Source organism: Jaculus jaculus, chromosome 8, assembly GCF_020740685.1.
Source record: "Jaculus jaculus isolate mJacJac1 chromosome 8, mJacJac1.mat.Y.cur, whole genome shotgun sequence".
Taxonomy (NCBI): Eukaryota; Metazoa; Chordata; class Mammalia; order Rodentia; family Dipodidae; genus Jaculus; species Jaculus jaculus.
The window spans coordinates 76,094,884-76,166,972 of NC_059109.1; positions in this window are offsets into that span (position 1 = coordinate 76,094,884).

Below are 72,089 nucleotides of genomic sequence, written 5' to 3' on the forward strand. Positions count from 1 at the left end.
GCCTTGGACTCACGAACCTTCCACATCTACATCCTGAGTGCTACAATGGCGGGGGTATGCCATCACGTCTGGTGAAAGTTAGGTTATTCATGTACATCCTGTTTGTGAACTGCAGCCCCATCATCCTGCCTTGAATGTGTGCTTCACTCGCACAGGGGCTGTGTCTTAACCTGTGTGCACAGGGTCCAGGCATATCACAGGTGATTGACATTTGCAGAAGGCATTTCTACCAAATGTCAGCTGACCTCTGTAGACTAAAAGCCTAAGTCCAAGGCAGGAGGTGGCATGTCCAAGCAGAGAGACTCTCGTGGAAACTTCAGTAGCTGCCAACGTCAGACACTTGCCAGCCACATGGAAATGGAGCCTGGAGCTTTCTGTCGTAAAGAGCAAATCTTCTGAATAAACAGCAAGGTTCACACCAACGCTGGCAGAGCCTGCCACATCATTCCACATATCTACCCATCCCTTCCTCTTTGTGTTGCACATTCAGGACAATGCCTTCAGCTCTTTTTTAGTTCAATATCTCTTTCAACTGGGTTGGATTTGATTATACATCAGTCCAATAACTTATTTCATTTCAAGTACATTTACTTATCACTTTAGAATTTCTGTGCTTATTTTACAGATACATACTTTTCAAAAAGTGTTCTGGTGGGGGGTGGGCAGATGGTTCAGTGGATAAAGCACTTGCTGTGCAAGCATGAGAGCTTGAGTTTGATTTCCAGTATCCATATAAATGCCAGGTATGGTGGACGTACATGTGATGCCAGCACTGGAGAAGCAGAGACAAGATGATCCTTAGTGCTCCCTGACTGGCCAGTCTGTCTGAATTGGTGAACTACAGATTCAGTGGAGACTCTGTCTCAAAGAATAATGTGGGGCCATTGAGGTATATACCCAACATTTAACCTTTGGCCTCTACACATATATGCAACTGCACACCCATATGAGTGTTCATACACAAATGTATGTACAACTTACATACAAAAATTTGTTCTGTTATTTCATAGTTTTCTATTTCTTTCTGCATTTCTTTGGTCATTTTAAAGTCTTCTTGGATTAAAGCAACACTGACATGATATATTACCCTACCATGCTGCTGTGCTTTATCTGCAAACATGTTGTCTGTGAAGTTTGTCTGTATATGCACATCAGTTTTTGGCAAAAGGCTTTGTCATATTTTGTTTGATAGTTGCAGCTTGGGCAAACCGAACCATTCTTTTTTGTCAACTGATTTTCAATGCATTTCCCTGGTATTAGTTTTACTTTCTGTCTATATTTCTTTATTTTCAAATTTTGTGTATCATGTGTGTGATGTGATAGCAAAACTAAATTTCTACCTGTATATGAGCATACCTTCCCTTTTCTAGGAGAGAATTTACTGAATAGAATTTATTATCATGGTGTCACCCCATTCTTTTTTAAAATACTATAGACTTATTTACCTCCCTTTATATAAAATCTTGTTTAAAATTTGTTTTGAGGTAGGGTACTTTGCTTTATGTTCCCAACTTGCCTGGGACTCATTGTCTTCCTGCCTCAGCCTCTAGTGCTGGGGTTACAGGTGTGCATCACCATGACTGATGCTGCAATAAAACTTCTTAAATATTTACAGACTCCTATTTCAGCTATATTTTTTCAAATACCTTTCTGAAATAGTCCCTGTCTTTTTCTTTCTTGTCCAACCACTTCAAAAGTGCTGAAGTTTACTGATTATGTTTACACTGTCACAGCCACAGTGAAGTCCCAGATGGCATTTTACATGGTCTCTTGGCAGCATTTGACAGCTGATGATCTCCATTATCAGCCTTTTCTTCTTTTGATTTCTAGAGCATCACATTCTCCCAGCTTTCCCCATTCTTTACTAGTCCTCCTAGAACAGTGACCAGTAAATCCCCACTGAATAAAATACACGGCAGAACAAACATGTGTACATAGGAAAACACAGAGAAGCATTGGCAAAGAACTTGGTTGGTCATTTAGTGGATACAAACTCAGTTCAGATCCACAAGTGTTGACTGACCACTTCTGCTCTGTCAGGTGGATATTGGGGAGATCAAAGTCCAGTGGGGGTGATAAATGGCAGTATGCTTAGTGCATTAACAGTGATAGGTCTTGTGGGCTATAAAAGCTCAGGCAGATGACTATCCCAATCTAGGGACTCTGGAAGTCTTGGGACATAGGGACTCTGGCTTGAGCTCTCAAGAGTAAGAAGAAATCCAGCAGGTGTGAGGGGAGGAGGGGACAGTCCAGTCAAGGAATAGCATTGCAGTCTGGGAGTAAAAATCAATATGAAGTTCAGCACACTTGTTTTTCAAAGACTTTTTTTTTTAGGTAAGGCCTTGCTCTAGCCCAGGCTGACCTGGAACTTGGTCAAGGTTATCTTTTGAAGTGCTTAGAAAGTTTATTGTGTTTCCAGAATATTTTTCAAGGCACCCTAACCTACACATCCAAACTCTTCAATGACAGACCATTTAATATATATATATACATATATATATATATATATATATATATATATATATATATTTTTTTTTTTTTTTTTTTTTTTTTTTTCCCTGAGGTAGTATCTCACTCTGGGCCAGGCTGACCTGGAATTCACTATGTAGTTTCAGGCTGGCCTCAAATTCACAACAATCCTCCTACCTCTGCCTTCCAAATACTGGCATTAAAGCCATGTGCAACTACACTGGGCAGAACATTTAATATTCTAAAGGAGAATTATATTATGATGCAGCAACTTGAATGGATTCAGACATGAAGGAACCTTAAATAGGAGAGGGAGCACTACAGAAACCATCTATTACATAAATGTTTGTTGGTACATTCTGAATATTTATGGTCCCCCCCTTTTTTTTTACTATAATTTTTGGGAGTTTTCAAGGTAAGGTTTTCAGCCTAGTTCAGGCTGGCCTCAAACTCATGAAGATCCTCCTACCTCTGCTTCTTAAGGGCTGGACTAAAGGTGTGTGCCACCATGCTTGGATTTTTCCCACTTCTTGAGGCTAATACAGTCCTTCAGACATTCCTTTTGCTGGTGAAATCTATATATTTCATTGTATTGATTTCCACCTGTGAAATATAGAGTATTAGTAGTCAAGAACAGAATATGAAATTTGTCTTTTAAAACTTATTTTTATTTGCAAGGGGAGAGAGAGAGAGGAGAGGAGAGGAGAGGAGAGGAAAAGAGAAGAGGAGAGAAGAGGAGGAGGAGAGAAGAGGCACACCAGAGCCTCTAGCCTCTCAGATGAACTCCAGATGCATATGCCACTTTGTGCATCTGGCCTTCCATGGGTACTGGGGAACTAAACCCAAATCATTAGGTTTTGCAGGCAGGCACCTTAAATGCTGTGCCATTTATTCAGCCCTGAAATTTGTCTTTTTAAAGAAATATTTTATTTTTATTTATTTATTTGAGAGAGGGAAGGAGGAAGAGAGGGAGGGAGGGAGAGGGAGAGGGAGAGAGAGAGAGAGAGAGAATAGGCATAGGCATACCAGGGCTTCCAACCACTGCAAATGAAATCCAGATGCATGTGCCCCCCCCCGTGCTTCTGGCTAATGTGGGACCTGGAGAGTTGAATTGAGGTCCTTTGGCTTTGCAGGCAAATGCCTTAACCACTAAGCCATCTCTCCAGCCCAAATTGGTCTTTTTAAATACATGGAAATGCTGATTTTAAGACAAGAAACAATATACTGGCCATGAAATTAGTTAAGAACTTTTGCATGAGGACAGAAATATTGAAAACATGGAACAGATGGTTTTCTGTGAGTAGAATGTAAACTTCATTTTATATTATTGTTATTATTTTGGTTTTTCAAGGTAGGGTCTTAGTCTAGGCCAGACTGACCTGGAATTCACTCTGTAGTCTCAGGGTGGCCTCAAACTCAGAGCAATCCTCCTACCTCTGCCTCCCGAGTGCTGGGACTAAAGGCATGCGCCACCATGTCTGGCATGTTATTATTTTTTAAAGATTTTATTTATTAGTTTATTTGAGAGACAGAAAGAGGCAAAGAAAGAGAGAAGAGAGAGAATGGGCACATCAGGGCCTCTAGCCACTGCAAATGAACTCCAGACATGTGCATCACCTTGTGCACCTAGTTTATGTAGGTACTAGGGAATTGTACCAGAGTCCTTAGGCTTTGCAGACATGTGCCTTACCCATTATCCCTTCTCTCCAGCTCCCCCCATTTAATGTTATATTTCATTATTTATTTTTTAAGTATTTTATTATTTATTTGTGAGCAGAGTGAAAGGAGAAAGAGAATATATGGTTGTGCCAGGGGCTTCTTGCCACTGCAAACAAATGGCAGACACGTGTGCCACTTTGTGCATGTATGACTGGGATTTGAACCCAGGATGTTAGGCTTTGCAAGAAAGTGCCTTTTACCACTGGTATATCTCTACAGCCTATAAACTTTATTTTATATCAAATTAAGCTTTGAGTTTCCAAAATGTAATATACCAGAGTTTTCCCTTATCAAATAAAAAATCAGAATATTCACCTTCACATTAAAAAAGAAAAGCAAAGGGGACTGGAGAGATGGCTCAGCAATTTTGGCACTTGCCTATAAAGCCTAATAGCCTGGGTTTTATTGCCAGAACTCACATAGAGCCAGATGCTCAAAGTGGCACATACATCTGGCATACCATTTATAGCAGCTGTAGGCCATGGTGTGCCCCTTCTCTTTCTTTCTCCTCTCCCTCTGTCTCCTTGCAAATAAATAAAATATTTGTTTTTAAAAAACAAGCTGGGCATGGTGGCTCATGCTTTAATCCCAGCACTCAGAAGGCAGAGGTAGGAGGATCGCCATGAGTTCAAGGACACCCTGAGACTACATAGTGAATTCCAGGTCAGCCTGAGCTTGAGACCCTACCTCAAAAAACCAAAAACCAACCAAACAACAACAACAAAAAACAAAGAGGCGACTTCCAGTTAAGATGGCAGCTTAGGGGCTGGAGAGATGGCTTAGTGGTTAAGCGCTTGCCTAAGGACCCCGGTTCGAGGCTCGGTTCCCCAGGTCCCACGTTAGCCAGATGCACAAGGGGGCACACGCGTCTGGAGTTCGTTTGCAGAGGCTGGAAGCCCTGGCGCGCCCATTCTCTCTCTCTCCCTCTATCTGTCTTTCTCCCTGTGTCTGTCGCTCTCAAATAAATAAATAAATAATTTTTTAAAAAGATGGCGGCTTAGGTACCACACCAAAGCAGCCTGGGGGGGGGGGGGGTAAAAGCCAAAAAATAAACAAAACCTAGCAAAATACACACTTTTACTAAAAAGTGAGGTATATAGGAAATTGAAACAGCAGCAGAGAAGTAGGAGAGACCCAGAGCATCCAGAGCCCGCACAGGCCGGCAGAAGCAGCTCCGGCAGGGTCGCACGTGGGACTGCGGTGGCATGCCTACCAGCCACCAGGCTCCGCTCGAGCCACAGGAAAAGCCAGGTGAGCGGAGTTTCCACTCACACCGGAGCTCTGCACAAGCTCAAGAAACGTGAAGGGAGAACTGCAGTGAACAACGGAGGAGCAGATCACAAGGTGGAAGAACACGTAGAACAGCGAGAGAACTAGAGCAGCATCAGTAGCCTCCCCTCGCCCAGCTCCAGTGAACAGAGCAGCAGTCCAGGGATCTGGCCACATTGGCGGGGATGTGGAAAAACAGGAACCCTTCTACACTGCTGGTGGGAATGCAATCTGGTCCAGCCATTGTGGAAATCATTGTGGAGGTTCCTAAAACAGCTAAAGATTGATCTACCATATGACCCAGCTATAGCACTCCTAGGCATATATCCTAAGGACTCATCTCATTTCCTTAGAAGTACATGCTCAACCATGTTTATTGCTGCTCAATTCATAATAGCTGGGAAATGGAACCAGCCTAGATGTCCCTCAACTGATGAGTGAATAATAAAGATGTGGCACATTTATACAATGGAGTTCTACTCAGTAGTAAAGAAAAATGGAGCTATAAAATTTGCAGGAAAATGGATAGATCTGGAAAGGATTATACTAAGTGAGGTAACCCAGGCCCAGAAAGCCAAGCACCACATGCTCTCTCTCATATGTGGATCCTAGATACAGATTATTGGGCTTCTGTGTGAGAAGGAAAAAACTCAGTAGCAGAGGCCAGTAAGCTGAAAAAGAGATACAAAGTGAAGAGAAAAGAAGGGAGGAGGGTACTTAATAGGTTGGTATTGTACATATGTAAGTAGAAGAATAGATTAACAGAGGTGAAAAGGCCAAAGGAAGTTCAGGGGAAGAGATTGAGTAAAAGAAAGGTGGAGGAGCTAATCAAAATCTAAGAGGATATAAATAAATCATATGGAATCCTCCAGTTTTGGACAATGGAACACTCAAGAGCCATATATCGCTGCTAGAAAAATTTCAGTGACAGGGATGGGATATCTTCCAGTGAGTTGTTGGCCAGGGAGGTCCCTGATGTCCCCAAAACATTATAGGCCATAGCAAAGGCCCTTGGTTTCCCACCAGGAATTGATGGTAAGACCCTATTGCTGAAGATTCCACATACTTGGGCTGCAAGGTCACTGAGAAATCCTGCTGGAAGCAAGCTGATAACCTCCTCCAAATAGACCAGCTGACAGAAAGCTGGAAGAAGCCATTCTGCATGCAGTTCAATGGGAGAAAGAGATACCACCAGTGAAGATACTCAACAGTGGACACTGCAAGCCTTATAATTGGCCTTGCCAAAAATATTTTTATTTACTTATTTTAGACAGCAAGAAATAGGCAGAGAGAAAGAGAGAGAGAGAGAGAGAGAGTTAGTATGGAAGTGCCAGGGCCTTCTGCCAGTGTAAATAAATTCCAGATGCATGTCCTACTCTGTATATCTGGCTTTATGTGTGTACTGGGGAACTGAACTCTTTTCAAAGGCTGAAAACATTCTGTAATTTTTTTTTTTTTTTGAGCAGGGTCTTGCTCTAGCCCAGGCTGACCTCGAATTCACTCTATAGTCTCACAGTGGCCTTGAACTCACAATGGTCCTCCTATCTGACCTTCCCAAGTACTAGGATTAAAGGTATATGCCACCACACCTGGCCTGTAATGTTTTAGTTTAATTATTTATTTAGGGCTAGAGAGATTGTTCAGTGGTTAAAGTGCTTGTATGCAAAGCCTAACAACCTGAGTTCAATTCCCCAATTCCCACATAAAGCCAGATGCACAAAGTGGCACATACATATGGAGTTCTGCCAGGCAGTGGGGTGCATGCCTTTAATTTCAGCACTTGGGAAGCAGAGGTAGGAGGATCACTATGAATTTGAGGCCAGTATGAGACTACATAGTGAATTCCAGGTCAGCCTGGGCTAGAGTGAGACCCTACCTTGAAAAACCAAAAGAAAAACATTAACAGGGGAGAGAGAGACAGAGAAAGAAGAGAGAGATGTAACAGGGAAATTGTGTTTCTGGGGTGCTTCCTGGAACCCCAAGCCCTGAGTTCATATCTGCAAACTAACCAAAGCATTGGTAATTCCAGATTCAAGAGAATGATTTTTAAAATACCACATTGTATTCAGATTTTACAAAAGAGTGCAGAAAGCAGAAGGCTGAGAGGTAAGGGAAAACAAAGTGGGAAGAGGAGAAGTGAACTACGTGGAGTCCATAAGCCCATGTGGGCCACGTGTAGCTCAGGAGTCCATGTGACCAGATGGATCTGGGGGAGATAAAGCGTAGAAAGAAAAGAGAAAATAAGTTCAAGGAGCTACTGCTATGTGGGGAGCTGGAGAAGATCAAGAACCCATGCAGAGAGTAAGGGCTAAGGGACCCCTTCTGGCTGGGCCTGCTAAGGCCTAGACCAAGCCCCTCCCAGCTGGGCCTGGGCAGAGCCAGCCCAGGCCCAGCTGAGGGAAAAACTCACCCAGCTGGAAATTCATTCCCAAATGATCAGAGAGGGAGAGCTCACTATATTCCTAAGCCATTTTCTATTTATGTTTCATATTTCCTCTACTTTCTTCTTTTGTTTTTTTTTTTAAATTTTTTTTTTAATTTATTTTTTTGAGAGCAACAGACACAGAAAGAAAGAGAGAGGGAGAGAGAGAGAATGGGCGCGCCAGGGCTTCCAGCCTCTGCAAACGAACTCCAGACGCGTGCGCCCCCTTGTGCATCTGGCTAACGTGGGACCTGGGGAACCGAGCCTCGAACCGGGGTCCTTAGGCTTCACAGGCAAGCGCTTAACCACTAAGCCATCTCTCCAGCCCCTAAGCCGCCATCTTAACTGGAAGTTGCCTCTTTGTTTTTTGTTGTTGTTGTTTGGTTGGTTTTTGGTTTTTTGAGGTAGGGTCTCAAGCTCAGGCTGACCTGGAATTCACTATGTAGTCTCAGGGTGTCCTTGAACTCATGGCGATCCTCCTACCTCTGCCTTCTGAGTGCTGGGATTAAAGCATGAGCCACCATGAGCCTCGAACTGGGGTCCTTAGGCTTCACGGGCAAGCGCTTAACCGCTAAGCCATCTCTCCAGCCCTCTTCTTTTGTCAAAAGTTGAACTAAACAATATTTATTCCACTTGCATTTTTGTGGTTGTTTTTTCAGGTAGGATCTCACTGTAGCCCAGGCTGACCTGGAATACTCAGGGTGGCCTTGAACTCATGGCACTCTTCCTACCTCTGCCTCCCTAGTGCTGGGATTAAAGGTGTGTGCCGCCACACCCGGTTCTACTTGCTTTTGGCTGTTATTCCTGCTGGTTATATTTTTCTAGAGAAAAATTACAATTTTCATTTTCAATTTGTTTTGGTAGCAACAATCAATAGTTTTACCTTATCAAGCAAAGCAAGGATGGTGCAGCTCTGTGCTCCTCAGGGTCCTCTCTTGCCATGGTTCCTGCTGCTTCCCTTTCAGCCCCGGTGTTGGACATACCAGCCATCCCCTTCTGACCCAACACCAATCCCAGGTCCTTCTGGTTTCACAGATGTTTCTGCAATTTCTACTGACAACAGCATTCTAGTTTCCCACATGTCTTAAATTTTTAAAAATGTATAATTACATTTTTGCACAGTCTCTGGAGAGTTGGAATGAGGAGAAGCAGGTATTAACATGCCCCTTTGATCAAACATCCTTTTTGAAAGTACCTTGCTGACTTAAAAAAAATTAAATGATCTCAGCTTATTATCAATAACCTTAAAGTAAGTATTATAACCTGTTTTGGAGATGAAAAAATTAAGACCTAGAGACATTGGCTGTATAAAGATACCCCTTTTGGTAAGGAGTAAAACTAGATGGAAACCAGGTTTGTCTGATATTTATGCTCAGGTTGTTTAAAACAAGTAATGGGGACTGGAGAGATGGCTTAGCGGTTAAGCGCTTGCCTGTGAAGCCTCAGGACCCTGGTTCGAGGCTTGGTTTCCCAGGACCCACATTAGCCAGATGCACAAGGGGGTGCACATGTCAGGAGTTCATTTGCAGTGGCTGGAAGCCCTGGTGCACCCATTCTTTCTCTCTCTATTTCTCTCTCTCTCTCTGCCCCTTTCCCTCTCTGTCTGTCGCTCTCAAATAAATAAATAAATAAATAAATAAATAAATAAATAAATAAATAAAACAAAAAACAAAACAAGTAATGGTAAGCTCTTTTCCTCTTCTTCCTTTTCTATCTTTTCCTTCCTGTTCTTCTTCTCCCTCCTATCATCATCACCATCACTGCTGTTCTCATCAACAGCATCATCACCACCATCATCAGCACCAAAATCAACATCATCACAGTTGTTTCTGTGATCCTCCTGGGAAGCAGAAACCATGTCTATCACCTTAGCATTGCTTGTCCATGCTTATGACTCTTTACTCAATATGTTTCTATCTGCTAACGTGTAACTTCCTATGAGCAGGCTTATTTTTTATTATTTTATTTTTATTTATTTGTGTGTGTGTGTGTGAGAGAGAGAGAGAGACAGAGACAGAGACAGAGAGAGAGAGAGACAGAGACAGAGAGAGAGAGAGAGAGAGACAGAGAGAGAGAGAGAGAGAGAGAGAGAGAGAGAGAGAGAGAATTGGTATACAAGGGCCTTTAGCCACTGCAAATGAATGCCAGATGCATTCGCTACTTTGTGCATCTGTCTTACGTGGGTTCTGGTAAATCATACCTGGGTCCTTAGGTTTCACAGGGAAGTGCCTTAAACACTGAGCCATCTTTCTAGCCCAAGCAGGATTCTTTTGTTTACACATGTTTTCATAGTGTGCATACATTCTAGGTAACAGGACAGATACTTGGCAAATAGTCATAAATAACTAAATGTGTTACATGTTTCATAGATCGATTTTTATTACTAGGGATTGAACCTAGGACTTTCCTTGTCAGGCTAGTGCTCTACTACAAACCATGTCCCAATCCTCTTTACATTTTGAGACATGGTATCACTAACACAACTAGACTGACTGACCTTGAACTCAATGTGTATCCCAGGCAGGCCTTGAGTTTTCCATCCTTTTTTCCTCAGCCCCTGCCCCCCAAACTGCCCCAAGTACCTGGGATTAAAGACTTGTGCCCAGGTCTGATCATAGATATTTCTCAATTGATATTACAAAGTATTACAGTGTCAAAATAGACTATAATGGTAAGATAATGGGGTGGGGGAAGCTGGCTTAGACATTAACATGACAAGTTAATGGTCAAAATCATCATTTCATTTCATAGAAGACAGGTCAAAACCATCCTGCTAATGAAGCCTCCTTCTTTGTATTGTTTTTAAACAAAAATTTATTGTCTCCACTCAACTTTTACACAATATTTCCTGATCCAGTATGATGTTTGATGAATGCAACACTACCTTCATAGTTGCCATGAAGCTTATAGTCCAATTAAGGGGATTGTGAATATCTTTGATAATTAGTTCAGCTAAAACTATGCAGTGAGTCTCCATAGGATACCAGATACTGTGGGCAGTTGAACATTCAAAGATGAATAAATTGGTTTCATAAATATCGCAGTCTGTGTCAGTAACTATGTTTTCTTAATGAGGAAGGTGGCCTTCTATCAGGAATGTTAAAGTCCTCTCACAGTTGGGCAACTCTTGTCTTAGCCCAGAAGCTCCACTTGCTAAACTCTTCTCAGGAAAGGGGTGTGGCATAAACATGGCCTCCCAGGACTCATCTCCAGGCCAGGTTGTGACTTGTGTCGGTGGGAGTAATGCTGTTGGACATGTTCCTTATGCAACCTTGTCAGCTAGTAAGCCCCCACCCTTCCAAGATTCCCTTTTAATCTTTTCAACAAGCGAGGAAAGTTGGCTCCACCTCAAACATCTTTTGCACAAACAACACATAGAGATGATGGATGGCTGTCCTAAATTATTTTGGGTCCATAATAGTGTTGTGTCTTCTGAGGCAGGTGTAAATTCTGGTTAAAATTAAATGAATGCCCCCCCAAGGTGGAGGGAACTAGATTCCTCTTCTACAAAAGTGAGATTTTCCTCCCTTGTGAGCCTACACTTTGAGGGCCTGTTCTAATCAAACTTTTATACTCACTGTAACCTAACACAATTAGTATTGCAGCATTTGCCAAAAGGCTTTTTCCTCAGCAGCTTTTACTGGTGAGTATCACCTTTTCTGAATATTGTATGTATGTGTGGGATGGAAGTGTGTACAGATGCTCAGACATGTGTGGGGGTGCATGTGCATGTGTGTTGAGTATACGTGCGGAGGACAGAGGTTGATATCAGGTGCCTCTCTCAATCATTCTCCACCTTAGTTTTTGAGACAGGGTCTCTAACTGAGCTCACTGGTTTGGTCCAACAAGCTAGCATGCAAGCCCCAGAGTCTCCCTGACTCTGCCTCCTGTGTGGTGCTTGGATTACAAGCATGCACAACCATACCTGAATATTTCACATGATTGTTGGAAATCTGTGCTCATTTCCTCATGCTTTCCCAACAAGAACTTAACCCACTGGGCCATATCCCCAGCCCCTAAATGTGACTATCACTTAAAAAATAGCATTAGGGCTAGAGAGATGGCTTAGTGGTTAAGCGCTTGCCTGTGAAGCCTAAGGACCCACTTTGAGGCTCGATTCCCCAGGACCCAAGTTAGCCAGATGCACAAGGGGGCCCATGCATCTGGAGTTCATTTGCAGTGGCTTGAGGCCCTGGCACACCCATTCCCTCTCTCTATCTGCCTCCTTCTCTCTGTCTGTCACTCTCAAATAAATAAATAAAAATGAACAACACAAAATAGCATTAAAGACTTTGGCACTTCTTTATCATGCTCTATATTCTCTCTGGATTTTATTTTCCTTCTCTGTAAATCAGGAATAAAAATAAAAATGGGGCTGGAGAGATGGCTTAGCAGTTAGGTGCTTGTCTGTGAAGCCTAATGAACCCAGTTCGAGGCTCAATTCCTTAGGACCCACGTTAGCCAGATGCACAAGGGGGCACACACATCTAGAGTTCATTTGCAGTGGCTGGAGGCCCTGGAGCACCCATTCTCTCTCTCTATCTGCCTCTTTCTCTTTCTGTCTGTCACTTTCACATAAATAAATAAAAATAAACAAAAAAAAAATTTAAAAATAAAAATGGACCCATAGGATTATCTGAAATATTAAATGAAGCAATGTGTGTGAAGCTCTTAGAATAGAATGAGTAATTAATATTCAATCAGTTATCACTTATCAATTACTCATCAATACTCACGTGTTCTTACAATTCAATTTAAGAGGATTCTGTGTATGAAGAAACAAAATTTTGTGGGACTGTCCTGAGCCAAACAGCTTTTCACAGGGCAAGGGATGCAGAGTGGTGTCTCGAGTAGGGAATGTACCTTACAGGACGTAGGAGACCGAGGGCCCCTAGCTCCTTCAAGTGCTTCTCTAGAAAGATAAGAGGTTCTAGAAGTGGTTTCTGTGGACTTTCTCTGAGGAGTTAGGAATTGGACCATGGGGCTCATATTCATGTGAAATGACTCTCCTAAGGAATGCCAGCATTTGGCTGCATCTTCCCACCTGAGCTGTAATCCCAGCATGTTACCAGGCAGGGTGTTTTCATGTTCAACTTGCATGGAGGTACAGATGTGGTGATACTGTTTGCTTCTTATAAGAGGGCTTTATGAAAGTCTTGGTGGTTCCTGTGAAGGTATCTCTCCCAGCTTTCTTGGTGGCAACCTCCTTGTGTGCTGACCATGGGTCCACAGACTGCTGTTTTCTTCAAGAGCAGCAGCAAGGGAGAAGATTGGACCATGAATTGAGAGAGCTTGTCTCCCATCCCTGAGCAGAGCCTTGGTGAGCAGCCAACCCCTTCCACTCACTCTATGTGTAAAATAGGGAAAATAATAATTTGCATCTACTTGGGACCTCATAATGAGACTATTTGGAAAGAAGGCTTTGCAGATAGAGTTACATTGAAGTCACAGTGGATTCCAATGGTCCCTCCTCTAATGACTAGTGTCCTTAATTTTAAAAAGAGAGGAAACTGGAGAGACATTATATAGTTGAATCTCAAAATCCCCAAAAGAAAGTAAGTCTGCTGGCATCTACAACTAGGAAAGAAGAAATGTATGTTTTTAAATCAAATTTATAGTACTTTATTGCAACAGCTTTGGAAGGCTGATACAATAACAAATCTCCCCCATTGTAGGTCTTGATGAAAGCCAATAGGAAAATAAAAGAAATGAATGGATAAAGAAAATATTTCTTCATATGCACACAATGGAATTTTATTTGGCCACAAAAAAAGAACAGAATTATGTTGTTGGAGTTACCTTCTCATTGTGGAGACAAAACACTTGACCAGAGCAGCTTATGGGAGATTTTATTAAGTGAAATAAAGGGACACATTTCACATGACATAGTTCTACCTCATTTGAAGCAGGATCTCTCTTGTTTACCACTATTTTCATGAGCCTCAGGAAAACTCTCCTCCTTTTGCTTCCCTTCTTGCCATAGGCTTATTGGGATTATAGAAGCTTGCCTCCATTTCCAGCTTAATGTGACATTAAAGGAGAAGAGGGCATATTTGGAAAAAGGACGAGGACTGGCTGGGTGCAAGAGAGGGTAAAGAGTTGGTGCAGAGCCTGACATGTGTGAAATGACAGAGAGGACTGGGGAGATGGCTGAGTGGACAAAGTGTTTGCTACATGACTGAGTACCTGCATTCATATTGCAGACCCATATAAAAGCTGGGAGCCATGGTGGGCTTGTGTAATCCCACATGCCTGTTGAGAGATGACAGATGGAGGCAGGAGAATTTCCCAAAAGCTCACAAAAAGAGAGATGAATGGCGCTGAAACCTTGTCTCAAATAAGGTGGAAGGTGAGGACCAACCTGAAAGTGGTCCTTCCACGGCACATGCTCCATGGCATACAAAAACTTGTACTCACACATGAACACACACATAAACGTGCATGCAAAATAAACAAACAGGGCTGCAGAAATGGCTTCATGGTTAAGGCACTTGCCTGCAAAGCCCAATGACCCACATTTGATTCCCCAATACCCACGTAAAGCCAGATGCACAAGGTAGAGTTTGTTCATTTGCCAAGGCTGGAGGCCTGGCATGTCAATTCTCTATTTGCCCCACCTCAAATAAATAAATTTTAAAAAGAAATGTATAGTGTTTCAAAAATTCAAAATTGACACAAACCCCAACATTTTATACAATGAATAGATGCTAATAATTTTAAATTAAACTTTCAAAAGCAGATAAAGCAATTAAAGAAGAGAAAAGAAACACAGCTCAGAGAATATGTGCTCAAAGCCTCTTTGGTATTGTGGCCATGGGTAGTGGGATCTTTGAGGGGCTCATAAGAGTGTGTGGCCCACATCTCCTAACTGAAGCTGGGTGCCTCAAGTGCGTTAAGAGACCCTGAAGCAGGATGGGCCTCCACTTCCCTCTACTGATAGATAGCAGTGTCAACAGTGACCCAACTGGAGAAGATACCTATGGTCCTTGTTTACAACTTGTGGAGAGAACCTCTGTATTTGGCTTCCCCTGTGCTTGCTGTTTGGGCCGGGTACAGGATGCTATTTATGAGGTTCCCTCCTCTGTATGGGACCAGGACAACATGCAGGAACTAGGCCACTTGGCCTGGCAGTGGAAGGAGCACAGCAGTGAGATATGGAGGGCAGGATGGACACTTCCAACCCCCTATTAGCCCTGGGTGATGACAATGCTGACCTCAGGCACACAAGTGATGCTTTCGCAATAGTGGATTCAAGTAAGGAGCTCCCTGACACACAAGACTAGGAAGAACTGACTCCAATGTGAGCTTAGCCCACAGATGCAAATGAGAGCTGAAAGTGGTGTGTCTTCTGCCCCCTTTGGAGAAATGTAACATGTAAGGCTGTGTGTGTGTGCATTGCCTGGCTATAGATGCTCTCCGAAGCTGTTTTCTCCACCCCAGGAAGTACACAGGCTGAATGTCCATGCAGAAATTTGAATTTTTCTGAACAGACATGGGGCTGGGCTTGCCTTCTAAGCAGGTGCCTCAAACAGCAAAAATCCCACCTACAGTTCATCTTGGAAAATCAATGAATGGATCATGATCAAAGTGCTGAAGAGTTTTCTACTTGCTCAAGTCACATAGTTTTTGATGTTACATTAAAAGAAGCCACAGCCAGAGCAAAGAAGATATTTCTTTATTTGGTTTTTCAGCATGCTGTCTCACAAATGTCCATTGGATGCAATTTCCCTCTTCTTTTATTCTAAAAAAAAGTAATCTTATTTTTATCACTGTGACTGTACTATGCTTATCATCCCAACTTATTAGTTGTAATTGCACTCATTCCTTCAGTCAGCATGTGTTTGCTGAGCACCACCATGTGTCAGACTCTGTTCAAAGCTCTGAGGATGCAGTGGTGAGCAAGAACCACAAAGTGCCTGCCATCCTGAGCTAACCTCCTGGGGGAGGTGGTGGGATGCAGAGACATTAGTAGTTAACATATATATGGTGCAGGGTGGTGATGAGGGATGGGGGCAAAATAACACAATAAGAGCAGACAGGGACTCCTGGGATGACAGTCTGGAATCGAGAAGATTCCATAAGAGCTGACTGGGGGAAGAAGACCTGTGAGTAGGTGCAAGGGAGCACTCCAGGTGGGGAGCAGAGGGAGAGAGCAGAGGCTGGGGCAAGCGTACTTTCAAAGGCTCCAGGTCAGTGACCTTGGTGTGTGAAGAATGGATATTCCTCTGGCCAGAGTCAGCAAAGACGGAAGTGGGAGAGGGGCCCACAATGCAGAGGTGGCCCCTGTGTCAGGACTTAGGTGTTTTCTCTGAGTCAGGTGGGAAACTGCTGGAGGGTTGGAGCAGATGAGAGCTAGGAGATACCTGAGGGCAGAAGCAGTGGGGTCTGGAGGAAAGCTGTCCCAAGAGTTCAGGTGATTGATGAAGGGAACATAAGAGGGAGTGGAGGTGTAAAGAGTCAGGTTCTATGTTGTTTCAATTGGATACTTATTAATGATTTTAATATATTACTAAACTGTATAAAATTAATGTTTACATATTGTATTAGTTACTTGTCGCGAGCACTCTCAAAGATGATTGGTTGAGAGGATTCCGCCCATGAAGGTCAATGATACAGAGACACTGGTATACTTGCAAAGGAGTTTACTGGGATGAAAGTCACACACAAGCAAGTCCAAACTATCACAACTAATATTATAGCTAATATAATATATAACCGAATCATATTCATCACTACTAACACAAGAATATTTCTAACGAGTCTAACATGTATACGACCTGATAACGCGAGACTTGAGTTGCGACGTTTCTGACGCTTTATGACCTGGTAACGTGAGACTTGGGTTGCAACGTCTCTGACGCTTTACGACCTGGCAACGCAGGGTCCGTGCTGCGACTTTTTCTCTCGGTTCGCGGTGTTTTCTCAGTTCGTGGTGTTTCAAGCTGAGTCTTGATCGTTTGGACAGCGTGTCGGGCAGATGAATTCGGATCAGTGATGCGTCTCACAGAGGTCTCAGTCTGGATTGCTGAGTAACCTTTCAGTCAGTCATAGTGTCAGGAAGACTGAGCCAACGGTTGCTGAGCAGCTGGGGTTTTTATACCTTCCACTACTTATCTAGAGTTCCACACACACACACATCTGCTAATCTCTACTATGTCACCACACACAGCTTAGTCTTAGTTTTGCTTACAAGGTTTGACTTTGCATTTTTACTCTCACAACAAACTTGTTTATCCTAAACTGGCCCTGGACCATATGCTGGTCCTTACATGCTCATAACATTACTTTTCTCATTGATGTAATAAAATGCTTGTCAAAAATGACTGAAGGAAGGCATGGTTAGTTTTGGTTCTCAGTTTCAGCTGATGCTATGGATTATGGCAGGGAAGGAATGGCAGCAGGAGTGTGAAGCAGCTGGTTATATTTGTAAAGGCCTGAGAATTGCTGAAGAAAGACCCTGGACTTAAATAGTATGTAAAAACAAAGAGTATTTATGCTGCAGAATCAGCCAGCATGCAGGGGTAAACCATTCATACAAAATGGCAACCCTGAGAGGAGTACACAGGCACAACTAAGGCAATTTCAGGTGGATTAGGTAATCTTTTAAAATGATTGGCTAGGCAAGCAGCAGTTATGGATGTACATCTTTGGTTGGTTGGGGCAAAAGTGTTGTGAAAGGTGTGAAAGGGACATGACTGGGCGTGTTTGGACATGTCTCCAGGAGCTGACTCAGCCCCTGGACAGCTATCTTCTCTGGCCACATGCCACGGTCAATGTTGATTAACAGCCCGCTCTTTCCCAGGGGTCTTGCCTGCCTCTCCGAGAAACTGGAACTTAGGCCTAGTTAGGGTGGCACCTTACTGAAACCTGTCATAGCATCAGTTTGGTCCCTTCATTCCCCCCTTGAGTATGGCCCCATCTCGAATCCTTGAGATCTATCTAAATGTTGGTATTGTTGCCTTAGAACCATTAATGGTACTGTGGCTAAGTGAACCTTAACAAATTTGACCTTGGCATTAATAATGCAGGGACCACTAGTGAGGGCCAGCAACAAGAGGATGAGGGGACCTGCCAGGGGAGAAATTAGGGTTGTTAACCAAGGGGACCAACTGAACAAAGATTCATACCAGTTTTGATTTTGCTGTCTAATTTTAGCCTTTTCTTCTAACCTCTTATGGACCATGGCTAGGCTGTTGCTGATAACACCTGAGTTGTTGGTATAAAAGCAGTCTTGTTCTCCCAGGGCCTTGCCTTGCTGTAGAAAGAACAGATCTAATCCCCTTCTATTTTGCAGTAATACTTCAGCTAGTGAGTCCAGTGACTGCTGTAGGTAATGGACAGACTTCTCTAATTCAGTGAGATCTGAGTCTATAAGATTACTTAGAGCCTGATAAGTCTGATCCACCCTAATTAAGGCTGTTGTACCAGTGCCAATTCCTGTAGTTATGCCAGCCCCAACAAACACTGTGAGAAGGGTTGCTGAGGCCCCCAAATCTCATTTTTCTCTGTGTTCTGGGACTGTCTCCATATAGGAGCTGAAGGGAAAGTAATAAATCTGAGGGAACAGTGTTACTAGAATGCAAGGGTTTAACCTGGTGGTGCATGCAGACCAGGTTCTGTTAGGGGGCACAAGGTAGGATGTATCAGTTTTTGCGGTGATAGTATGCTTACAGAGATGTTTAAAGTGAGTGATACTATCTAATTCCCCTCCCCCACCCCCGTTCCTATCACACATAGCCCTTTTCTGGTTACAGCTTGAAGGGTAAGAACCAGGAACCTTCCCCAAGAGCATCTCGGTGGACTTTCTGAAGGAGCTGACAGATTTCCTGTGGTAGCGCAGCCAGTATAGTATGAAGGCCTGGGGTCTAAGCAGAACCAGCTGTCTTCTCTGGTGAGGTTAGTGGTAGAGTTGAAGGAATTAAAGGTGAAATTGAGTAACCCAAATAAAATGGATGAATCAGGGACCCAAGGGGGTGCGTGATTAACCAGGGGGTGGCTAGGTCTATGAGGGAGGAGGCACCTGAAACTAAGACTGGTGCCACAGGTTTTTCAGGTTTTAAAATGGGCAAAGCCAGAGCTGCTGGCCCTACAGTTATAGGGGTTGGGGAAGGCTCTGCCAGGATAGCCTGTTTCTGGATCTGAAAGAGGAGTCCCCTATCTGATCCTGATGCATATAACCTTAGGCTCCAAAGTTTTTCAGCTTCACATCCTGTATATCAGTATAGATATTAAGTCTCTTCCCTTAGCCTAGGTGTAAGGCCTTTGTCAGGCTATTAATTCAGCCTTTTGGGCAGACATACCTGGAGGGAGGGCTTCTGACCATACAGTTGTCTCTTTAGTTGTCACTGCAGCTCCTGCTTACTGGACACCATCTTTAAGGAAGCTGCTACCATCTGTATACCAGGTCAGCCCTGCCCCTTTAAGGGGAACACCTTTGAGATCTGGTCGAGTCCCTTGTAAACTGCTCAAGATCTCCAAACAGTCATGTATAGAACTGTCTAGATCCTGATCAGGTAGTAGCATTGTGGGATTGAGGGCCTGACTGGCAGCAAATTGAACCTGTGGGGGGTTGAGAAGAAGAGCCTGATAATGAGTCAGTCTAGCATTGGTTTCCTACCTGTTAGGGGGCTGCTTTAGTACTCCTTCAATAATGTGAAGAGTAGTCACTCTCAGGGTTTGGCCCAAAGTTAGTTTATCTGAGTCTTTGACCAATAAGGCAGTGGCTGCTATTATTCAGAGGCATGGGGGACATCCCATTGCTACTGGGCCTAATTTCTTTGATAGGTAAGCAGTTGGCCTCTTCCAAGGCCTGAGAGTTTGAGTCAGTACCTCTTTGGCTAAGCCTTTGTTTTCATCAACATAAAGATGGAAAGGTTGTGGATATCTAGCAAAGCCAATGCTGGGGCTTCAAGGAGGGCCTGTTTCAATTGGAGGAAGGCCTTCTCCATTTCTGGGGTCCATTCTAGGGAGCTTTCTTGTCCTCTTGTGGCCTCATAGAGAGGCTTGGCAATTTCTGTGCATCTGGGTATCCAAAGTCTACAAAGCCCTGATGGCCCCAAGAACTCACGTACCTGTCGCCAAATTTTGGGGGTGGGGGATGTTGAGGATTGTCTCTTTGAGGATTTGAGACAACAGGCATTGCCCCTCCTTGAGTATGTACCCGAGGTTTGTTACTCCCTCTGGCAGAGCTGAAACTCAGATACTGAAACTCAGTATTCCATGCAGTCCAATTCTCTCAGTGAGGCCTCTGTGGCTGAGCATCAGGCTCTTTCATCTGAGGCTGCTGTGAGGAGGTCATCTACATGCTGCAAGAGGGTTATTTGGGGATGGGCCTGATGGTATTTACCCCTTCATGGAGTGCTTCATCAAAAATGGTGGGTGAGTTCTTGAATCCTTGTGGCAATCTGGCCCATGTTAATTGCCCACTGAATCCACATTCTGGGTCATTCCATTGAAAGGCAAACAAGGGCTGGCTGTCCAGGGCCAGAGGCAGATTGAAGAATGCGTATTCAAGGTCCAGCACCATGTACACATTGCATTAGGTGACAAAGTGCTTAGCAGGGTGTATGGGCTCGGCACTGTGGGGTGGATGTCTTCTATCATCCATTTATTAATTTCCCTCAAATCCTGCATGGGTTGGCAATCATTGGAGTGGGACTTCTTTACTGGAAGAGGAGGGTATTCCAGGAAGACTGACAAAGTCAGTTTATGTGAAGTGTTATGCCTAGTTTAACAAACTCGGATTGGACCATCATTAGCCCTCAGTGGGACCATGATTGGGGCCTGATGCTTGGCCAGCATTTTTTCCCATACACCTAGAATTCTTTTCCACAATTCCCTCAGATATGGGCTTTCAGGAGTAATTTGAGAGGGTGAAGTATAGAGTTTATATTCTTCCTTCAGGGACACAGTCAACACATGTACAGGACCATTCTGATTGAGAACCTGTACTCTGTTGGGGCTGAAATGGATTTGTGCCCCCATTTTAGTCAAGAGGTTATCTTTCCCATTCCTAAGTCCACTTCTCTTAGGTAGTCCATAAATATTGACTTGCCCCAGTGGCTCCCTGGACCCATGTCCTCTTAGTGGGCAGAGGTCCCATAGGTTGTTTCAGAATAGAAGGTTGAGCCCCAGTATTGACCAGGAAAGCCACTGGTTTCCCCTCCACCTTCAAGGTTAACCAGAGCTCATGAAAGGGTTGTGAGCCCTGACGCCCTCAGTCACTCAGTTCTCCTATTTCCAGGATTTTAGAATTTTTGTCCCTTTGCCTTTTTGGACATTGTTTTTTCCAATGTCCTATCTCTTTGCAATAAGGTCCCTTTGGAATGGGGTTGGTATTGTCCTTCCCCTCTCATTTGGGTTGATTTGCTCCTGTCTCACCCATAAGCCATGTTTTTTAATTCCCTTGGGTCAGATTTTCCTGTGGTGTCCAGTAGTACTTTGGTTAATACTCTAGTCTGTTTATCTTCTAGAGTCTCTCTATTATTATTACTATTATTATTATTATTATTATTATTATTATTATTTTGGTTTTTTGAGGTAGGGTCTCACTCTAGCCTAGGTTGACCTGTAATTCACTAAGGAGTCTCAGGGTGGCCTCGAACTCACAGTGATCCTCCTACCTCTGCCTCCCGAGTGCTGGGATTAAAGGCGTGTGCCACCACACCCGGCGAGTCTCTCTATTATTATTATTATTTTTTAAAGCAAGATTCTTTTTTTTTATTTATTTATTGAGAGCAACAGACACAGAAGAAAGACAGATAGAGGGAGAGAGAGAGAATGGGCGCGCCAGGGCTTCCAGCCTCTGCAAACGAACTCCAGATGTGTGCACCCCTTTGTGCATCTGGCTAACGTGGGACCTGGGGAACCGAGCCTCGAACTGGGGTCCTTAGGCTTCACAGGCAAGCGCTTAACCGCTAAGCCATCTCTCCAGCCCGAGTCTCTCTATTATTATAAACTTTTTCTGCTATTGTTGCAAGTTCTGACATCTGCTTACCCACGCAACCATCCAGCCATTGGAGTTTTCTGAGGATGTCTGGCACCGCCTGGTTGACAAAAGCCATGTTCATGGCAGATTGGTTTTCTCTTTCTTCTGGGTCCAGGGACATACAGGTCTGGTATTCTTCTAGTAGTCTCTCTAACAAGACCCCTGGGCTTTCCACCTTACCTTGTATAACCTGTCCTACCTTAGGTAAATTTGTGGGATTCCTTACAGCCTCTTGGAGACCCCCCATCAGAATCTGGTGGTAGACTTTCAGTCTTTCCTTACATGCAGGGCTGTTGGGATACCAATCTGGGTGGGCTAAGAGAAAGGCTGCATCCATGTCAGCCTGCACAGTTGTGGGCTGACCATTAGGACCAGGAACCAGCTTGTGGGCAGTGACTAGGATTCACTCCCTTTCCTCTGTAGTAAAAAGAACCTGTAAGAGCTGCTGACAATCATCCCAAGTGGGCTGATGGATTATCATTATGGAATCTAACAAGTCTAGGAGGGCTGAGGGCTTCTCAGAAAACTTTGAATTCTGCATCTTCCAATTATGTAAGTCACTGGTAGAAAAAGGGATATGAATCACAAGTTGCTGGCCATCCTGACTTGGGGGTTTGGGGAGTTGCCTGTAGAGGTAGTGTAATTGTTGTGGAGTCGGCCTGCCTTGTGGTCCAGGCCCGAGTATGGGAAGGACTCATCATGTTTCCTCCTCCTCCCCTTGGTCCCGAATCGGCAGATACCATTTGTGGTACAGGTTCTGGCACAGGGACAGGTATATAGGGAGGTGGGTAGAGGTCCTCCTCAGAGGCAGAAGGGGACAGAACCACCAACTTGTGGTCCTTTGGTGGTCCTGACTCCTTGACTGACAAGCTTGCTGGGGCTGGTGGTGAAAAGGCACTCAGCCAAGGAGGGAGGCTTTCCACAAGATATTGCCAGACTGTGATGTATGGGACCTGGTCAGGATACCTTGGATTCCCATACACAATATCTTTAATTTTGTAAATGGTGGGGAAGTGGAAGGTTCCTCCATTTGGCCATCCCACATTGAAAGTCAGCCATTCATTCCTGCAAAAGATGGTTAGTTTTTCTGACCATACTGTTAAACCTAGATTGTCTGCCAGGTGTTGGATATCCTTGAAGTGTGACTGGACTAGGTCCAGTGGGATGGAACTCGCTGCCTATCCCATAGTGTCTCACGAGAAAGTAAAAAAGAATGAACAAGACACAAACACACAGACACAGAAGCAAATTTCCTGGGAAGTGAAAAAGAAACCAAAATGATGCTGACAATGGCCTATACCATGAACGGTGGCTGGGCTTTGCTGGCAGGCGGGTAGGTAGTGCTGTGGAAAGACCAGGCCTGCTGGTTCCTCCCAAGGGGTTAAGGAGGAAGATGAGCATTGAACGACTCAGACCTCTCCTAGCCACCGGAGAAAAACCACACTGAGTAGGGAATCTTTTCGAAGCAGGAACTCACAGGAACTCACTTTATTGCTATGAGCAGTTGCCTGTATGATGTTGGGGATGCAGGTGGGGATTTCAGGATGGGGGTAGGGGTGGGGGAAGAAGTAAGGGCCAATAGTAAACTGTAACTATTGAAATGGTAATTTCAACTCCTGTGCAGAAGTAGTAGGCCAGAAGCCATTAGGTGTCTTGCTGAGTCCTAGCTGGCCACAGACAGGTCACCAAACTTTAGCTATGCTCAGGAAGTTCCACTAGGCCTCACACCCAAGCCTCTCAAGGCCCAACAAACCAGCTCCACCAGATGGGTGTGACCCATCAGTATTTATCAAAACCAGAGTCATACTGTAGTTCTCAGTCTCCCACAGATCGGGGTCCAGAGTGTCCACGGAACCCTATAGCCTCAAGGTGTTAACTGGCACGTCTGCCTAACCTTCATGGGCCTCCAGATTATGTCCAGATACCAGTTCTACCTGAAAAACAAGGAAAAGAGCAGAACAAAGACACACAGTACAAAGGGATGCCCCAACTTACCAATTGGTGGAGAACCAATTGCTCACCTGGAAACACTCCACTGGGGGGCCTGGGGGGGCTCTTCAGAGATCCTGAGACAAGCCCCCAGTTTTAAGGGTTCGAGAATTGCTGAAGAAAGACCCTGGACTCAAATAGTGTATAAAAACAAAGAGTGTTTATGCTGCAGAATCAGCTAGCATGTGGGGGTCAACCATTCATACAAAATGGCGACCCGGAGAGGAGCACATGTCCCCTTTTAAGCACATCTAGGGGAATTCCAGGTGGGTTAGGTAATCTTTTAAAATGACTGGCTAGACAAGCAGCAGTTATGGTTGTACATCTTTGATTGGTTGGGGTGCAAGGATTGCAAAAGGTGTGAAAGGGACATGTCTGGGTGTGTTTGGACATGTCTCTAGGAACTGACTCAGCCCCTGGGCAGCTATCTTCTCTGGCCACATATCAAGGTCACTGTTGATTAACAGCCTGCTCTTTCCCAGAAGTCTTTCCTGCCTCTCTGAGAAACTGACACTTAGGCCTAGTTAGGGTGGCAACTTACTGAAGCCTGTCATGGCATCAAGTGATCCCTTCAATATTGTGTCCACATCAAGAAGCAGAGAGATGAATGTTTGTGCCTAGCTCACTCTTTATATATATATATATATACATAATATATATTTATAGTCTAGATACCCCAGGCCATGGGATGGTGCTGCCCTCACTCAGGGTGAGTCTTCTCACCTCAGTTAAACCTCTCTAGAAACACTTCCACAGACATGCCTAGAGGTATGTTTTCCAAAGTGATTTTAAATCTGTCAAGTTGACAATCAAGAGTAACCACCACACAGATCTTTATCCAGACATTTTATCACCTACAGTGAACTACTGTCCTAGCTGGCCACTTTCTTCTCTGGAGCAAGTCAACATCACCAGCCTGTTGCTCTGTAACATGTTAGCCCACCTTTAGCAGCAATGAAACACACACTTAGTTCCTTGCATCCCAAAGTCCATATATTTTGAATGGGTTCACTGGGCCATTTATTGTCTTTAACATTCCCATCCTCCAAATACACCAAAACCCTTGCTTGAACCTTGGGGATGTCCAGGGATCATGCTGGTGAAAATGCTGGTTTTCATTTCGTCTCTGTAGCCTGGGACTCTGGTGAGAATTCTTTGGAGTTGTCAATTCTTATCCCCAGAAGACTGGGCATCATCCACAGATGTAACCCTGTGTAGACATGAAAGACAAAACAAGTCAGACGGTTGGACCACATTGGGAAAATCCTATACTCTTAAGGCTCCTCCATTTTGGTTCAAATATAGCTTGCAAAATTGAAACATGCTGATGTTACCTAAATAAGACCTGCATAACAGGAGGAAAAAATGATTACATCAGAATAAAAGACAGACTAATTGGAAAACAGGATTCAGTGGAGGGGGGATTTGGAATAGGGAAAAAGGAGGGTTGATGGAAGGGAATTATGATCATGGTACCTTGTCTATGTCTGGAAGTTGTCAATACAAAGTTTAAAAAATTGAAACATGTCCTTTGGTACCATCTAAGGTCTGGCCTGATTAATGTGATGGCCTAACAGGTGGGTGTTCCTTGTCTGCATTTCTCTCTGGGGTCCTGAATGTAAATGGTTCACCTCTTCCATGCCTGTCTGAGACTTCCCCTCCTGTCATCTTTGGATCATAGAAGAATCTCTCCAGATGCTGAGCTTCCTGCATCCACCAAAGAGCTGTTGTTGTGATACCACTAAGTGGCCTTGCTTGCTTACTTCTCTTTTCTGTGCCCTGGGCTGCTCACTCTTTCCTATGCCCTCTCTGGAAAGATTGTGTAGTATTAGAACAGCTGTGCAAGGAAACAGGGATTCCTGGGCCAAAAAGCAGGAGAGTATAAGGAAATATGTGTCCCTTTCATCTGCAATCTTAGAAGCAGTTAATGGATGAGACAAAATGCTTAATAAATAATAAAGTTGGGCCATATGCTTTTCCTAATAAGAGAATAACACACACACACACACACACACACACACACACACACACGGGGGGGGGGGCTGCTGTACATTCTTTGTCAATCTAGCCACAATCCAGTTTATGATGACAGTGTTTCAGCCTTGTTTTGGAGGGTGGGGAAAATTTCAGACCTGTCTCTCTACTACCTCTTGGGGGGGGGGGGGAGGAATCCTTACTCCAAAATACTTTCCAAATTAAAGTGTTTAACAATCAGTTCTGTCAACACATGTTTTCCCCCTTTTCCTGAGTTTAGTGCTGGCTTCCTTTCAAACATGAAATTTGCAGTTATGTCTATGAAGGGCTCAGCAGGTGCCCCCAGGCCCAGAAGCCCTTACAGCGCCAGCCCACTTTTCTTTAAGCCTGTTTTCCCTAGTATCTTTAAAAGGCACCACCCCCAAATCTGTGGGCAAAAGGGATAGGAGCCATAGCATAGGTCCTCATCTGCCACACAAGAACACAAAGGGTTCAACCTCATGTGGAGTCTGCTTCTGGGAGGCTGCTCTCAGGCTGAACGAATCCCCACCCACGAAATTCATGGGTTTTGCTTTCTCTACCACAAGAGAAATAGCGATTGTCAAACCCAAATGTCCCCAGCTTGCCCACCCTCTGGTTATAAACAAGGTTCCAATAATCCTCATCTCTTCCTTGAAGATAAACAAAGTCTTCTTTCTACCCTCCCCCCATGGACCCCACCCCTCTGCTCTTGGTATTCATGCCTTTCCTGCTCATTCAACAGCCTGAGTGCACTCCCCACCCCTGCCCCATTACCAGAGGGTTTCTTTGTCCCTGCACTGCATACAACTGCTGCTTCATTGCCCTTCACAAGGGAGCCTCAAACGCCCTTTCTCTACACATCTCAAGCCGTGCCACACCCATTTAATATCCAAGCATTCTCCAAGTGCATTTGCCTTCATCATCAAGCATCATGTTCAAAGACATCTGTCCGGTCTCACTCCCAGAAGCTCTTGATATGTTGAGCACCCAGCCCTCCAGATACTTCCTTTTCTGGGTTTCTAGGACATTTTTGTACCATATGTCTGGTTACCCTTTCCTTCTCTGTCATCTCTTGTCCCCAGAAGTTCCTCCACAAAGCACCCCAAGGCTGACAATTGCTCCCAAAGTTTCTGACCTGCAGTGAACTCTGTTCTTGATATACCAGACCTTTCTCCTGCATGGATGGTTTATTTCCCAGGTGTGACCCCAATATACTTCTTGTCTATAGTCACCACAATGTCACTGGCTCCAGTTAGATTTACTATAGTCTGTGGCCCAAGACGACTCTCCCTTATCCTCTTTTCTGATGATTTCTTTATCTTCTTACTTCTGTCCTGGCCTCTTTATGTGGAGAGCATGACTTTGTTACTTCCCAGATCTAGGTCATTCTCTTGCCAGGACTGATAGAGAAGCTCCTAATTACCTCCAGGTAGTAACTTATTTTTTCCCTCCAGATCATCTTTTGCTACAGAATTGTGCACCAGAAATCACTGGGAAAAATATGTGGTGTATGTGTGTGTGTGTGTGTGTGTGTGTGTGTGTAATTTTAACTCTAACCATATATATGTATGTATACATATATGTATATATACATATTTGGGGGGATGATTCAGTAGAAAATGTCACTTGCTATATAAGCATGCAGACCTGAACTTGATCCTCAGTACCCATGTAAAAAGACAGGCATTGCCACACATGCCTGTAACTTCAGTGCTGGGGGGGTGGGGGGAGTACAGCAGGGTCACTGTGGCTCACTGGTCAGCTAGTCTAACTAAAAAATGGCAAGTCCCAGGTGCAGTGAATGAGGTGGAAAAATAATAGAAGAGGACTTCCAATGGCTTCCTCCACATGTGTGCACAAAGGGCATATGCACTTGCACACACACACACATACTACATTCACATATCAAAAACATATACCAAGCATTCCACAAGTATCATTACATTTAATCCTTGAAATAAACTTTCAAGGTTGGTTCTCACATCTCTTTATATTTTAATACAGAGAGGAAACAATCTGTCTATGGTCCCACAGTTGGTGCTGGAAACCTTCTTGTTGTTATTCAAAATGTTTTCATTAATATTAATAATGTTCATTCTTATTTATTTACATTCACAGATGTGTGTCTATTTATACTTCTATTCCCAGAGCTGTCTATGTATACATTTAACTGAAAGATTCTTCCTTCAACAAATGTGGCTATTTCAATTTTATATTTGTATTAATACCATATTAACAGCTCTCACCTGTACAACAGGAAGCTGGGCTCATCAAGCATTCCTGTGATAGTTCTTGTGATCAAGACAAAACACCTTAACTAAGGGAGTTGTCTGGAGACCAGAAATGTGAGCAGCATGGCAGTTATCGGTTCTCTCCTATTGTGGGCCATGGCTAGGTGGTTACCTGCACATATTCACACACATGCGCACATGTCATAAGCACACATAGGCATACAGATTTATACACAAATGCATAAATCCACAGGCTTTAAAAAAATACAGACGTTTGTGGAATAAATTTTAATGTGTGCTTAAATTTGGATTTTTTGTCTTTGTGTATATGTATGTATATATATATATATATATATATATATATATATATATATATATATATATATTAAACTCTTTATTGCATAATATATATAGTTAGACATGGAAAGTGACACTAAGAAAGCATATGAGGCCAGCCACTTCTCTGCAAAGGAAAGCTAAGTATTGCTTTGCTTGTTAGCTTTTCTGTTGTTTGTTTTTACATCATATGTATGTCTAATATATGTGTGTATGCCTGCATGTATATAAGCACATGTGTGTGGGTACATGTGATTGATTTCTGGTGTGTTTCTCCATTGCTCTTCAGTTTATTTACTGGGTTAGGGTTTCTCACTTGAGCCCAGAGCTGTCCGGCTTGACCCAAGCACCTGTCTCCTCTGTCCAAGTTCTGGGATTACAGGCATGTCACCATGCTCACTAACAAAGCATCTTCCATTTGAAGTTGTCTTGTCTTCTCTGCCGGTATTTGGTTATGGGGACTGGAGTATGATGGAATCCTGGATGACAGGGGATGACAGGGTACCATGCCATTGCTCATTTGGTTCATCCCCCTTCCCACACACTCCAGTCCTAGAGTAATGGTACTGATGAAAATCCTAACTTTCCTGTAACATTTTCCCATGTTTAGTGGCTGTTCTGTCCAGGATGTGCTGGAACACAGTGATTTCATGCTGTGCTCAGCGTCCTGTGGTGCTCAGCCTTAACTGTGAACACATTTGTGCACAGCCCTCCCCACCTTCTGCTTGCAGCTATCCAGCCACTGTGGTTGTTCAAAGTTAGTTATGTTTAAGACACAGCCTCAGAGAGGACCCTTGGAGCACTGGTCCCTGCGTTCTTACAGTCTGTATGCAGCTGTGTGGCAACCTCTATTTCTGAGGATAAGTTACACTAGGTACAAAAGTTATGTTCTGTCGCTGAATAAGAAATTCTGGGATTATGAGGTTTGATGCCTATTTGCCTCTTCTTTCTTTTATTGGAGACTTAATGTCTTTAGTTGTATTGTCAAAGAATTTTATTCCATTATAAATTTCATACTTTTACTAGATAATTCCTTATCATTAGTTCAATGTCAAATTTCTAGTGAGAATCCTTTCAGTAGGCAGCTTGCTTCTTTTACCTCAAAAAGTTTACACTGAATTATAATTTTATATATTTATTTTTATATAGTTTGTTTAATTTTATATATTTATTCTATTTTCTTGCACCTACTTTACATGGCGAGGATGTGGAAAGCAGGGACACTCATTCACTGTTGGTGGGAATGCAGGATGGTACAACCACTTTGGAAAGCAATATGGAGACTCCTGAAAAAGCTGACTATAGAAATACCAACAGACCCAGTTATACCATTACTGGGCATGTACCCTAAAACCTTCAAACCAAAAGCCAGAGAGATTTGCTCAACCATGTTTGTAGCAGCTCAATTCGTAATAGCTAAAAGCTGGAATCAACCCAGATGTCCATCATTAGAAGAATGGATAACAAAGATGTGGTATATCTACAGAATGGAATTCTATACAGCAATAAGAAAAAACGACATAAAGAAATTTGAGGAAAAATGGTTGAACCTGGAACAGATCATTCTCAGCGAACTTACCCAATCACAGAAAAAAAATCGACACATAGTCTCACTCATCTGCAACACCTAACCTGAATTTGCCCAGGATGCCTTACATACCCAGCAAGTACCTCATGGACTAGACAATAAGATGGATGGGAGGGCGGGGAGGAAATCAAAGGGTGGAAAACAGTAATCCGGACCCAAACGGCAATGGTACCATAAAATTCTACTTCCTAAAAGACAGACCAAATGCCTGAACCTTCACTAGTCCCTTACAGGAAACACCTGAACCACAAGACACTGGAGAGGGTAGGATCAAGACTGACCTAAATCTCCTACATCTTCCCTCCCTCCCTCTCCCCCTCTCCCCTCTATCTCTCTTCTCTCTAACTCTTGTATATTAGTTATCTTTTTCCTCAATTTCTTAGTGCACACTGACCTGTAACCCCCACTTCCAGCTTGGGCCTACAATCCACAATGAGCTTTTGATCAAAGAAACCTACAAGGTTTCCCAAAACAATGACAGACTTCTGTCAGAGTAATTGATGACCCACCAAAGGCCAGTGGTAAGACCCTATTGCTGAAGACTCCATACGCAGCTGACACGTAAAATGGAATGACATGGCTGGAAGCCAGGAGAGAGTCAGTCCCCAGACAGTCAGCGTGTTTTCTAATTTTGTTACTTTCTTTAAAATCCCTTTAAACTTTCTCTTCAATTTATTTAATTTATCTTTGATTTACCCTTAAAGGCTTTGAGCATGAGTACACTGGACTCTACCTGAGAAGAGTATTTGTGATCATTTGAGTTTCTGTTCTGCTTCATGGTCTAAGCACATTCTGTAGGAATCATTATGTTTTCACTTAAAACAGCTCTGATTGTGATGATGATGATGATAAGCAATGCCTGTTACTACTGTCCATTGACTCTGCCCCAGGTTCTGTGTAGATGTCATGCACACAATTTCACTTTATTCTCAGTTTCCAATGAGAAAAATACTCCTTGACTTTGCTAATAATAAGACTAAGGTTCCAAAGGAGGCTGAGCACTGCTGACTGCAGCTACCAAGCAGATGTGGAGACACTGCAACTATCATTACAGATGCAGAGACAGAGGCACTCATTTCTCAAGAGCTGGAAATATGAGGAGGTGGGCATGCAGCTTGGGAGTGGTCAGAGATGGACATCCAGCCAGATGATAGATAGACAGATGATAGCAAACTAGCTAGCTGGATACATAAAGGATAGACAGAAGATGGGTAGATGATAGGGATAGTATAGGTAAATGATCAATAGAAGATAGATGGATAATAGATAATAGATAGGTAGACAAGAAATGACAGGTGTATAAATAGAGATAATAGATGTATCATAAATAGGTGTGGATATATAGATGATTGATATATGATAGATATTGATACTATCTAGGGGATTCATTTCTTTCTGCCAAGTAAAGAATTAAAGGATAGGAAAGTATTCAAAAGAATAAAGTTTATTTATTTTAGAGTAAGAGGGAAGAAAGTGGAAAGAGCAGGCTCCTTTGGAGTAGGGGGATTTCCAGAAGACAGGAGATTCACAGTCCCAATAGGAGCTGAACTTTTATTGAATGTAGGAAGTCCACCCATCCAGGGTCTATGATTGGTCAGCTTGAATGAAAATGAAGGAACTGGTTGGTATATGGTGCATCTGGTACTACACAAGTCCCAGAAAGCCCACAGAGCCAGTACACTGGTTGGAAAATTTCACCTAGGCCAGAACAAAGAAGGAGGAAATGGAGTCACCCCCTTTGCCATCTTGAGTTAGAATAGAGTTAGAATATAGCCACCTTCAAAGAGCCCTTTCTCCTTCTCTGTCTACCCAGTTAAGGAGACTAGCTCCTATAGTATTTCAGTATGTAGATGTTTAAATGTATAAGGATTTGAATAGTAGTTATATTACCATGCATAGATTTGTGTGTAGATGGATAGTTAATGGAGCTAGCTATGTGTGAGAAAGAGATATAAAGAAGCAAGTCAAGACACATGTACATATGTATACACCTATCTGCATCTCTGCAGAGAGATATACATGTAATATACTTTATCTTCAATCTATAACTAAAAAAGAGTAATGAAAAAAACATGTTTTTCTGAGTTAACTGAGAAAATTTACCAGCAATGTGTCATTGACTTAGGAGCCAATACATGCAGTGAAGTGATATTTTAGGAGAGAGGACATGTATTTCTCATCTAGTTGAATAAGGACTTCTAGAAATGTGTTTAAGTTTGTTGCTGTGAAAAGAGAATAATTTGAAAATTTTAATTTTCTGAAATGAAACTTTAGACAGTAGTTCTGAAAGGTAAAGACTGTAGACCATGTGGGAACACAAAGGGAAAAGGCCAAGACATAGGAAGTGGGATAGACTCAAGCTTGCCCCCCCTCTGCATAATCTGTAAAGCAGGGTTAGTGTCTGCATGAGTCCTGTAGAAGGGCATAATGATTCTGCTGAATACAGTAGCATTCATGCTTCATGTGGATTTCATGCTCACAGAGCACTGAAATCTTAGTTATACAACCAAGTAGCCATGGGACAAAACAATGAAGATGTGAGAGCAACAAGTTGGTGGGTGTACACTGCTAGATCATTTGGTGGCTCCATTAGGAAGTTCCTGAAGATTCACTGTACCTCAGCAGCTGCCAGTTGACATTACCATCTATAGAACAGCACACATCCTCACCAACTTTTTATTTCATCCTGTGACTTCTACAGCCACAATGGAAGCCCACACTGGCCACAGTGCATGAAGAATGAAAAAAGTCCAAACAGCCAGAAAGGGGAGAACTTCCATGTGTTTTTGAGATGGGAAATACATCAGGGTTTGTTCAATGGGGACTGTCGTAAGGCAACTCTGTCAGGACCTGATTTGAGAACTATTTAGAAGGGGATCCTTTACTAAACCAAAGGTGACTCTAGGGAGAACAGAGAAGATTAAAAACCCAATTTGGGATGTTTTAAGTGTCTGTGAGATGAAGTGTGGAAAACTGAAAATGAGGAAACCAATCTCTTGTCTCTGAGCCTCCAGGTCACAGAAAAGTGAAGAATGTCCATCACATGGACTCAAAACCTGCCCACTGAGAGCACCTCACAAAGAGCTGTGCCTCATAGCCAGAGTGATGGCTCAGGGAAGCATGAGGGCCTGAGTGAAATCTCTAGAACCCATGTAAAAAAAAGTCAGGCATTATGGTGTATACTGGTAATTCCAGCACTGGGAAGAGAAAAGAGACTCCCTGGGACTGCTGTCCAATCATTCTAGCCTATTTAGTGAGTTTCAGGCCAATGGAAGATCCAGTCTTCAAAAAGGTGGATGGTGCAGGCTGGAGAGATTGCTTAGCACTTAAGGCACTTGCTTGCAAAGCCAAAGGAGCCAGTTTCACTCCCCCAGGACCCATATAAGCCAGATGCACAAGGTGGTACATGCATTTGAAGTTTGCAGCTGCTGAAAGCCCTGGTGTACTGCACCCATTCTCTCTCACAAATAAATAAAAGAAGTAATTTTTTCCTGAAAGCTGGATTTTTTTTGAGGGATAACACTGAAGATTGTCCTCTAGCTCACATACACACACACACTTGAAAACACAAACATGCATACATGCACACATATGATTTTTGTAGGAACAGATCATGTGCCCAGAGAAGCAGACAAAAGACATTGCCTGTTGACCTTTCCTTTAGTCATACAAGCAGGGACAAATGGGACAAGTAGGAGCCATTTCATATCTACTCCACATCACAGTCATGGTTCCCACGTGGTCTGATGTTGCAGTTGAGTTCAGAGTCAGGCAGGACAAAACCTGACAGCTTATTTTGTGTCTGTCCCATGCCGTTCATATCCTTGACCTGGACCTCTGCCCTCTCATAAAGATTTGCTCTCTGAAGGCCTCAGGAAACGGCAGCATGTAGCATCTTCTCCTATGTTGTCCTTGGTCAAGGAAAGGACTGTGATGTGGAATCCAGAGAAGAAATTCAGGGTACAGGGAGGACAGTGGACTTACCACACAGCTCATGGTTCAAAGCTGTGCTGTTTGAAAGTTCAGACAGCTACAAAACAGCATTCACTGAAAAGTAACTTTCACACATACACATAAAAGGCTTCGTTAGTAGCGGGATTTTGTTTCTTTTATGTGAACATGGTGAGGTGAGTTATCAAACTGTGACCCATCCTTTAATTTCATCTGTTTGATGGAGCAAAGAATAGGCTCTCAGTATATGGGACAATTGTGTTTCTGAAGGTCCTTCTAAACCTGGGGCTTAGATCTTAATCTGTATAAGCCCCACAGACTCTGGCCAGTGCATCTGGCCTTTTCTCGGACACAATACACAGTTTCTGATTTTCTAAAATAATTGTGTAGCTGTGTATGTGTGTGTGTGTGTTTTCCATAAAGCGTTCTCCATGTGAAGAGCATCTTTTGAAGTGGGGCAAAGGTAAGCAGCACTTTGCAGGAGCACGAATTCCAGGCAGGGGCCAGCTGAGGGGCCCAACAGTCTATTGACATTCAGGGCTGCGATTGTTCCCTGTATATGCTTCCCTGGGGTTACCCCAGCCCCATTCCTGCACTACCATTTAGGGCTGAGGGACAGACAGACCTTATCAGTTCTAGTTTGCTTTACCAGGAACCTTCAGACTTTGGTCAGGGGATCACCAGTTGCTCTTGGGGTACAAATGGGGTATAGAGTACATGGGGTTTGATAGATGAAGGAATTCTTCCCCTTTCATAGCCCAAGTGGCAAACATCCTTAAAATAATTCTCCCACAGATTGGCAGGGTGATGGATATTTTCAAACCTCAGGCCAGAAGAGGAGAAAATTAACAGTGTACCCAGAAGCTGAAATTTTAAAGGACACAGACAGAGTTAGGCAATACCCTGCTGTTGCTAGTTCTTTCTTTGTGTGTAAAAAAAAAAAAAAAAAAAAAAAAAAAAATTCCCTTTCGTGACTTTCAAATTAGCTACTGCTTTTTTTAAGAAAAAAAAAAAAAATCAAAGCCCTACCAACCATTTCCCTTTGACAATGGAGAGAGCTTATTCCCCCTGGTACTCACCTCATTTGGAATACAGCCTACTCAGTCTTTCAGAATTCACACTAGGTGTGGCATACCTTTATCACAGAACCCCTAGGCAGGGTCACTGCACAGAGAAAGAAGACTCACATAAGCCTCCCACTTATGGCTCCAAGCTCTTCCATGAGGCCCTTCAGCCACTGTGCCATGGCCTTTATTCAGCATGACCACCTTATGAGAGTCCCACTTCTGAAATGTGCCCATGCATGGAGACCCTGCTGTTCAGTCTGCAGCCAGAAACAGAGGCAGAGCCCAGGTAAGCATCTGGAAATCTTTGGCTTCTTCACAACTTCCTGCCCACCAAGCTCTAGGACTGGGGGTATGTGCCCCATTGCATAGGAAGAGTGTCAAGAGAGAGCTCCAGGACAGGGGGTATGTGCCCCATTGCATAGAGAGAGTGTCAAGAGAGAGTGCCAGGACAGGGGGTGTATGCCCCATTGCATAGGAAGAGTGTCAAGAGAGAGTGCCAGGACTTGGGGGCATATGCCCCATTGCATAGGAAGAGTGTCAAGAGAGAGTGCCAGGACTTGGGGGCATATGCCCCATTGCATAGGAAGAGTGTCAAGAGAGAGTGCCAGGACTTGGGGGCATATGCCCCATTGCATAGAGAGAGTGTCAAGAGAGAAAAGGCCCTTTGATCTACTGACTGTATAGCTGCCCTTCACCTGCTTCTTCCCCCCATCAGAAGGACCATTTTTTATTGTTCTTGATGTATTATTTAATAGCTATGTTTTTAACAAGGATATTTCATAGATCTGTGTGTTAAAGCACTATATAGCTTTGGAGGAAGTGCTCTGCATGGTGACCACTGTGTAAGACTCCACACTGGTGTGCAGGGCCCCATTATCCAGAGTGCTTTCCATAAGGATGTGCCCTTCCCTACCAGTGGGTTCTCTGTCTCAATCTCTGGGTGTGGGTTTGGTCAAGGAGCTGCCAGCCCTCCCTCATCCTTGTGACATACTGCCAGCTTCCTGTACAGGCTGGTGGTGCACATGCTTTAGCAAGTATAGAGTCCAAGACCACACTCCAAAGCAAACAGAATCAGTTGGCTAGGACGTGCACATGCCCTGATGGGAAACAGGTCTTGCGTGGTCTCAGTGCTTCCCAACTTTCACTGATTTCCAGCTTTCTGCCCAGCCCACTGATCACAGTTTTTGATCTCCAGTGGAACAGGATCCTACAGGCTGATGGGATTGCCTCCAAAAAGTTGTATAAAGCCAAGATCTAAGCAAAACAAGAAAAAGGAAAAGAGACAGGTTGGCCTCCTTGCTACTGATCACAAGCTGGAGAAGACTGGATGAGGCTGCAAGGTGGCCACTGTCTTCCACAGAGCATCCTGGGAAGATCAACTTGCCAGGGCTTCAGGCAAATGACAAGAATGACCATGTAGTGGGAGGAGATACTCCTGTAGCTTCCCCTCAGAATGTATATATTCTCACACCTAAATATATGCATGCTAATATACTCCCCAACATGCATATACACATACATAGACACACTGTCATATGCACACATCTGCATGTTAACATATACTCACTGATACATGCACTTACAATGGAGACATGAGCTCTCACATTCTCTCACATCTACATGTATGCAGACATGCACAAAGGCATAAATGATCTTACACATACAAGTGCACACTTAAATATACTCCTTGATGCAATGTATACACACATACATGCACATAGACACCCTTTATGTACATATATATACATAAGTAAACAAGCTCCCTCATACACCCACACAGTCTTAAGCTTATATATATATATGCAACATATGTGCAGCTATATGTTCACATGTGTACAAGGAATTCTCACAAGTCATGTTTTTCAATTTTCACTCACACATGCATATACACTCATAAACATGCACACACAGGTCTGTGTATGCACAAGTACATTTTCAGCCACACACATATTCACACATGTGCACTATCACATGCATAGATACATACCAGTATACCACGCTTCATTTATGCACATGCTCAGTCAAGTAAACACACACATACACATACGTAAGCCCAACCTTGGTAGTTTTCCCTCCCCAAACACATTTCATGTCTTGGATTTGAGGAGTCTTGTTTCTACTTCTAGCTTTTCTGGGAGTGTCCTGTGTCAAGGGAGACTCATAGGCATGGTGTATTGACCCCCAAACTGTATGATTTTGTTCATGACTTGCTGTCTTGGGTGGCTTTGCTGGACATGCATGTAGTTCAGGCCATTGTGCTGCCCTGTGGCACACGTTCATCTACTATTCTGATACAGACCCACTTGGAATCAGATTTCTAAAGAGCGGCCTCCACAATTATTAAACAAAAGTCCTCCAAGCCATCACTATTTCCTTAATGGCCAGTCTTTCTCAGTCACAGGAAGGATTTGGCTTTCTTTTGGTGTTGGGATTTCTGCTGTCAGTTCAGGAAAGATGCCACCACCATTTGAGGAGCATCAGGGCTCACCAGCACCCCAAGTCTTCTGAGATGCATTCTTTCTTTTTCATTGTCTTCCTAAGGGCAAAAGGCTCAGAGGGAGCTCCTCATACCCATGCTGAATAGCAGCAGCTATTCTGGCTCCAAGTGGCTCTGATGAGGTTCTGAGGCCACCTTATGTACTGCTGCTCAGCCTTTGTTTCACTGAAGTTATGTTCCCCTTTAGAAGCGAAAAGATGGAAGACAAGAGCATCCAGAGACTGAGGGACACCATCAAGTCACTAACCTGTAAAACATAATTGGTTCTTGGAGCTGTGACAGGATGAGGAGGATGCTTCTCAAAGGACTTCAAAAGGATGAGTATTGAAACACCAGGCATTACTGTATAATGACCTTTGACAGTGAACCCCATTTTCTGCTCTCCCAGATCAGCCTGAAATAGTTGTGGGAAGGCTTCTCTACTGGCTGAGAGGACTCTGCATCTCCTACTAGAGCATCCATGTCCAGGAGGGATGGAAAGGTCCTCCGACTGCTGAGACAAGAATCCTGCTCTTCAAGTGCTCAAATATACAAACTGGACTTCCACTGGGGTGCCAGGAACTCAGAATGTCAAATAACAAAGAGGTCAGTACATAAAAGTGAGGTCAGTAGAGTGGCCCTGCTCCAATAGAACTGGTGTCCTCAGAGAGGATCAAGACGCAGAAACAATGAAAAAATAGTATAGGGATTCATTGGAGAGGGGAAAGGACAGAGAAAAGAGCAAGAAGGATAGGAAGAAGACAGAGGGAGGGAAGGCACCTATGATCTAAGTACATTTTGTATAGACATAAAAATTATCAAAAAACAGGAGAGGGACTAGTTGGAAAGAAGGGACTCAGCAGAGAGAATATCTGAGAGGAGGAGGAGGATGGTGGGAGGGGACTACGGTCATACTCTAGTATATATATTTATGGATGTTATGAATAAATAAAAAAAAAGGGAGCCAGGCATGGTGGCACATTCCTTTAATCCCAGCATTTAAGAGGCACAGGTAGGAGGATCACTATGAGTTTGAGGTCAGCCCGGGACTACAGAATGAGTGCCAAGTCAACCTGGACTACCCACTCCCTTCAAAAAAAAAAGTTAAATATTCAGATATACCCAAAGGACACCTATATGGAAATACCAGGATCAGATGTTATCTCTCAGAAGTCAAGTTGCCCCCAGAACTTGACTCTCACATTTCTAGTCTCCACAGCTCTAAGAAAGTAAATTTCTGTTAACTGTCATTCCTGTGGTACTTTGTTATGCTAGATCTCATACAGTAAGCAACAAGAATTTAATTTCAATAGTCTCTTTCACATTAGTATAAAGGATATTTCATCCTCAAAACCTTCATTTAACTTTTCAACTTTGTTAAATAGTTGCCTGAATGATCAATGTAACAAGTAAAATCAGCTTTCAAAGTTGCAGGGGAAGACATAAAGCAAGTGGTATTGGGGCCAAATGAAAATCCAGGCCCTGTGCATGGCATTTTACCCCTCTTTGTATTTAGAGACCCTGTTCACGATGGGCAAGAAAATACACCATAGTCAGGTGCAATGTTCCAACACTCATATTTTGGTGGCAGGTTTGGTTTATGATATGCAAATATTCTTCCTTGAGTCTGTGAATTGAGGTTCCCAGAAAAAAGCTACACCTGTTCAAAGATTCTAAAGGGCCAATAACTGGTGAGAATTTTGTAACTATACAGTTGGAATGTTGCAGATGCAGAGCAAAATTGTCCTGAGTTCAACCTTTATGCCTGACCTAAATCCTTGTGACTCACATGAAACTTTCGGGACACATTAACTTACCAAATCTGGCTTCCACCAACCCACAGCAAAAGAATGTCATCAGATAACATCTGAATCCTACAGCAGAGACTTCCCACTTTTCTGTAACCCACATACCTGATGTTTCTACCAATGTATTTGAAAAAATGAATTTTGTTCTGTTACTGTAAAAATTTCAAGAAACTGACACCATGAAAGGACATGGTATTGGGGAGACCTGAATCTGTGTTTTGAAAACATGGTCACTCATATTTAGCTCCAGAATAAACTTTTTCTTGCTCCCTCTGAGCTGTGTTTTATGCTTCTGGTCCCTCTATCTGGGCTGGTGGGCCTTATGCTTATAGGTGCAAGGGTCTGCTAGATTTTCCTCTCAGATTGTAATTCTGCCAAGGGGGTATTAGAATTAGAGTGCTGATAAGGGGAAAATGGGCCAGGATTTAAATTAATGCTTTTAGACAAATCTCCATTCCATCTCAATAGTAATAGTAATGCTAATTATATTTGTGGATCAAAGACCACTCACTAAAGTTTTGCTTAAAATAAGAGGGAGAGATTTACTTTTTTGTTTGATATTTTCATGGTATTAATGGGAATATAAAAGAAAAGATAGGGGAGCCACCTTCCAGGGCCTGGGCCTAGTCTCTGGGAACTTGGGAGAGGACAAGGCTCTGCAGAGTCCTCTAGAACCTAGGGCTCTGAAGCCCTCAGGATCCGCCTTCAGCCCTGTCTTCTGTTGTCCCACAGTCTAGGTCATAGGAGAGCACAAGCTACAGGGGTAGAAAAAGAAGAATAGGACAAGACTTCCAACCAATACCAGGAATAAACTTGAGAGTGAACAGTGGACCTGGGTGACTATGATGTTGCCAGCCAGTTTGGGTTCCTCAACCACACAAAAGACCTCTGTAGGGTCCTGACACCAGGGAAGCTGAGCATATGTGTGTGGATTTCCTTGTGATTTTCTGGTGAGCTTGAACTACCCTAAGAAAATAATTTTGTGTTTTTTAAAAGCGAGGGTCCATTGTAGATCAAGTTGACCTGGAATATATTATGAGTCTCAGGTTGGCCTTGAACTAAAAGAGATATTCTCTGCCTCAAGTGCTGGGAATAAAGGCATGTTGCAAAACACCAAGGAAAGAAAATATTTTTTAAAATGGAAAGAGTTGCCCATAGCAATATTTAATTTATATATATACTATATATATAATTTATACATATTGATATAATATATGTTTATACAAATTTTATATATAATTATTAATTTTTAAGCAAACAACATTTAGGACTGGAACTCTTCTTCATTGCTGAGAGAAGGGATAGGACAGTGAAAAGGAGGAAGACTGAATTGGAGTGGAAGGTCAGGCAGGGGAAAGATGGAGACAGTAAGGAGGAGGAGAAGGCAGACGGGAGTGATGGAGACAGATGACATGGAGCAGGCAGACAGGGGAGAGATGGAGGCAGATTAGGCAGACGAGAAGGCAGACAGAGCAGAGATGAAGGTAGATGAGGTGGAGGAGAAGGCAGACAGGGGAGATGAAGGCATATTAGGTTGGGAAGAAGGCAGACAGGGGAGTGATGGAGAAAGTGTGAGGTGGGAGAGAAGGCAGACAGGGGATAGATGAAGACAGATTAGCTGGACCAGAAGGCAGTCAGTGGAGTGATAGAGGTAGATAAGGTGGAGGAGGTGTCAGACGGTGGACAGATGGGGACAAAATAGCTGGAGAAGAAGGCAGAAGGGAGAGTGATTGAGGCAGATGAGGTGGAAGAGATGGCAGACAGGGGTGTGATGGAGGCAGATGAGGTGTAGGAGAGCCAGACATGGGAGACATGGAGATATATTAGCTGGAGGAGAAGACAGACAGGTGAGTGGTGGAGAAAGTGTGAGGTGGATGAGAATGTAGACAGGGAAGAGATGGAGGCAGAGTGAGGTGGAAAAGGCAGATAGAGGAGTGATGGAGGTGGATGAGGTGGAGGAGAAGGCAGATAGGGGACAGATGGAGACAGATTAGGTGGAGAAAAAGGCAGACATGGGAGATATGGAGACAAATATGGTGGAGGAGAAGGTGGACGGGGTAGACATGGAGGCAGCGGGAAGTCGAGGAGAAGACAGAGAGGGGAGAGATGGAGACAGACTAGGTGGAGGAGAAGTCAGACAGGGAGGGGATGGAGGTAGAAGAGGTGGAAGAGAAGGCAGACCTGGGAGATGTAGATGAAGTGAAGGAGAAGGCGGAATGGGGAGAGATGGAGGTAGATGTGGTGAAGGAGTAGGCAGACAGGGGAGAAATGGAGGCATATTAGGTGGAGGAGAAGGTAGACCTGGGAGAGATGGAGGCAGATGAGTTAGAGTGAAGGCAAACAGGGAAAGCTGAAGGCAGAATGAAGTGGAGGAGAAGGCAGACAGGGGAGTGATAGGGGCAGAGAAGATGTAGGAGAGGGGAGACAGTGGAGAGAGGTAGACAGAGTCAGTGTAGGATAAGGGAGACAAGGGAGAGATGGAGGTAGGTGAGGTGGAGGAGAATGCAGACAGGGGAGAGATGAGACAGATGAGGTGGTAGAAAAGGCAGAGAGGGGAGAGTTGGAGAAAGTGTGAGGTAGGGGGAGAAAGCAGATGCGGGAGAGATAGAGACATATGAGGTGGAGGAGAAGTCAGGCAGGGGAGAGATTGAGACAGATTAGGTGGAGGAAAAGGCAGACAGGGGAGAGATGGAGAAAGATGTGGTGGAAGTGAAGGCAGAGAGGGAGGAGATGGAGGTGGAAGAAGGCAGGCAGGGTAAAGTTGGAGGTAGATTAGGTGGAAGAGAAGGCTGACAGGGGACAGATGGAGGTAGATGAGGTGGAGGGAAAGGCAGATAGGGGAGAGATGTAGGCAGATAAGGTGTAGGAGAAAGCACACTGGGGATAGACTGAGACAGATTAGGTGGAGGACAAGGCAGACAGGGGAGTGATGGAGGCAGATGATGTGTAGCAGGAGGTATGCAAGGGAGAGATGAAGTCAGAATGAGGTCAGCAAGGTAGATGGGGGAGATGGAGACAGATGAGATGGAGGAGGCTGGCAGGGTAGAGATGGAGGTAGATGCGGTAGAGGAGAAGGCAGACAGGGGAGAGATGAAGACAGATTAGGTGGAGGAGAATGCAGATAGGTGAGTGATGGAAGCAGATGAGGTATAGGAAAAGGCAGACAGTTTAGAGATCGAGACAGATTAGGTGAAGGAGAAGGGAGACAGGGGTGAGACAGAGACAGATCAGGTGGAGCAGAAGGCATACAGGGGAGTGATGGAGGCAGTTGATGTGGAGAAGGCTGACAGGGGGAGTTGGAGGCAGACTGAGGTGCAGAAGATGGCAGACAGGGGAGAGATGGTGTTAGATGAGGTGGAGGAGAAGGAAGAGAGATGATAGATGGAGGTAGAGTGAGGTATAGTAGAAAGAAGACAAGGGATTGATGGAAAAAGATTAGGTAGAGGAGTATGCAGATAGAGGAGAGATTTAGACAGATTAGTTGGAGGAGAAGACAGACAGGGGAGAGATTGTGACAGACCAGGTGAAGGACAAGATAGAAAAGGAGTGATGGAGGCAGATGAGGTGGAGGAGAAGCAGACAGGGGAGAGATGGAGACAGATTAGTTGAAGGAGAAGGAAGACAGAGCAGTGATGGAGTAAAATGAGATTGAGAAGGGGATAGATGGAGGCAGAGTGAGGTGGAGGAGAAGTCTGACAGGGGAGAAATGGAGACAGATGAGGAGGAGAATAAGGTAAATAGGGGAGAGTTGGAGACAGACTGATGTCAGGGAGAAGGCAGACAGGACAGATGGAGACAGATGAGATGGAGGAGCAGGATGTCAGGGGAGAGATGGAGGCAGATTAGGTGGAGGAGAAGGCAGATAGGGTAGTGATGGAAGCTGATGAGATATAGGAGAAGGCAGATAAGTGAGAGATGGAGACAGATTCGGTGGAGGAGCAGGCAGACGGAGGAGTGATGGGGCAGATGAGGTTGAGGCAAAGGCAGACAGGGGAAGATGGAGGTAGATGAGGTTGATGAGAATGCAGACAGGGGAGAGATGGACAGATTAGGTGGATGACAAGGTCGGCAGGAGAGTGATGGAGGTAGATGAGGTGGAGGAGAAGGCAGACGGGGGAGATGGAGTCGGAATATGGTCAGGGAGAAGGTAGATGGGGGAGATGGAGACAGATGAGATGGAGGAGGAGTCTGACAGGGGAGAGAGGGAGGTAGATGAGGTGGTGGAGAAGGTAGACAGGGGAGAGATTTAGATAGATTAGGTGGAGGAGAAGGCAGATAGGTGAGTGATGGAAGCAGATGAGGTGTTGGAAAAGGCAGACAGTTTAGAGATGGAGACAGATTAGGTGAAGGAGAAGGGAGACAGGGGTGAGATGGAGACAGATCAGGTGGAGCAGAAAGCACACAGGGGAGATATGGAGGTGGGTGATGTGGAGGAGAAGGCAGACAGGGGGATATGGAGTCAGAATGAGGTGGAGGAGCAGGCTGACAGGGGAGAGATGCAGACAGAGTGCACTGGAGCAGAAGGCAGAGAGGGGAGAGATGGAGACAGAAGTGGTGGAAGACAAGGCAGACAGAGGAGAGATTGAGATAGCTTATGTGGAGGAGAAGGCAGACAGGGGAGAGATGGGCACAGATTAGTTGGAGGCCAAGGCAGATATGGGAGTGATAGAGGCAGATGAAGTGTAGAAGAAGGCAGACAGGGGAGAGATGGAGACCGATTAGGTGGAGGACAAGGCAGATAGGGAAGGGATGGAGTCAGATTAGGTATAGGAGAAGGCAGTCAGGGGAGAGATGAAGATAGATTAGGTGGAGGAGAAAGCACACAAGGAAGTGATGGAGGCAGATGATGTGGAGGAGGAGGCAGACAGGGGAGAGAAGAGGGTAGATGAGTTGGAGGAGAAGGCAGACAGGATAGAGATTGAACCGATTAAGTGGAGGACAGTGCAGAAATGCAAGGGATGGAGGCAGATGAGGTATAGGAGAAGACCGACAGGGGAGAGATGTAGCTAGTGTGAGGTGGAGGAGAAGGCAGACAGGGAAGATATGGAAGCAGTGTGAGGTGGAGGAGAAGGCAGACAGGGAAGATATGGAAGCAGTGTGAGGTGGAGGAGAAGGCAGACAGGGAAGATATGGAAGCAGTGTGAGGTGGAGGAGAAGGCAGATAGGGTAGAGATGGAGGTAGATGAGGTGGAGGAGAAGGCAGACAGGTGAGAGATGGAGGAAGATAAGGTGGCAGATAGGAGAGAGATGGAGGTAGATGAAGTAGAGGAGAAGGCAGACAGGGGTGAGATGGATGTTGATGAGGTGGAGGAGAAGGAAGACAGAAGAGAGATGGAGACCAATTAGGTGGAGGACAAGGCAGATAGGGGAGGGATGGAGGCAGATTAGGTATAGGAGAAGGCAGACAGAGGAGTGATGGAGGCAGGTGATGTGGAGGAGAAGACAGACAGGGTGAGATGGAGACAGGTTAGATGAAGGAGAAGTCACACAAGGGAGAGATGGAGGTACATGAGGTGGAGAAGAAGGCATACAGCAGAGAGGTGGAGATAGATGAAGTGGAGGAGAAGGCATACAGCAGAGAGATGGAGATAGATGAAGCGGAGGAGAAGGGAGACAGGGAGAGATAGAGACAGATTAAGTGGAGGACAAGGCAGACAGGGGAGGGTTGGGGGCAGGTGAGGTATAGGAGAAGGCAGACATGGGATGATGGAGACAGATTGGGTGGGGGAGAAGGCACACATGGGGGAGATTGAGTTGGAGGAGAAAGCCGATATGGGAGAGATGGAGGCAGAATGAGGTGTAGGAGAGGCCGTCAGGGGAATGATGGAGGTAGATAAGGTTTAGGAGAATGGAGACAGGGGATAAATGGAGACAACTTAGGTGGAGGAGAAGGCAGACAGGCGTGTGATGGGGGCAGATGAGGTGGAGGAAAAAGCAGACAGGGGAGGGTTGGAGTCAGAATGAGGTCGGGGAGATGGAGACATATAAGATAGAGGAAAAGGAAAAGCGGGGAGAGATGCAGACAGAGTGAGGTGGGGAGAAGTCAGACAGGATAGAGTTGGAGGTAGATGAGGTGGAGGAGAATGCAGTTGAGAGATGGACACAGATTAGGTGGAGGAGAAGGCAGACAGGGGAGAGATGGGGGCAGATTAGGTGGAGGACATGGCAGATAGGGTAGGGATGGAGGCAGTTAGGTATAGGAGAAGGCAGACATGGGAAAGATGAAGACAGATTGGTTAGAGGACAAGGCACACAGGGGAGTGTTACAGGCAGGTAATGTGGAGGAGATTTCAAACAGGTGGGAGATGGAGGCAGAGTGAGGTGGAGGAGCAGGTAGACAGGGGGAGATGGAAACAGAATAGGCAGAGGAGATTTCAGACAGGGGACAGATGGAGGTAGATGAGGTGTAGGAGAATGCAGACAGGGGTGAGAAGGAAACAGATTTGGTGAAGGAGAAGGCAGACAGCAGAGAGATGGAGGTAGATGAGGCAGAGGAGAAGTCAGACAGGGGAGAGATAGAAACAGATTAGGTGGAGGACAAGGTAGACAGGGGAGGGTTGGAGTCAGAATGAGGTCGGGGAGATGGAGACATATAAGATAGAGGAAAAGGAAAAGCGGGGAGAGATGCAGACAGAGTGAGATAGGGAGAAGTCAGACAGGATAGAGTTGGAGGTAGATGAAGTCGAGGAGAAGCAGACAGGGGAGAGATGGAGACAGATTAAGTGGAAGACAAGGCAGACAGGGGAGGGTTGGGGGCAGATGAGGTATAGGAGAAGGCAGACATGGGATGATGGAGACAGATTGGGTGGGGGAGAAGGCACACATGGGAGTGATGGAGGTAGATGATGTGGAGGAGAAGGCACATGGGAGGAAATGGAGGCAGATTGAGTTGGACAATGCTGACAGGGGAGAGATGGAGACTGAGTGAGGTGGGGAGAAGTCAGACGGGATAGAGGTGGAGGTAGATGAGGTCCAGGAGAAGGTAGACAGGGGAGTGATGGAGGTAGATGACATGCAGGAGAAGCAGACAGGGGAGAGATCGAGGTAGGTGAAGTTGAGGAAAAGGCAGACAGGGGAGTGATGGAGGTAGATGACGTGGAGGAGAAGCAGACAGGGGAGAGATGGAGGCAGATGAATTGGAGGACATAGCAGACAGGGGAGAGTTGGAGGCAGATGAATTGGAGGACATAGCAGACAGGGGAGAGATGGAGGCAGAGTGTGGTGCAGGGGAAGACAGACAAGGCAGTGATGGAGGCAGATGAGATGGAGAAGGCAGACAGGGGATAGATGGAGACAGAGTGAGGTGGAGGAGACGGCAGACAAGGGAGAGATGGAGGCAGTCTGAGGTGGAGGAGAAGTCATGGGAGAGTTGGAGATAGATGAGATGGAGGAGGTGGCTGACAGGCGAGAGTTGGAGGTAGATGAGGTGGAGGAGAAGGCAGGCAGGGGCGAGATGGAGACAGAATGAGTGGGATAAAAGGCAGACAGGGGAATGATAGAGACTGATGAGGTGGAGGAGAAGTCAGATATGGGAGAGATGGAGATAGGTGAGGTGGAGGAGAAGGAAGACAGGGGAGAGATGGAGACAGGCAAGGTGGAGGAGAAGGAAGACAGGGGAGAGATGGAGACAGACTAGTTGGAGAAGAAGGCAGATAGGGGAGGTATGGAGACAGATGAGGTATAGGAGAAGACACACTGGGGAGTGATGGAGGAAGATGATGTGGAGGAGAAGGCAGACAGGGTGGAGATGGAGACAGATTAGGTGTATGACTTGGCGGACAGGGAAGAGATGGAAACAGATTAGGTGGAGGAGAAGGCAGACAGAAGAGAGATGGAGATAGATGAAGTCGAGGAGAAGCAGAAAGGGGAGAGATTGAGACAGATTAAGTGGAAGACAAGGCAGACAGGGGAGGGTTGGAGGCAGATGAGGTATAGGAGAAGGCAGACATGGGATGATGGAGACAGATTAGGTGGAGGAGAAGGCACACATGGGAGTGATGGAGGTAGATGATATGGAGGAGAAGGCACACAGGGGGGAGATGGAGGCAGAATGAAGTGGAGGAGAAGGCACGTAGGGGTGTGATGGAGGTAGATGTGGTGTAGGAGAAGGCAGGCAGGGGAGAGATGGAGACTGAGTGAGGTGGGGAGAAGTCTAGAGGTGGAGGTAGATGAGGTCCAGAAGAAGGTAGACAGGGCAGTGATGGAGGTAGATGACGTGGAGTAGAAGCAGACAGGGGAGAGATTGAGGTAGGTGAGGTTGAGGAAAAGGCAGACAGGGGAGAGATGGAGATAGATGACGTGGAGGAGAAGACAGGGGAGAGATGGAGACAGATGAGGTTGAGGAGAAGCAGACAGAAGAGAGATTGAGGTAGATGAGGTTGAGGAAAAGGCTACAGAAGATGGAAGTCAGGGGAGAGATGGAGTTGGTGAGGTTCAGTAGAAGGCAGACAGAGGAGAGATGGAGGCAGATTAGGTGGAGGAGAAGGCAGACAGGGGAGAGATTTAGACAATTAATTGGAGGAGAAGACAGACAGGGGAGAGATGGGGACAGATCAGTTGAAGGGAAAGGCAGACAGGGGCATAACGGAGGCAGACTGAGGTGGAGGAGAAGTCGGATAGGGGAGTGATAGAGGCAGATGAGGTGGAGAAGAAGACAGACAGGGGACAGATGTAGGCAGACTGAGGTGGTGGAGAATTCGGACAGGGGAAAGATGGAGATAGATTAGGTGGAGGTGAAGGCAGATAGGGGAGTGATGGATGCAGATGAGATGTAGAAGGCAGACAAGGGAGAGAGGGAGACAGTATGATGTAGTAAGATGGCAGACAGAGGAGAGAATTGGACAGATAAGAGGGGGGAAGGGTGACTAGGGAGAGACAGAGGTAGATGAGGTGGAGGAGAAGGCAAACAGAGGAGAGCTGGAGACATATTAGGTGAAGTAGAAGGCAGATAGGGAGTGATGGAGGCAGATGAGGTGTAGGAGAATGCAGACAGGGGATAGATGGAGACAGATTATGTAGGGGAGAAGGGAGACAGGGCAGAGACAGAGACAGAAAGGGGGAGGAGAAGCAGACAGGGGAGAGATGGAGGCAGATGAATTGGAGGACATAGCAGACAGGGGAGGGTTGGAGGCAGAGTGTGGTGCAGGGGAAGACAGACAAGGCAGTGATGGAGGCAGATGAGATGGAGAAGGCAGACAGGGGATAGATGGAGACAGAGTGAGGTGGAGGAGAGGGCAGACAGGGAGAGATGGAGGCAGTCTGAGGTGGAGGAGAGGTTAGATATGGAAGAGATGGAGACAGATGAGGTGGAGGACAAGGTAGACAGGGGAGAGATGGAGTCATAATGAGTTTGGGGAGAAGGTAGACATGGGAGAGATGGAGATAGATGAGGTGGATGAGGCGGCTGACAGGAGAGAGTTGGAGGTAGATGAGGCGGAGAAGAAGGCAGACAGGGGAGAAATGTCAACAGAATGAGTGGGATAGAAGGCAGACTGGGGAATGATGGAGACAGATGAGGTGGAAGAGAAGGCAGACAGGGGAGAGATGGACAGATGAAATGGAGGAGGAGGCTGACTGGGGAGCAACGGAAGTAGATGAGGTGGAAGAGAAGGCAGACAGGGGAGACATAGAGACAGACTACATGGAGTAGAAGGCATATAGGGGAGTGATGGAGTCAGATGAGGTGTAGAAGAAGGCAGTCAGGGGTAGATGAAGACAGATTAGGTGGAGGAGAATGGAGACACAGGAGAGACACTGACAGAAAGGGGGAGGAGAAGGCATACAGGGGAGTCATGCAGGCAGATGAGGTGGAGGAGAAAGCAGACAAGGGAGAGATGGAGACAGAGTGTGGTGGAGGATAAGGCAGACAGGGCAGTGATGGAGGCAGATAAGATAGAGAAGGCAGACAGGGGATATATGGTGACAGAGTGAAGTGGAGGAGAGGGCAGACATGGAGGCAATCAGAGGTGGAGAAGAGGTCAGATATGGGAGGGATGGAGACAGATGACAAAGAGGAGAACATAGACAGGGGAGAGATGGAATCAGAATGAGGTCGGGTAGAAGGTAGACAGGTTTGAGATGGAGATGGATGAGATGGAGGAGGTTGCTGACAGGGGAGAGATGGAGACAGAATGAGGTGGGGTAGAAGGTACAGAGGGGAACAATGGAGACAGATAATGTGGAGCAGAAGTCAGACAGGGGATAAATGGAGACAGATGAGGAGGAGGAGAAGGCAGACCAGGAAAGATGAAGGTAGATGAGGTTAAGGAGAAGACAGACAGGGGAGAGATGGAGGTAGATGAGGTGAAGGAGAATTCAGACAGGGGAGAGATGGACACAGATTAGATGGAGTAGAAGGCAGACTGGGGAGAGACAGAGGTAGATGTGCTAGAGGAGAAGGCAGAAGAGGGAGAGATGGACACAGATTAGGTGGAGAAGGCAGACATGGGAGTGATGGAGGTAGATGAGGTGGAGGAGAAGGCAGACGGGGAGAGATGTCGACAGATTAGGTGGAAGAAAAGGCAGACAGTGGATAGGTGGAGGCAGACTGAGGTGAAGGAGAAACCAGACAGGGAGGGATATAGACAGATGACATTGAGGAGAGGCTGACAGGGGAGAGACGGAGGTAGATGAGATGGAGGAGAAGGCAGACAGTGGAGAGATGGAGATAGATTAGTTAGAGGAGAAGGAAGATAAGGTGGAGATGGAGCCAGTGTGAGGTGGAGGAGAAGGCAGTCAGGGGAGAGAGGGAGACAGATGTGGTGAAAGAGAAGCCAGGCAGGGGAGAGATTGAGGTAGATGAGTTGGAGGAGCAGGCAGACAGGGGAATGTTGGACACAGATTCGGTGAAGGAGAAGGCAGAAAGGGGAGTGAAGGAGGCAGGTAAGGAATGGAAGAAGGCAACAGGGTACAGATGGATACAGAGTTGGTGGAGGAGAACACAGACAGGGGAGAGATATAGGCAGATTGAGGTGGGGAAGAAGGCAGACAGTGAAGAGATGGATGCAGAGTGAGGTGGAGGAGAAGGCAGACAGGGGAGTGATGGAGGCAGAAAGGGGTGGAGGCGATGGCAGACATGCAGTGATGGAGGCACATGAGGTGGATGAGATGGCAAACCAGGGATAGATGAAGACAGAGTGAGGTGGAGGAGATGTAAGGCAGGGGGAGATGGAGGCAGAGTGGGGTGGAGGAGAAGGCAGACAGGGAAGAGATGGAGACAGATTAGGTGAAGGAGAAGCAGACAGGGGAGTGGTGGACGCAGATGAGCTGGAGGAGAAGGCAGACAGGCTAGAGTTCGAGGTAGAGTGAGGTTGAGGAGAAGGTAGACCGCAGGGAGATGGAGTCACATGAGGTGGAGGAGATGGTAGAATAGGGAGAGATGGAGACAGATTGAGGTGGGGGAGAAGGCAGACAGGGGAGAGATAGAGACAGATTTGGTGGAAGATAAGGCAGATACAGGAGTGATCGAGGCAGATGAGGTGTAGGATAAGTCAGACCGGGGACAGATGGAGATATGTTAGGTTGAGGAGAAGGCAGACAGGGAGAGATCGAGGCAGAGTGAGGTGGAGGAGAATGCCAGCAATGGAGAGAGATCGAGGCAGAGTGAGGTGGAGGAGAAGGCAGACAGGGGACATATGGTGACAGATTAGGTGGAGAAGATGGCAGCCTAATGAGAGAGTGAGGCAGACTGAGGTGGAGAAGAAGGCAGGCAGGGGAGAGATGGAGACAGATGACATTGAGGAGGAGGCTGACAGGGGGGAGACAGAGGTAGATGAGGTGGAGGAGAAGGCAGACGGGGAGAGATGGAGACAGATTGGGTGGAGGTGAAGGCTGACAGGGGAGAGATGGAGGTAAATGAGGTAGAATAGAAGGCAGAAAGCAGAGAGATCGAGGCATATTGAGGTGGGGAAGAAGGCAGATAGTGAAGAGATGGAGGCAGAGTGAGGTGGAGGAGAGGGCAGACAGGAAAGAGATGGAGGTAAACATGGTGGAGGAGAAGGCAGATAGGGAAAAGTTTGAGGTAGATGTGGTGGAGGCCAAGCCAGAGAGGGGAGAGATGGAGACAGATTAGGTGGAGGAGAAGAGTGACAGGGGAGAGATGAAGTCAGAGAGGAGAGAGTTCAAGGTAGAGTGAGGTGGAGGAGAAGGCGGACATGGGAGATATGGAAGAAGTGTGAGGTGAAGGAGAAGGCAGACAGGGCAGAGATGGAGATAGATTAGGTGGAGGAGAAGCAGACAGGGGAGTGGTGGAGGCAGATGAGGTGTGTGACAAGGCAGACTGGGAACAGGTGGAGATTAGGTCAAGGAAAAGCCAGACAGGGGAGAGATGGAGGCAGAGTGAGGTGAAGGAGAATGCAGGCAATGGGGAGAGATGGAGGCTTATGAGGAGTAGAAGAAGGCATACAGAACAGGTGGTGACGGATTAGGTGGAGAAGATGGCAACTAGGGAGAGATGGAGGCAGAATAAGGTGGAGGATAAGCAGACAGGGGCGAGATGGAGGTAGATGAGGTGGAGGAGAAGGCAGAGAGGGGCGAGATGGAGGTAGATGAGGTGGAGGAGAAGGCAGAGAGGGGAGAGATGGAAGTAGATGAGGTGTAGGAGAAGGCAGACAGGGTACAGATGGAGACAGAGTTGGTGGAGGAGAACTCAAGACAGTGGAGAGATGGTTGCAGAATGAGGTGGAAGAGAAGGCTGACAGGGGAGAATTTGAGGCAGAGTGAGGTGAAGGAGAAGGCTGACAGGGGAGAGATTGAGGTAGATGAGGTGGGGAGAAGGCAGACAGGGGAGAGGTGGAGACAGATTAGGTGGAGGAGAAGGACAAGGTGAAGGACAAGGCAGAAGGAAGGACTGGGACAGATGGAGGCAGAGTGAGGTAGTGGTGAAGGCAGACAAGGGAGAGATGGTCATAGTTGAGGTGGAGCAGACTAACATGGAGAGTTGGAACAGATTAGGTGGAGGAAAAGCCAGATGGGGAGTGATGGAGGCAGATGAAGTATAGAAATAGAGAGACAGGGGTGCGATAGAGACAGATTAGGTGGAGGAGAATGTAGACTTGGTAGTACTGGAGGTGGATGTGTTGGAGAGAGGCAGACAGGGGAGAGATGGAGGCAGAGTGAGGTTGAGGAGAAGGCAGACACGGAGAGATGGAGGCAGATCATTTGGTGAAGGTAAACAGGGGAGAGATGGAGGCCCAGTGAGGTGGAATAGCAGGCAGACATGGAGATATGGAGGCAGAATGAGGTTGGGGAGAAGGCCAGCATGAGCAGTAGGTGGAAGTAGAAGAGGGAGGGGAGGGCAGCCTGTGTGGTCAGGGTAGATATACCAATGTGCCCTGGTATCTATGAGTAATGGTAGCCAGGGAATCAGCTAATGTTAGAAAAGTTCAGAATCAAATAGAAAATATTAAAACTTCAGCACTTCCTCTTCCTTTTACTTAGCATCAGGTAATTACACCTGATGATGTGGAGGAGAAAGCAGACATGGGAGAGATGTAGACAGATGAGGTGGAGGAGCAGGCAGACATGGGAGAGATGGAGGTGGATGAGGTGGAGGAGCAGGCAGACAGGGGACAGGTGTGTCTACATGGCATACACAGACTCTGTCCCATGACAAAGAAATACAACCTGTCTTTCTTTTTCTGGTTTTTCTTTCTTTCTCCATCTTGCTCCTCCTAGACTCCTTACTTCAAACTCTTCTTTGAATGGATGTCACAGAATCTTCTAGAAGAATGTACAGCCATTAATCTTAAAAACCAACAACCCCCCCCCCCGCCGCCATAGAGACAACTGTGTCATTGGAAAGAGGACTGGTATGAGGGGTCCTTGCAGAGAAGGTAGTAGACAAAGGTTCCCAGAGGAGGACCAGTTGGGATACAGGTTTGTATGACAAGAATGAGATTTCATAAAAAGATTTACAGGAAGACACTTCTAGGTAAAGGATGGAAAAGGGCAAAGACTCAGCTGGAATGTTCCAGAAACTTATTAAAGTGCCCACACCCTGAGTATAGAAGCATGAAGAACTTAGGGAAGGTGAAGACAGAGAAGTCACCAGGACTTGAGCTCATGTAAGGTATGTGTAGTCCTGGTGAGGACAAATACTTTCCCTGGAACCAGGAAGTCCTTATTACTGTGTCCTGGCCCCTGTTTATGGCTCTGATTCTGGACAGTAGTATTCCTTGAACAGCCTAACCCTGTTTTCTGGGAGTGATGTGAATGGTGTACCAACAACCCATTTCCCAAAGCATCCTGTGCTCCCAGGACACCCAGGCTCTGCTGCTCAGATGTTGCCTTATTGGTCAGTGTCCTCTCTGAGTGCCTGGAACCTCAGCTTGTGCTGACTAACACTGAACATCTTCTGAGAGCAAATGGAAACCAGCAGCTCTCCATGGAGACCAAAGGCCATCCTACTGGCCTTTGAAAGCTCTGGGTAGTTCCTGAACCAACTGAAATCTTCAGTGGCTCACATAGAGCAAGGTTCTGCCTAAGTGTTTTCTGAGGAGGAACATTTGCCTTACTTGTCTTTTAAAGAAAGTCACCTCAACTTCCTACCACCAACTCTATGTTCCTGGTGCTTCCTTCTATCTTTTTGTAATGATATTAGACCACAAGTTAGACAATCTCCTACGGTAATGCACCTTTCTTTTGGCTTCAGCTAAAATATTTGGGAAAACAAAGCAGTGTGCCATGTTTATGATGCAAACGGACCATACTTAGAGATATTTCTGCTGCCATCTTTATGATGTCATTGAACATGCTCAGAGGAGCTCCTGTCCTGTTTTTGATGCAACGTGAACATGCTCAGGGGAATTTCTGATGTGTATAATACAAGCTAAGCATAATCAGTGTTACTGTCCACCACGTTTCTGACATAAATTGAGCAGGACCAGAAGTGTTCTTGTTCACTATTTTCACCTTTTGAACATGTGCTCCATAGCCTAACCTGACACAGCATGGCCAAGAATGTGACTGTCATCTTTTCTTCTTGTACTATTACCTTAAACTGAGTATGTACAGTAATGTACATATTAAACTGGGAATGTACCCACATCAAAGTACTTTCCTCTATGAATACATAGAAAAATTTCATCACTGCTTTGTTTGAGGAAAGAACTGTTGTGTAAATAATTCCAGTGTCCAGAGTTCATTCAACAGTTATAAGCTTCCTCAATTCTTTTGTATTTTGTGTGTTTTGTACTCATCAGAAGGAGAACCTCTGTCCTCAGTGTTGACCCTTCTTCAGTCTCCCAAGGACAGAGAGAATGATCCCTCTCCAGTTTCCCAAGGACAGAGAGTGACTCTTCCTCACTGTCCCGAGTACAGTGAGACTGACTCTTCCTCAATCTCCTGAGGACAGGAATGATCTTTGCCCAGTATCCTGAATATAGAAGGAGTGATCCTTCCTCAGTCTCCTGGGGACCTCCACACTATTGCTCAAGGCTAGCTTCCAGTATCCTCTCTTCTTCCTGATAACATAATATCTCCTTCATTAGGTGGCTTTGTTGACCTGTGAACATGCATGATGGAGTCTCTCCAGTCCCAGACAGTCCTGTGATCCACACACCTGGTCATTCTCTTTACATTAATATGTCATGAATCGGTGCCATCCACTTCTGCTGTTTGCAGAGCCTCGCCCCCCATCCAGCCTTCAGTCTACTCCCTGGCAGCAGCAGCTATTCTCCGCATCTAGGCTTCTCAGGATATTTGCAGCTGCCATGTTGCTTTTGCAGTGGTAACTTCTGAGTTACTGTCCTGCTCATGAGTCTGTAATGTCTTATATACTTTCTGCCTCCATTTCCTTTCCTCTTATCTCCTGGTTCTCCTCTACCAGCCTATCCAACACCTTGTGCCTTGTTGGCCTCCACTGTATCGAGCTTGTTCATGGAAGCTCCTCCTGACACTCCTGTCCTCTCAGCTGTCAAGTGTCAAGGTTACTTATTCTTATGCCTTTATGTATTCTTCATATGTCAAACAGGCCCTAATCTATCCCTGCAGCCCAAACCTGGAATTGCATGCTTGAATTTTCCTGGTATGTCAATGTTGGAGCTGCACTGTCTTTTTTAAATTTCCATGTTCAAGATAGTCTGCTCTTTTGACCTATGCACTTGACCATTATCACAACCTCTGAGTCCAGCTGCTGCCTGTGTTTAGAACTTTATAAATGGCCTCCCTATCTCTGCCATTGGCCATTTTCCAATCTTTTCTCCAAATACATGCTTAACATTCTGTAGGCTTCTCACTGGTTGGGTACAAATTGCAACCCTGTTCTGCCCATAGACCCTTCCAGCCTGGCACTGCCCATGTTTCCAGCCTCATCTCTTATCGTTTCACTGGCTACCTGTGAGCTCCAGTCAGCCTCACTCTACAGTACCACACCCCTTACAATACAGGGATGTTGTTTGATATACTATTTTCCAGAATTTTCTTCTTGTGTCTTTTATCATGCTTCTTTACCTCTCACTGCTAGAGGCCTTCCATGTTCACAGTGTGGGAAGCAGCTCCCTGTCAGATGCTGTTGGAATGTGTTTATTCACTGGTGGTGAACATGTTGACTTGTCCATCATCTGCTTCACTTGCCATTAGTCTCTGGCTTCTATGTTTTCATGGGCTGTAGTGAAAGTCCTGGCATTGCTTCTGAAAAAGCATGAGTTGTAGCCAGTCTTGCTCTGCCTGTCATTATACCCCTGCCCTGCATATCATGTTGATACAGCATTCTGATAGTCACTCAACAGTAATAAGCAAACAATGGAGATAGCCTGTCAGGTGCTGCTGCAGATTTTGTATTGAAAGATGGATCAGTCTTTCACTTGGCTCCCAGAAGTCTCACAATCTGGTTGGTAAAACACACACCTCAGCAGCTAAACACGCTACTACACACCCTCCACTCACATTGATGACTGCCCCTGTGTGTACCTAGCAGGGATGATTGGTCCAGACTGGGGTGGAGTCCTTGGATTTGAATGTGGAGCTGAGAGCTCAGAATTTCTGGCCTCAACCAGGTGGATGAAAGCAGAGGCTCCAGCCCCAGAATAAGGACAGGGACTTCGAATAGACTTGTTGGGAGCATGCCTGCAGGACATCCAGGTGGGATGCTCCTGCAGATTCTGGTGTATGAACATGTGTTCAGGGAACAGGCAGAAACGCAGCTAGGATTGAGGCCATGAGCCAAGGTTTAAACCCTGGGGACAAAACCTCTGAAGAGCATTCTTTCAATTTAAGAATACATTAAGTTGGGGGAGGGGTATTTTCAGATGGTTCAAAGACTTCCCTGTGGTTTCATGTGTCAACTTGTGACAGATTAAAGAAGAAAATATTACCTACCCCATAACCTCCACCAGCTCCAAAACTGGAAAAGGAGCCCCAGGGACTCCTTTTTTTAAATACTAGTTTCCTTGCATTGCCTTTTGTTGTCTTCATGGTCCTCTAAAATGCTGGGATTGGGGACTACTAGTCCAGACCTTCAGTCTCAGAGTCTCTAGTATTCCCACCCCGCAAACTCAGTGGCCAGATCATGCACACATGGCTTCAGTACAACCCCTCACTGGCCACTCCAAGTCTCTTATACATATCTCCCAGATATGAATTTAGAAATACCCTTAAGCATGAGATGAAACAGAACCAATAGAGAGCCAACAGCAGGTGGAAGGCAGGAAGGATTGGGCTCTGGGAGCAGACACAGCTTAGTTCTTGTTACACTTCTTTTGCTACCAGATAAACTCCCATGTTTGCAAGATGGACCTCACTGTCTGGAGATGAGGGTTAGACTCAACTGGGTTATACCTTTTGCCAAATTTCTCCTTTCTCCCTCTGTATATATATACTCACTAAATTCCACTCCATATAGTCTTCTCATTTACCAAAAGTAGGAGTAAGAGGATGAGGCCCCACATCAAATGAATCCACAAGCTGGTCTGGGATATTGGTGATGCACACTATGTTCTCCAATGGGGTGTTTCAAATTATGCCCTCCATCTGTTTTTTTTTTGTTTGGTTGGTTATTTTTTTGAGGTCGGGTCTCACTCTAGCCCAGGCTAACCTATGTAGTTCGCTATGTAATCTCAGGCTGGCCTTGAACTCACAGTGATCCTCCTATCTCTGCTTCCCAAGTGCTGGGTGTGTGAGCAGTTCCTCCATCTTTTATACATGGAGTCTCTTCCTACCTACAGATTGGGTCATTAACAGTGAATAATGAAGAAACAGAAAAATCTGTAAAGAAAATAAGAACATGACATGAAAAGAATGCTTGAGCTAGGAAGATGGCTTAGTAGTTAGAGGTAGTTGCAAGACTGCCAGCCTAAGTTCAATCCTCCACAGCACACTCATAAAGCAAAGTAGTGCACACATCTATGATCCTGACGTGCATGGCCATGGAAGGTGGAGTCAGAAGAATGGCAGATTTCTGGCTAGATAGTAGTCAGTATTTCTAGAGGCTTAAACCAGAAATATCTGTTTTAAAGAAGATGGAAGGAGATGACAGATACCATGAGCATATCCTACATATTTGCCTGCGCACCCCCCCACACACATATACACAGACAATAAACAAACAAACAAAAGGTTTATCAACCAACCTTCTATAAGTAAGTAACTCTTTTGTTTGTTTGTTTGTTTGTTTGTTTTGTTTGTTTTTCAAGGTAGGGTCTCACTCTGGCTCAGGCTGACCTGGAACTCACTATGTAGTCTCAGGGTAGCCTCGAACTCTCAGCGATCCTCCTACCTCTGCCTCCCGAGTGCTGGGATTAAAAGCGTGCGCCACCATGCCCGGTTATAAGTAAGTAACTCTTAATGTGACTTGACTATTGTAAGGCCTGAGGCAGAGGGCAGAAAAGTTTTTAGCATATTCTTCATGACTTACATAATCCTAACAACAAAACTTGACAAAGTTTGGAGGGCTGGGAAGATGGGTCAATGGTTAAGGGCACTTGTGCTGACAGCCCAGGTTTGATTTCCCAATACCCACATTAAGGCACATTTGTCTAGAGTTTATTTGAAGTGCCAGGAGTCCTGATGAGCCCACTGTCTTTCATAATCAATCAATCGTGACAAATGCAGCATTATGTACACTAACTAAGCACTGACTGGACATCCCTGTATCACAGTCCCATTAATACTTCCCAACATAATGGTTCTTGACAAGCACTGGAAGAAGTGGAGATAGAGAGCATTCAGTTTTGCAAATGAGAATAAACAAAATGAAGGTCACTATCAACAAGCCTGGTCCATCAATCTGTTAAAGAACAATATATTGCAGGCTGGGAATGTGGCTCAATTGGTAGAGAGCCTGCTTAGCATGCATGAAACCCTGGGTTCCTCCCCTGCACCACATAAACCGGCTGTGGATGTCCACACATGTAATCCCAACACTTTGGAGGTAGAGGCATGATGATCAGGAGTGCAAGGTCATCCTTAGCTACATAGCCAGTTTAAGTTTAGTCTGGGCTACATGAGACACTCTCTCAAAATAAGTAGCAATAAAAATTATATAAATTTTTTAATTCCAAAAATAAAATGATGAATTAACATCAGGAAAGTTACTTAATAAGTCAAATTAGTAAGCACGTAACATCCATAATTGCATAACAAACCACTTCAAAACTGCAGATCAGAAAAATAAATGTTTGTTTCCTCATAATATCTTTGAGCTCATTAGGGTTAGTTTAGCTGAAGTTCAGAGTCTCTCAGGAACCTGGGGTCCAGATACTGTCAGGACCAGAGGACTTCCTTCAAGATGGTGCCTGCCGGTGATTGGGTGTTGCCAGGAGGCTTCAGCTCTTGGATATGTGGACCTTGATAGGTCCCAAGTGCCTTCATCACATGCTGGCTGGTTCTTCCACAGCAAGAGGTTCAATAAGTGATGTGACCTGGCTTTGTAATTCCCACTATGTTATTCCATCTATGAGAGTAGGAAGAAGCATGGGTGCTAAATGGTCTCTTAGCCAACAGCCATCACACATCCACCCCTGAATTCGAAGCTTCTGCTACTCCACGCTGCTTCTTCTCTATGTCTACAAACAGTAATGTGGCCACCTGAAGTGTGCTGCTCAGATCCCTTAACCTCAAGGGCTCCATGTCAGTGCTGGGTAATATTGGGTGAAGGTACACCATCCTAGATGCAGAATCTGCTTGACCTAGATCAGGCCAACTGGTGGGGTGTCCCATACCCACCCAGTTGAATCCAAGTAGGGACAACTATAGATCCAGAGTCCCTGAAGGCTTGGAGGTCTTTCTTTGGGTCTGCTGATCTGACTGGTACAGGCTTCCTGTTGCTTTGTTTCCTGTCCTGCTGTGACCATGACTGCTGTGGGACCCACACAGATTTATGCTACTCCACCTCTATTGGTTAGAAGTTCATCACAAGTGGTCTTGTGCTATAATCAAGGCTTCAGCAGTTTGCCTTCTTTCTGGAGATCCAGAGAAAAACTGTTTCCTTAGTTTTCCTTGTTTCTAGAGACTTCTGGAATGCCTTTGGTTCTGGTCCCTTCCTTCCTTGAAAGCATGTATTTTTCCTCATGGCTTCTTTTGGAGCATCTGTATCAGTCATCTTCTTGTTGTTAATGAAAAAAATACCTGACAAAAGTCAGTTTAAGGGAAGAAGCATTTGCATGGGAGTGAGGGCATGAGGGCAAGAGCTGAAGGCAATTGGTCACATTCATCATAGTGAAGAGTAGAGCAGAACTGTGCATTCTGCTGCCCAGCCAACTCTCTCCTTGTTCCTATGGACCACAGTCCATGGGATGGTGCTGCCCACAGTTAGGGATTGTCTTCCCATCTCAGTCTAATCTAGAAAATCCCTCACAGGCATTTCCAGAGATTGGTTTCCATGGTGATTTTAAATCATGTCAAATTGACAACCAGAGATTAACCATCACATTATAACACATCCTTCTAATTTCCCTCCTTTTTTGTCCTGAGATTACTGTAGGCTCATCTAGGATGTCTGTCCTATTTAAGTGAGAAACGAATCATCTTTTGTTCTTTGCCATGTGACCTGACATTTATGGAATCTGGGAATGGGAAGTGGACAGCTGTGGGGACTTTAGTTCATTACTGTAGCAGACATACAAAGCTATCCAGCGAGGCTACCATGTGAACAGAACACAAATTATCACAGGTCAATAAAATATTAAGGATATACTAGCCTTTCTTGCTCTCTCAACATTCATTAGGCTATTATGGTTAACAGAAAGACATTACGCTTGATACCTGCTTAAACAGAAAAGGTGACTAACACACACTATGGTGGGAAAAAGTATGAAGACAGATATGAAATTTCCATGCCTGCTCCAGTCTCCCTTGCTCATAGGAATTTCCATAAGAAGGTGACCTTGGGCTAGTCCCCTAATCCTGTCTCTTGGGTTAGCAGGTGCAGGAGCTCTGGCTCAGGAGATGAGGTCATCTCCTAAATTGTCACATACTGTCATTTCTCCCAACTCCCAGGCCAGAGACACTGGGCATTAGCTTTTCCTAGGGTCTCCATTGCCAGTTCCAGCCCTCTGTTCTCCTGCTCCTGGGTAACATTTCACAGCCTTTGATGTTTAAGTCTCTGTCTAGGTCAGGGAGCATGCTTGGGGCTCTGCCGCACTATGCCCAGCAAGGATGGTGTAAGGATCAGAGCACAGGCATCAAGTCTACCAGAGGGCAGAGAGCAAGGACTGGAATGGCCACACAGACAGTAACAGAGGAGCCAGTGAGCTCCACAGCTTTGAGGTGTCCTGATGTTACCTAGAGTACAGTACAGAGGAACTAGGTGGACATTACTTGGGCATTTAAGACAACCCAATGGCTAGGGAGGATTTATGTGGTCACCAGTCTGGCATCTTCCTAGTATCTGACATTCACCATTTGACCACTTAGCCTTTTTCCTCTCCCACTTATCTGTGTCCCCATCAGCCCCTCCACCAACTGATAACTTAGGAAGTGTCCACCCCCAAGTTTGTGTCTACCAATAATCTTAGAGCACAATTTTCCTTGGATTGTAATTGGTTAATTTAAGGTAAGATTGTACTGGATTAGGATGGGCCTAAACCCTATCTGAATGGTAACCTTCTCAGCAGCAGATGGGGCACAGACAGTGAAAATGCCATATGGAGACCAAGGCAGGGGCTAGAGCCATGTGTCTGTGATCTAAGGGGCCCCCAGTACTCAAGTAGCATAGCTGGAGGCAGTATGGAACAGACAGAGGAAGCTGACTGACCTCACCTGAGTTGTGAACTCCTGCCTCTGATCCTGAGGGGGCTGTTCCTGTTGTTCACACACTTCCTTTGGGTCTGCATTAGTTATACATGCCTGAAACAATTTATGGAAGGAAATTTATTTGGATTGCATTTTTAGCATCTCAATGTATTATGGTGAGGAATGTATAGCATACCTGCTCAGTTCATGGTGGAAGCGTGTGGCTCATATCACCCAAGACCAAAGTGGCCAAAACTAGGGGATTGTATAATTTCCAAATCAGGTTGGAAAGATGACACAGCAATTAAAGGCACTTGAACATAAAGCCTGCTGGTCTAGGTTAAATTCCTCAGTACCTATGTGAAGCCAGATGCCCAAAGTGGTGTATGTGTCTAGAATTCGTGTTCAGTAGCAAGAGGCCCTGGTATGCTCGTTCGTTCTCTCTCTCTCTCTGAAATAAATAAATAAATAAATAAATAAAATACTATATCTGAAGATCCACCTCTAGTGGCTTACTTCTTTCAGCCTGGCCCCTTCATGGAAAGGCTCCACAGCCTCCCCAAACAGGGCCATGAGTTGGAGAACAAGCAATCACATGTCAGTCTATCTCTATCTGAACATAATCCTAGGAGACTGAAGCATCTGAGACACTCCTTATAGCAGCCAAAGGCTCTGAGCTCTTCATTCCTCCAGCTGTGACCTGCCTTTCTTTAGTGTCCCAGCATAGATTCTCACTTGGAGTTTTCTCACCACCTGAGAAATCCCACTTCAGAAATGACAAGTCTGAGTATGTTCTTATATTCTTCTGATGTCTTGTGTGTTATTCCAAGTATGAACTCTCTTGTGTATGTAAGAATACATGCGTGTGGTATGTGTGCATGTGTATATATGAGCTTCTATGTGTGGACATACATGTCATGTGCATGTGGAGGCCAGAGGTTGATATCAAGTAACTTCCCAATTGCTGAACCACCTCTCCAACCTCACATCTTGGAGTCATGTTGTAAACAGCATATGGTGCCTTCATTGTCTTTTGTGATAGCTCCATGCTATGTCGTCACAGGAACAGCACATTAACCATGTGGAAGCTATCATACAGAGAGAGAGAGAGAGAGAGAGAGAGAGAGAGAGAGAGAGAGAGAGAGAGAGAGACTGAATGAACCATATATGGCCTCATAGCTCCATGCACATAATTCCTCCTGGATGACAGCCCCTAGAAGTGACTGCTGTGTGGGTGTGGCTCCCCTCCAATGTGACTTAGATCAAATGCAAGTCAGCATTTGCAATCACACTGATGGGCAGGTTTGAGACTGCTTATAGTACTCTCTACTTTTAGAGCTGGCTGGAATCTCTCACTGGTAACATTTGATAAAGTCTCATTTTATCAAAAGCATTAACCTGATCACCAGTGATGACCATTTTGGTGGGATTATCAGGGGGAAGACTTCACAGTTGCTGGATCAATTCATAGGCTGAAAAAGCAAAGAAATGGCTTACACAGGGACCAAAAGATCTGGGAAGATAGTGACCAGAGCAGGAGAAAAACCTTCCTACAAGCTGGTAACCTGAAGCTATAGCATGTTACCCCAGGGGTTATGAATCTGCTATTCCAGTGCTTGTTAGCTATCCCAAGAGGCTAGACCTGAAGCAAAATTGTTTAAAATTATTGTGGGCCCCCACCTCACTTCAGGGCTACTGGGGCTTTCTGCATCCTTGTGCTGTGTTTGCGCAGCTTATCAATGGGTTCCCTATTAGATCAGTGATAGTTTCATACTTCAGGAATGAGTTTAGGATTTTTTTTCTAATTAAGCAGAAATTTTGTCTGGACACATCATTTCCTTCCTCCCTGCCCCCATTGTACTGAGGGCCCTCCTCATGGGATTGCTGGTATTCACCATGGGGTTGTGGGTTATGAGTTGTGAGAACAGCAGTCAGTCATCATGGGGGTGGGGGTGGCAATGCCTCTGGATGTTCCCTCCCACCCTGTGGCTCTTACAATGTTTCCTCCCCCTCTTCCACAAAATTCCCTGCACCTTAGTAGGTGTGTTTTAAGTTGACTTTAGTATTGGGCTCTCAGCAGCTTCTGGGTTTCTGCTTTGGTGTGTTTTGAGTCTCCTCAGTGTCTATCATCACCTCCCTAGTGCAGGTTGTCAGGCTTTCTGAGGACATAGCACTGTTGTTCATCATACCAATTCCCCTGTGGTTTCATCTGGGCCCTGGCTGATGTATGAGGGTGGCTCATCTCAAGATAGGGAGTCAGCTATCTTTTCTTGTCTTGTTGATATATTTTGGTTGTCCTTGGTTTTCATTGCTTTCTGTAAAAGAAAAACAGATTTTTCAAAGGAGAGTGAGATCTCCATAGGTTAAAGGGGATAAGCAGAGTTAATTTAGAGAGATTTTGATGGGTGTACCCTCTCTTTTGACCAAAGACTAATGGGAACTTCTTGTTGAGAATCATGATCTTAATCTCCACAGGATTCTAACTCAGTTTCCAATACCATCTATGGGTTCCTTTCCACTGAGTGGATCTCTTAGCCAATCAGAAAGCCTTTGGTTACCCACCTAAGCTGGGTGCCACTATTGCACAGGTGTGTACATCTTGTCAGGCTGGTTGCTTTCATAGAGCAGTGTCCTCTGCTTGCTTATAGTGTTGTTGGTCATTTCCCATCAGCAGCTTATGTAGTACTTTCAAGCACTATATGCGCTAACCACCTAGGAACTGGCTTCCTTCCAAATTCCAGCCAGATCTCTCAATGTTCTGTGTTGGCAGCATGTATTGTCTTCAGCAATAGGGTCTTACCTTTTACCTTGGACAGGAAATCAAGTGATTGCCAGAAGCCTGTCTTGTTTTGGAGACCTCATAGTCTTACTAGCCTAGTCTTACTAGCAGGTAAGTCCTAGGGGTTCCCTGTTTCTGTCTCTCCCATGCTAGGATTATCAATGTGATTGTAACCAATTTCTGAACTGGTGGTTACAAAGAAAAGCCAATTGTTTTAGGATTAGGCTTTAACCCCCCCCTCCACCTTACTTCTATTGAGGGTTATATCTTTTACTCTGCTATCCAGGAGGAATGTTTCTATGGTACTAATTCATTTTGTCTTTAGTTTTGTGTGTATCTTGCCCCCATTACCCTCCCACTCCCCTTCCCCACACCCTTCCATCCCTATTATCTGTCTCTCGAGTTCCTTGCACCTCAAGCTGTTCCAGGTTAGGAACCACTTATGAGAAAGAACATGTGGCATTTGTCTGTTGTGCTTATGTGAGTTTGCTTGGTATGATCTGTTCCAATTCCATCCATTTTCATATAGATTTCATTATTTTATTTTTTTCTTACTACTGAGTAGAATTCCATTGTATATATGTGCCACATCTTCATTATCCATTTATCAAATGATAGGTATCAGGGTTGGTTACAATTTCTAGCTATTGTGAATAGAGCAGCTATAAACATGGTTGAGGCCAGGTGTGGTGGTGCATGCCTTTAATCCCAGCACTTGGGAGGCAGAGGTAGGAAGATCGCTGAGAGTTCAAGGCCACCCTGAGACTACATAGTGAATTCCAGGTCAGCCTCGACGAGAGTGAGACCCTACCTCGAAAAACCAAAAAAAAAAAAAAAAAAAAAAAAAAAAGAAAGAAAAAAGAAATCATGGTTGAGCAAGTATCTCTGAAGTGAAGAGTGGAGCCTTTAGGGTAGATGCTAGTAGAGGAATAGCTGGGTCAGTTGGTAGCTCTGTTTTCATCTTCAGGAGTCTCCATACTGGTTTCCATAGTGGTTATACAAGTTTGCATTCCCACAAGCATTTTAGCTTTGCTAAGTCTTGTTCTTCCTGTAGTTATTGCTGAAAGGGCCTCAGACTCCTAGTGTTTTATCTGCTCTTTCTTCTTTCTCAATGCCTTTGCTCATTGTCCATGATTATTTGGCATCTTGCTTACTAAAGTTGTAAATCTTTTTTTTTTTTAACTTTTTGGCATGTGTATGTGTGTGTATGCACTTATGTTTGTATGTATGTTTCTATATGTATAGATGCACATGCATATCTATGGATGTGAGTGTGAAGGCCCACAGCCAGAGGCCAATGTCACAATATTGTCCTTATTACCTTCCACTCTATTCCTATTTTTTGTTTGTTTGTTTTTTCAAGGTAGGGTCTCCCTATAGATCAGACTGTCCTAGAATTCACTATGTAGTTTCAGGGTAGCCTTGAAGTCACCAGCAATCCTCCTACCTCTGCCTCCCAAGGCATGTGCCACCATACCCAACAACTCTATTCTTTTTTTTTTTTAATTTTTATTTATTTATTTGAGAGCGACAGACACAGAGAGAAAGACAGATAGAGGGAGAGAGAGAGAGAGAATGGGTGCGCCAGGGCTTCCAGCCTCTGCAAACGAACTCCAGACGCTTGCGCCCCCTTGTGCATTTGGCTAACGTGGGACCTGGGGAACCGAGCCTCGAACCGGGGTCCTTAGGCTTCACAGGCAAGCGCTTAACCACTAAGCCATCTCTCCAGCCCAACTCTATTCTTTTAAGTAGGGTTTCTTACTGTACCTAGAGCTCAACCAACAGCTAGTCTTACTTGCCAGTGAGTCCTATGAACACCCTGCCTCTGCCTCTCCCATGCTGGGATTGCAAAAACACATTACCATGCCTGACATTTTGCATAAGTACTGAAGATCTGAACTCAGTTTCCTATGCTATGTGACAACCCATTGCCCCAGTCCTGAAGGTATATTTCACTGAAGAAGATACACTGAAGATAGGATGTAAGACTGGGCAACATGAATCTGAAGCTATGGGAACAGGTGGAGTCTCAGGAGCTTGGGTTTTGACTGCTATCCTAGCCAAAGGGAAAGCTTGCAGCATGTGCTTTCCCATCTTTATGTGCATAGGACTGTCTAACACATGCAAGCCATACTCCTTCCTCTAACCTAACTGTCAGCAAAAGGGGGAAAGCAAGCTTCATGCTGATATAAAGTCTTTAGCTACAAACTCACCTGTGAGGATACCCAGGGAAGTGGGTCAGGATGCAGGCATTGCTGCCCCCAGTGGACTCATTGTAACAAACGTAACTGCAAAGAGCCAAGTGCATTGTGTGCACCAATCTGCTCATTATACCACTGAGGAGACATGCTCCAAGGAAGCTGCTAGAAATGAAAGCTAATTAGGACACACAATAAACCAAAATGTGAACCAACATGGACTACATAAAGACTTCAAATGGGATGGTGTAGGGCTTGGCATGCATGTGAATGCATTTGTGTATGTGCATGTATTGTGCTTTTGAACTGGTGCACACTATAATGGAGATGTTGGATACCTCAGGCTAAAAGGTCCCTGAGACCTGATTAGGAAACCAAAAGTGGGACAAGTAGGAATTCTTATCGAAAAAGGAATGGTGTCCCCTGCGGAAAGTTCTAGAAGGTTCTTGTTCTATTAGCTTTTTCTAGCTACTCCTGATAGCCACCTTAAGAGGAATGCCACTATGTAAAATAGTTGCACTTTAGAGACAAAGTGTCCATATCCTTTAAACCCCAACTACTTCTAGGTAACCAGGATGCAGGAAGGACAGGCTGGGGCTGCACACAGTAAGCAAAGCATCCCAGGAGTGCCCACATCTTCCCAAGAATCCATTCCTCTCTTCTTTGTAGAAACAGATGCTACTGGTTTTGGGGGAATGTGTGACCAGGTTTCCTCTGCAGCCTCCCTGGGAGCCAAGGGTGTTATGCTAGAGTGAGGGGCCTCAGAGTAACCCTGAAGGGGTTTTCCACAGTACAGCCTCTGCTTCCTCCTTTTCTTCCCTGTGGACACAATGTGAAACACCCAGGGAAATGTGGGGAATGACAACACAAAGAGTAAGGCCCCTGGTGCTCTGGTGGAGCAGAAGGACCTGCCAAATGGGCCTCTGAGCAGTTCATCAGCCATACTACAGTGCCCTGTGTCAGATCCCAGACCAGCTCTGCCTACTCCACCCACCCACCATAACACCAAGAAAAGAGCCATCATGTCTCTGGGTAATACTGCTCAGGCCAGAGTAAAAATGGTTGGACACATATGGCATGGGGTGTCCTATATCTAAACCATACACACAATGTGTACATGACACTCCCATGGCACAGCTGAGGCTCTTGTTTTACATAAAGTCACCTAGGCTGTGGAACATTCTTTTTCCTATGACTATAAAACAAACACACAAACAAACAAAAAACTAAACAACAACAACAATAACAAAAACAGGTTCCCAAAGAGCACTGGGAGACCCCAGGCCCAAGGACGGGACCTGTGGTAGGTTGGCCTCACCCTTCTTTTCCCAGACATTCAGTGGAGGGTCTCACAGCTCACGTGATGTCTCAGGCAACACATTGGAGGTAGACACGGAGGAGATGCCATCTGTCTCTCATTAAGGGGGAGATTACACAGATTTGCAAAACTCTGAAACAATGTGCTCCTCTCTCCGACATTTACATTTTGGAAAACAGAGTTAAATTCCATCTTGAAATGTCATTTTAGCATGTAATAGTATTATTTTATGGAAAGTAGTAACTATTTTCAAAGCTCTCAGCTTCAATTTATATCCAGGTATAGGCATAACCTACATGAACCCTGGAAGTTATTGGAAAAGTTCCTCAGATGCATGTGTACTTACATGTACACACATAAACATATGCATACTCACATACTCACAGACACACCACAAGCATTTGTATAATATTAATCACTTCTGACTTTCTCCTTTGTAGTGAGTGACAATCTCTTGCCCAAAGGATCCTTACAAAATGCCTGAGTACAGACATCTAGTACTAGGCTCATTCCATAAAGACACCACACAGTGCAGATGTTTCTGTGACCACAGCTACACAGGGGATTTGTGGATGGTCACTTTGACAGTATTTAGAATCACTAAGGAGACAAATCTCTGAACCTGTCTGTGAGAGAGTTCCTTGATGAGGTTAACTGAGAAAAGATGATTTACCTTAAATGTGGGCAGCACCATCCCATAGGCTGAGGTCCTGGACTGAATAAAAAGGAGGAAGACAGCTGTGATGGTTAAATTCTGTTGTCAACTTGATCAGATTAGGAATTCACAGACATTCTTTTTGGGTGGGTCTCTGAGGTGTATTCCAGGAAGGATTGACTAAAGGCGGAAGTCCTTCCTCCAGAGTGAGCCCTTCCTCCAGAGTAGATGACCCTACAGGAGGAGGGCTTTATGTAAGGAAGCTCTGGGAGCTTCCTCCTACCTTGCTGCTAGTGCTGTTTGCTGCTTTGCAGCATGGACTGAAAACCAGCAGCTGTCCAGGAAGCTTCTAGGCCTTCAGTGCCGGATTGGGACTGCTGAGGCATCCAGCCTTGTGGACTGAGCAGCTACCAGATTCCTTTACTCTCTGGCCTGTAAACTGCTGTTGCTGGGCTGCCTTAAGCTAATCCAATAAATCTCCTTTAAAAAATATTTTAATTTATTTATCAGAGAGAGGGAGAGAGAGAGAATGAGCACTCCAGAGTCTTTAGCCACTACGAACAAATTCCAGATGCATGTGCCGCCACGTGCATCTGATTTACATGGGTTCTGGGGAATTGAACTTGGGTCCTTAGGCTTTTCAGACAGATGACTTAACTACTAAGCCACCTCTCCAGCTCAATTCTCCTTTTTAATACAATTCATTCTATCAGTTCTGTTCCTATAGAGAACCCTGACTGAAGCAACAGCTGAGCACCAGCCTTCATCTCTTTGCTTCCTGACTATGGATGCCATGTGACTAGCTGTCTCATGATCCTTCCCCCATGCCCCGCCCTGCCTTGAACTGTGAGCTAAAATAAACATTCCTTCATGAAGTTGCTTCTATCCGGTGTTTTGTCAGAGCTACAAGAAAGATAACTCCTATAGCAAGCAACTGTCTCAGTGCTTCCAACTCCCACCTTTTTGGTCAGGGTGAGGTATGGAAGCCTGTCTACAGATGTCATTCTGCCTCTCTATTAGGACAGCATCTCTAGCCCTGTGACTATTTTAGAATCCCCACTACAATAGGAAGAAAGGTAATGTTCTCTGACAACAGGAGTCATAAAAGTTTAACTGAACAATCAGTTTTGTAATGCTTTTGAAAATTTACCTTCTAAATACTTTTGAAATAATAAATACATACTTAAATGGGAGGTACAGAAAATAACAATTACAGAAATACTAAATACTAAGATTTATGGGGTGAGTCCATAGCTGCTCTCAAAGGAAGTTTTACTACCTTCAGTATTTAAAAAAGAATATGATTCAAAGATTAAAAACATCCAAAAAGAGTCATATTCAAATTAAAAGTGTAAAAATGTAACAAAATCAATACACATGTGCACATAAATCCAAGGAATATGTACATATATAAAGAGATAAGGAGCATTACTTATTAAAAGTCACTAAAGTGGGGCCTGGGGATATAGCTCAGTAGGTAGCGTACTTATATGCAGAAAGTCCTGGGTTCAATCCCCAGCACCACATAAGTAGGGCATGATAGTGCATGCCTCAGAATCCCAGTGCTCAGGATCTGGAGTCCAGAGTCATCCTTAGTACACAGAAAGTTCAAGGCCTGCCTGGGATACATGAAATCCTGTCTCAAAAACTAATAATAATAAAAATAAAAGGGAAAATGATAAATTGAAGCAAAAGGAACATTAATGAAGAAAAATAAAAGGATTCATAAATACATTTAACAAATATACTAACATACATTTTAAAATAAAGTACTAGCCTGGAAAGAAAGCCAAAGCATGTTTTTGAAGCACATGTAAAAGGGACTTAAAATAGATTAACATGTCTGTCCTTTAGGAAGAATAAACATACTAAAACAGTGTCCCTGGATGGATTAGTAAATGTGGCACAATTAAAATATGGACTCATGGTATTGTCATCTGCCAAAGTAAGTGCTAGATTTAATCTCTGAACTTGAAGCAAAGGGATAATAAAGATATCAGAAAGAAGAACAGTAAGGAGTTTTTTGTCTCTCCATAAATAGGAGTTTAAATCCTTGATAAACAAAGGATGAATCTGTGTTATCAAAGTAAGAAGATCTTACAAAGCTATAATTACCAAAATTGCATTATTGATGTAGAAACAAAATTATTATAGGATTTGAAATGAAAATCAAATGATAGATTCAAGAATATTCATATTTACAGCTGCAAACATACCAAATTATTTAGGAACATACTATGGGAGTAATGGGGAAATACCAGGGAAAACATCAAGTTATATTTCCCATAACAACAGCAAATTAGGGTTATGGATATAGCTCAGTGGTAAGTATCTGCCTAGTATGCAGGAGCCCCTAGGTTTAAAAAGAACATCAGGAAAGTATTAGAAAAATATTTGAGCACTAGAGGAGTTTATCTGCTAACAATGATAGTAGAATTAACCTATAAACCAAATGACTGACTGAAGTACATAAAAAATAAAGTATTCTCTATCAAAAACATCTTGGATGGGGGCTGGAGAAGTGGCTTAGCAGTTAAAGCATTTGCCTGCAAAGCCAAAGGACTGCAGTTCGATTCCCCAGGACCCATACAAGCTAAATGCCCAAGGAGATACTCACATCTGGAGTTCATTTGCAGTGGCTGGAAGACCTGGTATGCCCATTATCTCTCATAAATAAATAAATAAATAAATAAATAAATAAATTAATTAATTAATTAATTAAAAAATCTTGGATGGGACTCAGTGTTAAAATACTTGTCTGGCATGCATGAGGCTCTGGGTTCTGATATCTAACACAGCAAAACAAACAAGCCAAAACAGACCTTTGATAAAATAAAAAGATAAAAAAATCTAGAAAGGTTATGTATAAAGTAGAGGGTTAAATTCTTTTGCTTTGTTTTTCTGAGTCAGGGTCTTACCTTTGCCCAGGCTGGCCTCAAACTCTGGGTGATTTTTTGCCTTGGCCTACCATTACAGGCATGTGGCACCATACCAAGCTAATTTTTTTTTTTTTCAAGGTAGGGTCTCACTCTAGCTCAGGATGACTTGGAATAGGTAGTCTCAGGGTGGCCTTGAAATCATGTCAGCCCTCCAAGCTCTGCCTCCCAAGTGCTGGCATTAAAGGTGTGCACTATCATGCCCGGCTTAAATTCTTAATACATATTAGTTTTATAAATTAATGCAATAGCCGGGCGTGGTGGCGCACGCCTTTAATCCCAGCACTTGGGAGGCAGAGGTAGGAGGATTGTCATGAGTTCAAGGCCACCCTGAGATGACAGAGTTAATTCCAGGTCAGCCTGGACCAGAGTGACACCCTACCTCAAAAAACCAAAAAAAAAAAAAAAAAAAAAAAAATTAATGCAGTAAACACCTTAGTAGAAAAAAGACAATGTCAAACATAAGATTCAAAGGTAGAAATGCAAGTGTGGAATAAGCCAATGACAGAGATGTCCATCCTTATTATTAATGAAGGCCTGTAAATTGAAGTAACAGTGAACTTCCATTAACACTGACAAGCACATAGAAATGTGATAAGACCCAATGCTACAAGGAATGCTGAGGAAGGGTGTCAACTGCGTCACCTTCTGCAAGACAGTGTGACAGGTGCTCATCCAAATCCATTTTAATCCATGAGAAGAAATAAATAAGTAAATAAATAAATAGGA